We start from the raw sequence: 55,784 nt of genomic DNA, 5'->3' as shown, positions 1-55,784 counted from the left end.
AGTGACATGTAGGGGGAAGAACGTGAAACAGCATAACATGGGAGTAGCCAAATTTCTCTAATTTACTGCATATGTTATATATGAAATATACACAGGTATATCACAGTGAACCCAGGACAAACAGCCTCAAAGTTCTCTTTTAATTCTGGCAAATAAAATTAAAATCTCAATGCAGAGAGAGTGTGGGGCATAGTTTGACTTACACTGAGGTTAAGCAAACCTATGAGTTCCTGTATCAGCTTCACATGGTGTAAGCTCCATGAGAAAAAATATCGGTCACTAGTTGTGCTGAAGGTAAAAGAGTTATAGAGGTAAAAGAAGGCTATAAAATGCAGATTTTGCTAGATACTGCTGGCATTGTCCTAGCCACTCCCTCTCAGCTTAGTGTTTTGGAAATCTGTAACAAAACTTAAATGCTGTGCTTTTGAAAGAATCTGTGTTTCATATCTGTTTCCATCTGACCAGGCATGCAGTTGGCCATTCACTGGAATGGAATTAAACAAAGGCTTTTGTTTGGCAGCAGGCTGAGTGTACACAGCTGAAGAAGGTGGATTGAACTAGCCTGACTGACCCCTCTAGAACCTCTCACAGTCTTTTCGTCTGACAGGGATGGGAGAACAAGGGGGAGTTTGGAGTCAGTGAAAAGCATCTTGGCAGCTTAACATCTTCAGAATCATAGCTAATTCCTCAGCACGTGTCCGTCTGTAGCAAAAGCCATGCACAGGTCTCATGAAAATACAAAAACATTGCTTTCAGTACGACTTTTTGGATCAAGCATTGTGCTCAGGGGGTGCTTTTGATATGGGAACAGAAATGCTGGGGATAGGACCTTTGGGATTTGAGCAGAATTGGAAAAGGTGAAAGTGACTCACCTTATGACATCCTTTTCTCAAAATGTCATTCTTTTTTCAAAAGGTAGAAACTGTCATCAATCACACTGTATGTAATTCCACCAGAACTGTCGGGGAAAAAACTACTCGTGCCCCTCAATAAAGCAAAGCTCAAATTCAACACAAAGAAAGCAGAGAGCCCCTTTTCTGCCCATCCTAAGGAGACTACCCAAAAATATTGATGGCACGACACGTGCTTATAAATGTTCTATGCATCAGAATGCTCCTTCAGGCTCACCTGCATGCACAGTGCTACCACCTGAAAATCTGTTACATGCCTGATGCTTTCACATGCCAGGTGGTGTATTTAGAAACCTGAGAGAGCTGTCAGAGAATGGGGTCAGGTTCTCGAGAGTGTTAAGGCACTTAGCTCACATCAGCCAGGATCTAAATTCACGAAGAGCCTTAGGGTCTTATGCCCAATTCCTCAGCTGTTTAAAGCAGCTGGCCAGCTGCTTCCCAAGATTTCTTAGGTCCTGGTCTTGCTGAATTGCTGAAGTCTGCTTTTTCTGCCTGGACCCCAGTGCCGCTCTCAATCTGAGCTCCCTCCTGCTAGCTGATCTACAGAAACTCCCTAGCTCAGGCCTTCTCTAAATGCACATGAAAGACATCCAGGAAGAAACTTCTGGGGATTGTTATATGTGTTTGTGCCTCCACTGAGCTAAATATCCAGTGGTAAGGGTGATAGAAAACTATTTGTGAAGACCCCTGTCTTTTTGGACAGAAGACCCGAGCCTGTGAGTGACTTGAGTAGCTGGTGATGAAGCAGACTATGAACATGTCTAAATAGGCCAGATAACCTCCAGATTTCAGTTTGTTCATGTCTTCCCCACCTAGATTTGGGCAGAAGGATTTGGATTTATCTACATCTGTTGATGCATGACCTAGCAGAGACAGCTAGGACATGCCCAGAGCTATTTTTTGGCCTCAGTGTATGAAACAATCTTCACAGAGAAAACTGTAGGAATGGCTGAAATTAGAGACCCAGCAGATACTGGGACCTTGTGGGGAGAGATGTCTAATTGTTTTTTAGACTGGGTTATTTTTACACACTTCACATCTTCAGAGCACAGCTCAAATTGCACACAAGTACAACTTAATAGGACATGTGGAGAAACAGAAATGGGTTTCCAAGGAGAAGAAAAGGAGGGGCATTGATATAGCTAGAAATAACACAGTTCAGATGATTTCTCCTTCTAGATAGTACCTGTTATTCGGGAATCAAGGCTGTCACAGGTTAGGTAACACACACTCCTATTACCACCTTTGTGATCTGAGCAGTCAGAGATCAGAGCTCTCCAGCTTTGTTAATTTGGGTCAGGATGTTGTCTTTAGGTCTATAAACACAAAGAAGGCAAATTATAGTAATAGAAAGGAAGACTTATCCTGTTGCTGGGGTTTTGGATAGAGAGAGGGAGACCCCCAAGGCTTGTTACAAGAAGTCAAATGGGAGACCACAGCTGTGACCCTGAGCGGGAGCACTGAGCACGCAGAGAGGCAGGGCTGTGCTCTAAGAAGGTAAGCAGGGGTGGAGGTGGAGTGCTGACACACTGCCTGCTCAGCTTTCTGCAAAAGCTCCCAACATTTGCAGCACAGCCCTTGAATGCAGCTGAACTGCATTCATGTCTTGCTGAAAAGGACAGTGCATATTTTCCTGTTTGCCTCCTACTGTTTCTCTGTCCTTATGATAAGCCTGTTCAAACAGATAAAAGGAAGAAACATTCTTTTCCCCCCTATTTTGTCAGTTTTGAGTTCGGTCCCTATATCTGATTGGTGCTCTGTGGAGTCAAGCTGAGCACCACTCTAATAACGGTCAGGAGAGCATGGATGGGTGCAAAGACACATAAAGGTGAGCAGGACCAAGACTATGCTGTTCAGTAACACCTACCTGTTAGGCTGGCTTAACTGCAGTGTGATTTGGGGTCCCAGAGGACTGGGGTCCCATCAGCAGCTTCTCTAGAAAAAGCTTCTCTTCTCCGTAAAGTTGCAGGCTCCTGCCTTTGTTTTTTTATCTGTGAAGCTGCCTGAGCAGAGGTTGGTTCACAAGGACTGTCCAAGACAAGATCAGTGACTGATTTTGCATCCCCACAATCCCTTCACTCACAGAGGTGGCAAGGTTTGCAATGAAGGGTATTGTATTTGACTAAACCAAAGACAGCTGTAATAACCCATCTCTTAATGGAGCACAGGAACCCTACTGCATGTCTGAACTTGTAGAAAACTGAGCAACAAGCCAAGAAATACCTGTACTAGGAGTAATAGATTGATGATAGGCTCTTTGTCTGTAGGTATGTGTATATATGCATATGTTAATGTGTGACTCAGGGGAGAAACCCCCCTGCAGAAAAATACTGCTTCACACAATGTGGCTGGAAGTTCAGCATTGATAGTCCCTGGCATTGCTTTGTGGTCAGGGACAAGTGGCACATTATTGTCCTGGATGCAGCAAGAAGGGTGATGTCAGCAAACCTTTGCTGACCTTTAGGCTTTACGTTCTGGGATCCTATCTTAGTGCTAAATCACTTTACAGTTTTTTTTAAAAGTATGTGAAAGTTGGTGAAAGACATAAAGAAGAAAGGAAGTTGGTATGGGGAGGATAGATTATATTTTTACAAATTTCATAAAATATCCTTAATTTCTTTCCCTCCCACCCCTTGGGTCTTTCCTTAGGGAACCTCCTGGGTGACTGCGTTTTACAGTGCAATGAACCCAAGTGCTGAGTACCCCTGTACTCGGCACTGGTGAGGCTGCACCTCGATTACTGTGTTCAGTTTTAGGCCCCTCACTATTTGAATGACTCGAGCGTGTCCAGAGAAGGGCAACGGAGCTGGTGCAGGGTCTGGAGCACAGGTCTGATGGGAGCGGCTGAGGGAACTGGGGGCTTCAGTCTGGAGAAGAGGAAGCTGAGGGGAGACCTCATCACCCTCTACAACTACCTGAGAGGAGGGTGCAGAGAACAGGGGATGAGCCTCTTTAACCAAGTAATAAGCGGGACCAGAGTTAATGGCCTCAAGTTGTGCTGGGGAAGGGTTAGACTAGATATTAGGAGGCATTTCTTTGCAGAAGGGGTTGTTGGGCGTTGGAATGGGCTGCCCAGAGAGTCCCCATCCCCGGAGAGGTTTAAAAATGGGGTTGACACAGCGCTTAGGGACATATTCTAGCCTATCTCAGCCCTAAGTTGAGAACGGTCGGTGTAAGGTTAATGGTTGGACTGGATGATCTTCAAGGCTTTTCCAACCTAGATGTTTCTGTGATTCTGTGAAGGACATATGCATGATCGCTTTTGGCTGCAAGAACTAACATTTAGTAAATTGAACTACAGCAGTTAGTGCAGTGCAGACCTGATGGACAAGTCTGCCTGCAGGTCTGGATGTCTTCTGTTGCCTGAGTCATGCATCTTGATATACTGCTCATGGTGGGACCTCATCTTACAGAGCTTGCATCCCTCAGGTCAGTGCTCAGGTCACGGGAAGACAGCGGAAATTCTTCCCTTGCAACTGTCTCCTGCTTTGAGTTGCAGGTTTCTACTGGGTGGTTCTGCTTAGAACAGAAGGTTGATGTCTTCCAAAGGTCCCTTCTGAACCAAATTTACACATTTGTGCATCTTCCAAATTTCTCTTGCATCTTTCTGGGATTACATTGATCCTGTGGGTCTCTGTCATGGCTCTGCCCCTTAGCACAAAGGTTCCTGCGCTGCTCAGTGCAGTAGGATAGTTTCACTTGAGCCATGTCTGGACAAGCTTGACACCCTACTGAACAGTTCTCTTGGGGTGTACAAAGGGCTGTTCCTCTCCTACCACCTCCTGTGCTATTGTGTGGTCTGCCTCACAGCAGGCAAGTGTTCGTAGGAATCAAAATCTGCTTTGAGAAGCCCATTTTCATGATAAATAAGCTAATCTCTTCCAGGACTGTAACTAGGACTATGTCTAACACCCCGACTGAAGAAACAGTAGCTCAATGATATGATTCAATTGACAAATGTCTGCTCAGATTGCTATGGCTGTGTGGTTGATTTCTGTGTCCTTCCACCAGTGTGATCTGTCAGGACAAAGGTCATGTCAGGTCCCTGCAGACTGTGAGGGACAGCAACCATAGTGTGTGGTTCTCTGCTGTACCTGTTCACTAAATGCAGAAAGTATGACAGGAAATTTCTTCTATTTTTCCACACCATCATAAGCTCCTTGTGGCTTGCTTTATTTTTTACTCCCTCCAAATTTTCTCATTTTTCTCCCTCCAAAGGCACCATTGGATCCACCATTCCTCCCTAAACCCTTTTCAAAGAGTTTCTGTCTTCTTTGAAACAAAGAGTTTCTGTCTTCTTTCAACTCTCCAGTTTCTCCCTCCATTAGGCTTTGGGTAGAAAGTTTCCATCACATAGGCCAGGGCCCTGATCCTGTCTGTGCCACAGGATGTTACTGATGTTAGGATGTCGTTGTCATTCATACCTGTCCAAGGTATGAATTTTTTAGCTTATGAAATACCTCACAGCACCCAGTTCTAGTTACAGCAAGGAGTGGAGACTGGGACAAATAGCATTGCCAATCAGAAGGTTTTATTACAAAGAGCAGTAAAATATGAGATGTTAATCTGAAGAAAAAAATTCTTTCTAAATAGAGGCAAAAAATATATAAAAGTTGTCTTTCTGTGACTATAATTCTGACTTCCATAAATGATTCAGTTAATCACTGAAAAAGGTGAGGATCAAAGTAATTTCTTCAGAATCTTCCTTCAGGATAAATGGAAAGACCAAAACAAATAAAATCTATAGAAGCAGCAGTAGCAGCAGCAGATTATTCTCCTAATCTTGGGCTTTTGAAGAGGAATCTGTGGCCAAGAACACACATTTCAGGAGTTTACCTTTACGCAAAGCTCCCACTGGAATATATGTCATGAGTTTCCAAAATGATGGATGGTCAGGGTTAACGATTACACAGCATCTCCCTTGTTAGGAAAAGCACTTTATCTGAAGTTTCTGATCCACACTGACCCCAAGATCTTTTGAAATGTGGGCCAGAATGGGTCATTCTGATCTACTGCAATTTGGGATTTGCTTATTCCTCATTCTTCTATGTGCTTTTCATTGCCCCTCCAGAAACAACCAAGTCTCTTATCCTCTTCTTCCTCTACAAATGCTTGCCTGATGCCTTTTGAACCATTACGTCTTCTGGCACATATCTGATTTCAGTTGGAAGGCAGGGAGCAGGGTGTTTTGTATTCTGTAAGGGCATATTCATCTGGAAAGAAGAAAGGAAGATGACATTTGCATAAGAGTGAGAAATCATTCTGACCCCAGTCTATGTGCACTTGTGATTAATACATTATGAACCAGAAAACATTTGATAGATTTTGTGGTAGTCTTCCAGTTGTCAAGGCATGCAGCTGGAGGGGTGCACAGTCAGACCCCAATGTACCGGCCTGGCTGTGTTTGTCGGGACACACTATTGTGACCATGCAAGATGTGGATCAGGTGGCAAAACACACACTCCGGGGTCAGTTCTTTAGCTACTGCTGCTAATTTTCTAGGAAGAAGTTCCTAAAGGTTGTGCCAAGCTTGAGAAAAGCACAGGGGAACCTGAGCCACAGTTTTGAAAACATCAATTCCATGACTGGGTAATGTCTGATGCAATTGTAGTTCCTTGAAGCCAGATCTAGAAAGGTGGTCAGGCATTTAATTTTCTAGCTAGGTGCTTAAACTCCTCTTGGGTTCAGTGGGACTGTCATTCTAATTAAGTATTTAAATTCTACTAAGAAAGAGCTCTTTGACTGCAGCTTACAACAGCAAAATAAAGCAAACATATGAGCTAACTCAGATCAGGCAAGTCAGGAATACTGCTGCTTTTGAGTTATTGATTTTAACCATCATGTTCAAACTGTGGAAAGAAAGTGGAAACAAACTTGCTCTCCACTTGTGTCTCCTGAGAAACAGAGGCAGCGATGAAAAGAGAAGAGAAGCTTGCACAGAGAGAGCAAAGGAAAATCCACTATCCACACCTTGTAAATGCTGAGATCAAAACTTTGATTTCAGAGGTATTGCTCAGGTCTACTGAGGTCACCTACCTGTTTCATAGTAATCATACATATGTACTGGCACTGGTTTTATATCTGAGACAGGCAGGCTTTGCTCCACACGGAAGGAGAAGTTGATTTCCTCCTGAGAGACCTGGAAATGGCAAGACAATAAAATTCATCAGACTCTCTCTTTTCACATTTACTCCCGAGGCCAAGGTTGAACAGATACGTTTCTGGGTCAGACTGGGTGACTAAGTGCCATTCTACAGTTCTCTCCAGACTGGAAACTTGATGTCAAATCAGATAATTCTTTAAAAGCTGTTGTTAAATGTTTTCTTGCTAAAATTATGTGCTCTTTTCTTTTTCTTTCTTCCTCTTTGTACTTCCATTGCCAATTACCCTAACCATTCCCTGGTTACTGTGGCTTTCAGCACATCAGCATTCACCCTGTCATGGAAAGTTGCTGTTAGTTTCTTTCCTTGTCTTTTCCCATCTAAAATCACTTTCAGCATCTGTATGAATCTTCTCCTCATTTTTCTCTCTTTAATCACTTTGAACTCAAGATCTCCATCCTCCTCTGTGGTTCTGTTCCTCATTCTACACTCTTGCAGCCAAATGTTCCAAACTCTCCTCCTTACTCATCTTTCTCAGTTCCTCACATGCCTGGGACTGCCCCTGCTCTCTTCTCCCTTTGCTCTTGTTTTTACCTTGCTGACCTCTTTATGGGAATGGAGCCATGGACAGGGGATCTGAAGAACTTTCTGCATCTCTGGTGCCCTGGTGGGTAAACTTTTCACATCCCAACATCTCAGCTTCTCTGTGAATTCAGAATACTGACTCCAGTCTTCCTTATTGGATCCTTGAAGATCAACTAATAAAAAATACTTTTTGGGAGGTAGGTATCATTGTTATTTCTTTTTGCTCCCTCTATCTTTCCCTTCTTGGTGTTTTAAGAACCCTTGTGTTTTGGTTTTTATCTTCTCTCTCATTCCCTTTATTAATGTCATCATTGTGGGAGGACTATTCATTTCATACAGAAATCTCTCTAAAAGGGAGAGGATCATACTGACTCCCTGTAAAACACTCATAGATCAGATGATGAGTAGCATCACTTAGAGGCGAGGCATATTAGTTAGGCTGGGAACTTTTGCAATATGGAATGCAACTTACCTGTGTTTGTGAAATGTTATTTAATCATACAACATCCTTCATAAAAAGCAATAAATGCATATGTCTTCACTGGAGACTACAACTACTGTGTATATCCATTTGATGCTGGACTGCGTGAAGTCCCTTTACACCTTTAAGACATGTGAATTGCTAATCTTCTATTAATGAGATTTTTCTTTCATCTGGGAACCTGTTTTAAACTTCCAATTTAATAAAACCAAAAAGAAACCTTCCAAACTCACCTTCTGAAGGTAGAAGAGGATATGGTTGTTTTTGATGTCTACACGATCCACAACAGAATTTTCATACTGAAGCTTTAAATAAGGCAAATGATAGCAATGTTAGCATAGGAGTCTTGCCAAGGAGACTTACAAATAACTATTCTATAGAAAAAATGCTTTCAAAGTGGCTGCCATGCTCCTCTGGTGACACCCCGACATCTCGTGGCCAAAATAAGAAATGCAAGTTGAGTATTTTCATGACAAGTGCAAACCAATCCCGATGATAAGAATTTTACTAGTCCGCTTTAGTGCATGTTACTTTTACCATTAACCTAAGAGCGCTCTCATTTCAATGAGAATTTGCAATTACACGACAATTTCTGCAATTCAAGCTGGCTTATTTACTAGTCCATTGTATATTTTAAAGAACAAAAGTTGTAAAAGAACTTTAGAAAAGCATATGAGCAAAATTATTCTGCTATAAAAACACACAAATCCAAAACATTCCAAGCGTTAAAAATCAGCTATTTTTTCCCAAATACATTTAAAGAGCAGTGGGTTGCCAAACGGTGTAACATCTCAATGGAAAATTCTTCCAGAGAAAAGTTATGAATTTCATACAGTTCTAGCCAAAAAAGAAATTCAGGCCTGAATGCTGAATGATTATAAAAGCACCAAGCTATGAGCTGACTCTACGATAATTTTTTTTTTTTTTTTAACTACTTGAAGATTATATCTCAAGGCTTGAAGCTAATGCATCTGCTGCAGAACTTAAATTGCACTGGGAACTGCAATGAGGTGCTTATCAGTGCTCTCCCCAGCACTGTCATCAACATGACCAAATTCCTGGACAGTAAAGAGCAATACCAACTTTCTCTTTGCTTGTTAAACTGTGCTGTAGAGGAAGAAATAACCATGTCAAAGGGATAACATTGCAAAATGCCCGTTTGAGAAATTCAGCTATGGCAGAAATCTTGCATGGATGCTGTTACGTTGTGTGATTAAAGACTCATATATAAAAGCACTAAGGAGCACAGGGAAACCTGAGTGGCCTGAGCAGAGCCACTGGAGCACCCCTCAGGGCTGCCACAGGGCAGTGAGACCTTTGGGGGAGTGAGACCCACCAGGTAAATCAACAGCAGAGTATCCCTGGATCACCTTAGGAACTTCAGTAGAATGCTGCCTGCAGGGGCACAGGCTGAGTATGGGATGCTGGGACTCAAGAAAGAGTTATTACAGGATGTTTGGCGATAAAGTCCAGCTGGGAAATAAGGGATAAAAGAGGCTAGTTGCATGTGAAGAGGTTGTTGGTCAGTGCACTTGCCCGGCCATGCCCTGCACTTGGTCAGCACAGTCTCTCCTTGTCTACTTACTAAAATCCGGTTCCTGACTGTTTTCCTGGGTGAGGGGCTCTCTGTTCTGTGTGCATGTGCATGTATGTCATGCCAGCCACTTGAAGAGGGGACCACAGACCACAGGAACTGTGTGTCTGGGGTGCTAGCACCTTGAGACACCAAACTTCAGGCTTGTTGTGTGTGGTCACTAGTGAATATAAAGCTGGACTAGCCGAAGAGTGAGTTAGGTGGCTTGGCAGATGGATGCTGAAGCAAACGTAAGTCTGGGCCAAATCTTAAAGACACCAGAGGATCTGAGACAGGTACCATAGGGACCAGGAAACCTGGGCCTGTTACCGGAGAGACCATAAGGTCTTGGGAGCAGATACTGGTCAGGCTGTCGGGCTGGGCTGGCTAGTGGAAACTCGTTTGTTTGTGTTTGTGTGCCTATATGTGTCTGCATGAGGCAACTGGGAGACCAGGGGATCCAAGCCCAGCTGGGGCAGAGACTGCATGTCTAAGGCTGGTTACTGGAGGTACCCAGCATGCATATATGTGGGTGCTGGGGGGCTCAGTTCCAGCCACTGCAGTGGGGCTGCAGCCTCAAGGGTGCATATGTCCAGGTGCCAGTGACTGGGTACAACAAGGATCCAGGGGCAGACTGAGTGTCTGAGGTCAGGTACCAGAGGGATCCACATTGTATATTTGCATGTATGTATGTGCATGTGTGTACATATAAATATATATTTTTTAATTTATCCTTTCCACAAATGGGCTTTCAGTCTGATCAGCCAGAAAGGGGAACAGGATAATGCTGTTGGAGCTATCTGTGTTTGTGTAAGTGCTGCCTTTTCTGCTTCTGTTGATCTGCATGGCCAGCTGTGTGCATGTGCATCTAGATCTATATCTGTATCTATAGTGTGCACGTCTGTCTGTTGGGAATACACACTTAGTCTTGGCTGAAGCTGGGGATATGAAGCTGCATCAGTCTCACCTCTGTTGGGCTGCTGGATTTGGCAACTCCTAACAGATTTTTCTACAGTTGATGAACAGCTGGAAGTCTGAGACATAGAGTATATGACAGAAGGCTACACCCGGAGACCGCAGAATTCCCACGGGGCTCTTATTTGTTAATCGGAGACTATTTTTATCAACTTCCTATGTTTTCAGGGTTTACCATTCACTTTGTTCCTTTACCTTTTTCAGTGAAGATCTTACAGGAACAAAACCTGAGAGCATCTTCACGTCAATAATGGCCATGTTGGAGACTTTACGGTTTCCCGTGTAACTAAAATGAGAAAAGTTCTGTTAGTCTGGTCTGCAAATGGAGAAGAGACCATGGAATGACATTTTCAGCTCCCAGTGATCCTGTTTGTCTTCCCGCAGCAGCACAGTAGCAGTTAACTGCCTGTACTTAAACCCTTTCTTGGATGCTTTACCAAACCGTGAATGCAATAAGAGGAAGTTACCTGGCAGAGATGACAAGGTCAAACTGCGGTGGGAAGTTGCTTGTACAGGATACATTGGCTGGTCGTACAGAGAGAGAAAATCCTGCAACTTTTTTTGGCAAATGGACGTTGTATCTCAGGGTGGTCTAAAAGAGATGGGAAGCTTGAGGTGGTCACAGACTTACAGGATTTTGTGGCTTTGGCATGAGGTATGGAGAGGAATGAGGTATGGAGGACCTGCTTAGTTCTAAGAGGGGTGGTGCTGAGTTTCCAGCTTGCTTACCTGCAGATAGACACAGCCAGTGCCGTTCACTTTGATGCTGTAATTCCCTGGAATAGTGGGCAAGGAAGTCTGCTGCAGTAAAAAGCGGTTCTTGTCGTTCACCTGGAAAGTCTTACTGGGGTACTCCATGAAGTTGACTTTGACTGTGTTAAAACTATTTTTAGAAAAGGTGAGATATCCATACTGGGCTAAAGCTTGGAGAGCAACAACAGTGTCCTGAAAAGAACAACATGATACCTAATCAGACACGTACCCAGCTGTAAGATGGTGCATGAGGTTAGCACAGCTCCTGTTTCCCTAACGCTTTGTCACTGTTTATAAATGGAGGGGGACTTGCAAAGAGCTAAGTAGACAACATACAAGTTCTGGGGCATTAGATCTGAATTATACCAGAAAACCTGGAATAATGCTGTGTCAACAGCGATATCTGTCTACTGCCAACTTGAAACTCAGGTAATTCCCATTTCCTGAAACTATGTATGAAGCTGCCTAGGAAAAGCATGATGTGCTCTGACAAGGAGACTTACGTGAGCACCATTTGTCAAATATTATTCAAACAAATATGTAGTCAGGAAGATATATTGTACTCTTGAGATCCAGCTTGCAGCCTGGACTGCTCCCAGAAGCTTTCTTTTTACCACACTCAGTTGTTACCTGGCTGGAGGAGAAACCGCCATATGGGTTCTGTTGTTTGACAAGCCAGCGCACAATGCGAGAAATGTAAGATAAGTCTTCTGGAGTGAGTTTGGCTTTGTTGAGTAAAGCCAGGATCACATAGCTGGTCATTTCAATCTCAGCAGAAGCAGCACGGGAATAGAAGACAGGGAAATGTTCTGCTGGTGGCTTCTTTTCTCTCTGCCAATGTACTGAACCACCTGAAAACGGAAAAGTGGGGTGTAAAAAGCATGGAAAAATTACTTGCTGGTTAATTCACTACAGTATCACATGGGAGATGGATAGGCATACAATTCCCTCTGCTTTTACCCAAAAGTTTTTCCAGCCATCAGTGTCCTGAACTAGTAAGTTTTAGTTCCAGGATGGAAGAGAATACAGAAAGGGATGGAAAGGACATTAATAAAAGAGGGGTGTATAAGTCAAAGAGGAGTTGAAATGAAGAGAGTGCAGCAGAAGGATGCTAAGGCAGTTGCAGACTGGAGCACATGACATTAGTCAAGGGAACTTCTTCAGCATGTAGAAGAGGAGGCTAATGAGGAGACTAGGTACAATCTTCCACTACCTTGGACTGAGACTTCGAGGGGTCTGGAAGAATTATTTCATAATTCTAAGAAAATCAGGCCACAGCTCAATCTTTTGTGAAGCCAAAAGAGACAGACAGAGAAGTCCACAGTGATGAATTCAGTAGCACAGCAGGCATGAAATGGGGAGGGAGAAACACGAATGAGAAAACTGTGTATCAGAATAGCTTCGATCATACCAGAGGCCATTCCATCAGCCGTATTGCCGGTATTATGGCCATACTGCACTTACCATCTCTGGTAGCTGTCTTGTCCAGCTTCTCAAGGAAGAATTGGCATCTTTCCTCTTTGTCAGCTAAGCCATAAGCATAGGCAAAGAGGGCCTGGTTATACAGGTTGTGGACCCCATTGCCCCATGCAGTCTCCAAACAGTTCATGCCACTCTTAACGACAGGATGCTAGTAATACAAAACATGATGGGTTGTCAGCTACTTGGATTTGTGTCTCGGCTTCTCTTTAAATGCTTCCATCTCTGCTTAAGCTGCCAGCACTGACCCTTCATGCTAAAAATATACATGGCTGATGGCATGTTTATAGGCCTACAGTGTACACGCTTTAAAAAAAGCCCTTCCAGTGGTGTTTTCTTCCTTCTGCATTTACTTAAAGGCAGCATGGCCGGACTAACAGAGCACTGGTCCTTTTCCTGACTTACAAGGTGACCTTGAATTTGTCCCTTGATTGGTTTAGGTCTAAAATGTAGATCATTTTTACAGAACTATGTAATCTATTGAGACCTCATGATGAAGCAGGATCTGTCAAATGGATGTTATTACTTGCTTGCTAGCCATAGCTATTATGATAACTCTTCAGCCCTTTAAGACTTACAGACTATCTCTGGGAGCTCTATTTCAGCTCAGGCATTGCCAGAACACTACTAACCATGTCTCGTCTATGCAGCTTCACCCATAGATGTAGCAGCAGGCTTTGGAGCTTCTTATGAAAACATTGGGAACTAAATTTATGTTTCTGATGAACTATTTGATTCTGCACAATTTTTTTATTCTGCTAATCTCAGGTATTCTAATGGTGCCCCATACCACAGTATCTGAGGGACCTACAAAATTCAGCATGCCTAGGACATGTTTGTCAGATTTGGAACAATTCTCATCTTCCCCATTTTACAGAGAACAAAGCCAGCCAAAACCCAGGGTCTCAAGGATATGCAGGAAGTATATTACAGAGAACAGAACTCGGTCCTTATTCCCCTGTACCTAGTATTCCACCCAGCCGCTCACCATTTCCTTCCATTAACAACAACATAGGGAAATAGAAACACAGCTTGGATCTAAATGCACAGAGGGTTTGTAGGACTGAAGATTTGTATAGCTTGGATTTTGGACTGGGCAAGTTCAGAGAAAATTCCAGACTGGACTCTGGATGGAATGGGCAAATTCAGTATGCATTTTGCACCTACATAGACTATGCCTGTTTAACATAACTGGATTCTTCAGGGTTTTTAAAAATTCTATAGGAACTGGATACAAAACTGATTTGTAACACTCATCAAATAGTTATGGCAATGATACAGTTCTGGAAACAGATTTCCTCAGCTGACCCTACTGTCCTACAGTCCGTATTTACCACATTAAAATATGGATGTGAGGACTATGACTTGTGCACTGTTTGACAAAGGTCTGAGACTGGACTAATAGCAGCATCAAATACCTACTGTGGCGGAGTGTCCAGCCTCCAGCAATGCTGCCACAACATAGGCTGTGAGTGAGTATTCACCACCTTCTTCACCCTGAAGAAAAAACAAGCAAAGAACAGGTCAGTACAGATGTCCTAGAAATAAATGGAATATCAATTTATTCATAGTTCAGATACCAGTTAGTTTTGAGATCAGCAGTAATTTCTGTCTTCCTGTGTGCACAGAAACAAGAAAGATCCAAGTTCACTCAGGGTAAAGCCAAAATTATTTTCTCGGCTTTTGCACATATACAATAAAGCACATTACAGCCTGTGACCTAACACATAATGCAGTGGTGGAAAATAAAACCTGGGACTTCTGACTCAGAAAGTTCTACTTGTTTCTACCTCATCATCAATAGCAGACATAAGAATCGTGCACTGCTTGTACATAAGAGACACAAGAGAACAGCACCAGGAAGGATAAGTGTGTGGGGATAAGCTTGTGTCTGGCAGAAATGCTACAAATCAATCCCAGTGGCAGAACTGGAAGTTTGGGACTGTATTTGTTTCAGTTACCTTCAAAGCATTGTTGAAATGTGACCCGACGTTTTCAAAGCAGCCATCTGACTTCTGCTTGCTTGCCAGCCAGATCAAAGTTCGAGACTGGACATTGTCATCAATGTAGATGTAGCGCCTGGCTTGTGCAAATGACTTGTACACAAAGGCAGTGAGCCTGCAGGTGAACCCGAAACAGAAAGCAGGTAAGGTGTGAGAAAGACCAGGAAGGTTTACCAGCAACTGGATGTGCGTAGAAAATGACACAAAATGAACTCCATAATGTCTGAGGCAAAAGAAACAAGCATTTTGTAAGTTTTTAATAAATAAGGCAGTTAAAATCCTGTTATTGAAAACTGACATGAGGTTTCTCCATTACTGTGCTGGAACCATTCTTTCAGAGCAGGGGTAAAGTATAAACACAGCTTGATGATTAATGATAGTAACTTCTAATCTTAATTAACAGGATTATTAAAATAACTAGGTGGGAAGGGATGTCTGGAAGTCTCCAGTCCGACCACCTGCTTCAACTAGGATCAACTTCAATGCTCCTTCAGGTTGCTGAGTCTATTGTCTGATCATGTTGCGAAAATCTCCAGGGATAGGGATATCCACATCCTCTCTAGTCATTTTCCTTAGTTTTGCAGCCTTCTGCTGAAGATTTTTTTCCTTCTACCCATTGGAGTATATTCCTTGTTGCAACTTGAGTAAGGACAAACCCTTGTCCTTACTCTGTGCACCCCTGGCAAGAGTCTGACTCTGTCTTTTCTACAGTCTGCATCTAGTAGCGGGAAGCTTTACCCAGGTTCCCCACTAGCCTTCTCTTCTACAGGCTGAACAAACGCAGTTCCTTCAGCCTCCCCTTGAACATTACGTACTCCAGCTCCCAATCATCTTATCATCCTTGAGTTGCACTCCCTCCAGTTTATTAAACTCTCCTTTACTTGGGGATACAAATTATTTGAGCTATGTCCCTTTAGTCTATTAAAAATAAGAATAATTTAATATACTTTAATCATATTTCAAAGCCTAAAGATCCTGCATTAGGGAAATAGAAAGTGTTATCACTTACCATACGCTCCCTTCCTTATCTCGTCTCCCAAAGGAGCTGTAGGATCCATCCCAGTGTTTGTATGATAGCTGTTTTTGGTACCCTGAAAACACAATAAAGATGCGTTTTCTACTTGCAGAAAAGGACTGGTTCTGCTGTTCATTCAACTGAAGCAATAAGACTTTGGATTTAATATTGCGTAATGTATGTCTGGTGAATGTCAGCTAATATGAATTCTAGCTGCTTTTGCTCCTGGAAGTACAACATTCTTCTTTGGGGTGCTGGCATTGCCTGCTCCTATGCAATAAACGTGGTGCCAGAATTCAGAGATCAGTGTTCACCATGTAGAGCTTTAGAGTTCATCGCACACAATCACAATATTAGATGGAAAACTCTGAAAGCCTCTCACCTGTGGATAAATATCCAGTACCCTTGACTCTAATCTCTTCAGTCAGCTGCCCAGTCTTATTCAGATAATCCAGGACATAGATGTTGGGTGTGAACAAGGCCATGTTCTGCTCTCCACAGCCATAAGGCATATGGAGGAGGTTCTCCATGTTCCTCAGGGCTGTACCCAATATATCTCCTGAAGAATGAAAGATATAAGAGGTCAGATCAGTTCAAATATGTTTTTATTACACAGCATTATACATTATTTTGTATTACCTTATTATGAACCCAAGGGCAATGACCAATATAGAGTAGTCATAGTGACCAAAGACACAGCTTAGAAGAAGGACTGAAATGCCCTCATTTTTTATTTTTTATTTTGATGCTGGACTCCTGGGAGAAACTGAGAATTTGAGAAAAAACTAAGCACCAATACTGGCTAGCACGGGTTCTACGAAAGAGCTATGAAGTGTTAGACTTCTCTGCCCTTTACAACCTGCTTCCCACCTTGTTGAGTACATGTGAGAATGATGTGTGGGGTGTGATGGTGAAGGGCTACAGATGCTGTGTTGCACAGTATCAGCACACCTCACACTGACGCAGGAATGCCAAACAACTGTTTAGAAAGCAATCTGAGTTCAGGACCTCAAAAAATTTTGTCTGAACAGAATTTTCAATCTCGATAATGACTTTAAGATTAGTAGAGTTGCTTGGGATCTGAAAGTCTTAGTCTGTGGGAAACTGTTGACTGACAAATGTTTTTCATTATGCAAAAGCATGAATTTGAAATTACGCAGTCAGCAAAGTTTGGAAGTCTTTTTTTCAAGAAATCAAATTTTTTTTCAAAGAAGTCTGCCTTATCTTACTTTTCAGCTGAATCAACTGTTCTACTATACAGAACAGTCAGTATAATCTGAAATGCAATATAAATTGAAATAATTTGACTATTTTGTCCTTTTTTGATAGGAGAGAATTCCGAGCAACTTTTGTCTTTCACTGCCATTTTGCAAAGTAGGAATCATTTCCTCTAAAATCAAGATTAAGTATTTCCTCAACTATGCGTTAGTTTTGCACATGTATACATGATGGCACTTGGTGCAGCACAAGAGAGATGCCACAGTTTTGGTTTTAGTCTACGTACTGAACTTACCAATGACAGAAAAATAAGCTCTGGCTGATCCTTGCACTAGATTTCTTGGCAGGCTGAGAGACACGGGTTCAGAAATCGTTATTCCTGAAAGAAAATAGCACAACAAAAATTGTTAAAGTCATCTTTTTTTTTTCCAGAATTTTCAATTTGTAAGCATTACTACAGTGACTATTATGATCTGCAGCCCAGGTAAAGAAAATGCTGCAGAGGCTTGACCAATGAGTCAAAGATATCTCTGAAAATCCTAAATAGTAGCCCAGCACCTTGACCCTGTGACCCGCTTTCCTCCCCCGGAAGGATCTCTGGTTTTGTAGGACAAAACCTACAAGACAGTGAAGCAGTTCCTGGACTGACTCGCTCCCTGGAAGGAAGGAAGGAAGGAAGGAAGGTAGTTGCCTTACCTTTCGTACAGATGAGGGAGCTCTGAGTCAATTCCTTTTTAATACCTTCAGGCTGTTTGATTGCAGGGAAGTTGTCGGGAAGAGGAAGAAAAGTGTATAACATCACCATGAAACCGTGACAATTTAACAGTGTAAAGCAGTGTGTGGATGTGGCTATCCAGACAAATGAACCCCTTGTACCCAGTCCTACCCTATCTCCACTAGAATATCTCTTGGTCCATGGCTCCCCCTCTCTTTTACCCAACAACCTGTCCAGAGCACCTTCCTTCTTAGAAAGCAGTTATAAAACAGACATTTCCACCCTCTGAGAGGGACTCTGACCAACTAATCTGATGTGGCTGCTACTTTATGATGCTCAGGATAACTCCTTTTTCATTTATATCTGCCCTCCACCCCCCTCCCCAGTATTAGAGTCAGAGGCTAAAGGCACTTATAGGTAAGACATGGAATCTTCTCCCTTCTGGATACATCTTTACACATATCTGTGGGGTATCAGGGTGGGTATGCTTGTGGTCTGAAGGAGACAGTGGCAGGAGGACAGTGGATGCCCCCGATCATTGTGATTTACGCTCTCATTTTCACCTGGAGAAGCCTACTGAGCACAGATCCATCTGTCATCTGCCTTGCCTTCTCACACTAGCTAACTGCTTCTAACCCACACCTATAGGAATTGCAGTTTCCACAAAGCAGAAAGCACACCGTACCTCAACAAGTAAGGTTTGAATCAGGGTGTCCCTGCGAATTGTCTTCGCTTCTGGGTATGTGCCTTTTCCAGTACCTTCAGTACCCAGTTTGGCCTCAGCAGTAACAGTGAATTTCACCTCACCTGGAAAGCCATGCACCAGCCCAAGAAAAAAAAGTTTATCTGCAATGTCTACAGTTACACCTGCTTTTCACTGCCTCTTTTAGGCTGATGGACTGCTGAGAAATGTATTCTCTCTGAAGGCAGCTCAATAGAAACAAATTTCATGAAGGTTCCACATCTGTCCACTAGTGGCAAGAAGTGGTTGCCTGGGGCCCTAGCAGGAGGAATGAAATAGGGGTGAACATCGCCAAAAAAATGACAGTACTCATTATCAGTTTCCACCTCCTCTTAGCCTTGTGCTGAAGCTGAGTTTTCTCTGGCCTAGAGCAATGCTGCAATAGTTACAGCTCTGCTGGTTTTTTTCCTTCAGACAGAATTTGTTAGCTGAGGGACAATACTGAGGAGCAACCCCGAAGCAAGCAGCTTTGCAGGCATTGCTCACTTCACCCCTGCAATCATTGCAAACCAGAAACCCAAAGGAGTTTTTTTACTTGGAACAAAGTCCACTATTATCAGTTACCAGTGAGAGACAACAGCTTTTTCTCTTTTTTTCAGCTCTGCAGTATTATTTCGATGCATATCCAGTTTTTGTCTTACTATAACTCGCATCTTTTTCAGTGAGTTTGAAGGAGACCAGTCATACCAACTATAGGGTTTTAGAAAGAAGCTTTTTTTAAAAGGTCCATCTGTGGTTCATTTTGAGAAGAATCTTTACGAATTAAAAGTTTTTTGTACTTTGACTTTTGGGGCATTTAAACATGCAAGCTGTTGTAACTGTTTTTTTAAAAAGCCAGTGTTGACTTGAAGGCAGTGTGAATTAACACAGCTGTAAAACTGGGGAGGAGCGATGTCCTCTTTGCCTGTTGAGAATCCAGTCCAAAAATTATTAGTAAATTTTATACTTATTGAATACAATTGGTGAGGTGCAAAACTGTCAGCTGAAGGATTATAGGCACATGAAATCCTGCCAATAATTCATACTTAAGGTGACAAGTTCTCCATAAAATGGACAGAAAATGGACTATCAAAAATCAGAAGTGATAAAACACCAGAAAAATTCACTGCTCATTCAGTGCACCTAAGGGAACTTTAGCAGAGGTCCAATAATAAATTTGTGGAGCAATTAATGAAGCTGTCCAGAAATGCCTGCCTGCGGATTATTGATGCCTCATTAAAGGGTGGGAGTGACAGAGGTAGAAAGATCAAACAGGGATATATCAAGACAATGAAAAGACAAACTTACCGAGTTTTTTGGGGCTAACAGCCCAAATATAGGTTTTTCTTTCATTGGCACACAGCCGTGCTGTGTTGCCCTCTGGTGAAAGGATTTCTGCCTTGTAGTCACTCGACTTTGCCAGTATGACACTGATCTGAGACAAAGAATGAAGGAGCAAGATTACAAATGAAGTAGGATGCCCCTAAATTTAGGTTGCAGAGCAAGGGAAACTTGCTGGAGAAGCTATTTGTCATGTGAATCTGTGGGACTGTACCAAGACAGAAGGATAGGGAATTTCTTTGAAGAAGTGGCAAACTTGTCTCTTTTCTTCCCACTGTTAGTGTCTGTTTTTGACAAAAGTATTCCAACGTGTCTGTGCTTATTAGTCAAGTCTTCCTATGAGTTACTGCTACATACAACATACTCAGTGTGTATTGTGTTTTGCACAGTACAGTACCCATACTCCCTGCTCTAATTCCTCCTTCAGCAGCAAATAAAAGAACTAAATTATGTAGGCAGAAGAAGCAAGCTCTTATCTTCCATGGACCAGCCACAGTGTTCATCAGCCACATTTTCCTAATGTTACGACATGGGAAAGGGTCCAGGGAGAGAGGGTGAGACAGTAATGTGTCAGGCTAAAGCATAAGTTAAAGACTTCTGCATTTCTGGTGCATTATGCAGGAGAATGCTGGGAGCTCTGGGATACAGACAAAACATATAGGAAGTAGAAGGGAACTTGATATACCTGGATGCATTTCTTGAGGTAGTTGAAGACGTTGGCTATTAAATTAAATTTCTCCCCTTGGATGACAGAGTATGGCAAGGTGAGATCCACAAAGAATGGTTGGAAAGCTGTCAGTGAAACAGGTGAAGAGATGCCAAAACCAGCATCATCCTGCACACAGAAAGCACTAGCTTTCCATTCTGTGATGGTGTCAGGAATGGTGTAAAAGACATTAACTTCTCCCCTGGAGCTGAGGAAAGTAAGAAAAACAGAATGAGAAATTATTTTTGGCATTTTCAATCCAAATTATAGAAGGGCTGCCTGCTTGAGTTAGTGCTTCTGTTTTATTCTCACTTTCTGCAAGATACCTCTCCATGTTTAAAAAAATATTATAAAACTCGAAGTAAAGATGAAGGTGCTGGTGAACTACATGTTAAAAAGCACTTGGAAGAATACTCAGCTTTTAAAATTTATAAATACCATTTGTTTAAATACCATAATGCCCAAACATACAGCTTAGGATAAATACATTTGGATTAATGTTCTAGTGCAGCCGAAGATGAAGATATTCTCATTGCAGATGCTATGTTAGCCTGGAAAAAAAGCCCAAAACAACCTGAGTTTTCTGCTGCTGAATTAAAAATTTGCTGAATAATAGCAATTTTCACACCTGCTCACTCCAGAACAAATGCTTTTATTTAACTCTTAGCACTTATTCTTTCTACCCATCAGAAGGATGGGGGGCAGAGCACAGAATAGATGTCATTCACAGTTCAGGTAGGCTTGACACTGTGTACAAGATTGGGAGCTCAACGGTCATTCAGCAAGATGGGAAAAGGCGACCCACATCTACAAAGCAGACATATGTTCCATGGCTTCTTCTCAGAATTCATTTCAGCAACATGTATCAATTCAAAAATCCACATGGGGGATAAGAAGTGAAGATAGAAATACTTACTCAGTATGAACCAGATCCCAAATCCAGGTCTCAGGGAAGAACTTCCGAACAGTGTTAACAACACTGTTACTCCCACCAATAATCCTTGATTCATCTAGAAGATTGTGTATGGTGAAAATATAATATTAGACACATCAGGCCAGAAGAATCTGAAGACATGCTCAACATCACAAATGAACACTAAAATATTCTGTTTCATCATTTTCCCATTCTTTTTCCCATTAAAAAAAAAAAGAGAGAAAATTTTAACAGATACAGAGTATGGGAAGAAACAATTTCTTGTCTATTCGCTTTTCCCATGGGAAAATACTAGAAATTTTAGCTATTTCACAGGACATTTAACTTCATTTCATATTCAAAGGTCTCATCATCCAGTTAGAAAGACATATTTCTTATCCTCTACCTCTCTTTAATGTGCAAATGGGCAGCAGTAGCCAATATTGTCACCAAAGCTTATAACGCTTCACAAACCTCCCTGAGAACTCAACCATTTTTATCCCGTTCAGTAGTTAAAATTAGAGCTGTATATCCAGTCCGTTGGAAAACTACTTTTGTTCTTACAATCAAACTACAGGTCTGATATTAGGAATCAATATTCTTTTTCTAATTTTGCCATGAACTCTCTTGTGATGTCTAACAACTCATTTAGCATGAAGGTACCTCAGATCTCCTAGACATTACATGGAAATAACAGTACTTCCTTATTTTGCTGGACTTAAAATCTTAGAATCACAGAATCATTTAAAAATCTACTTTGGGAGGAACTTCTGGACTTCTCTATTCCAATTTCCTTGAAGTAGAACTAACTTCAAAGTCAGATCATGTTACTCAAGGGCCTTCTCCAGCTAAGTTTTGAAAACCTGCAATGATGGAGATTCCAAAACCCATGGAGAACCTCTACTAGTGTACCACTACTCTCATGGGGAAGAACTTTTTCCTACTATTGAATAGCAATTTCCCTTTTGACAATGTATGACTGCTACTTTTGCCCTGTTGCTGAGCAATCTGACTTGGAGAAGGATTGAAGTCTCTGGAGACTGTGTGCTAAGTATTCTAAGTGTGAATTCTTGACATTGGGAATTGCTATTATTTTTCTGCATTGGCATTTCCTTTTAAATATTTAATGGAACTTTGATTTGATGAAAGGTTTTGACGTGCAAAACCCTGAAAAACTGGTAGCAGTTTATGAAAGAAATATCATCCTGGTATTTCCTGTCTTTTCTGTAGGCATCCTGTACCTAAATGAGAGAGGATTGACGCTGCTGCAAGGACAGTCAGAAAGAGATTTATAGAGGCAAACTGGGACACATAGACCTATTCCCAAAAAAAACCTCGACATGCTGGTTGTTATTCTATACAGGCAACAGTTTTGAAGATCAGGTAGATGGGGACCCCAGATAGAGTATGAACCTTCTTTTACCTGCTCCATAAGCACTGACATGTGTGACACCATGGTCAAAATAGACGGGGTAATCTTCTGGATCTGATTTTTCTTCATTGCACAGAACTGGCTTCCGTAACACAGAGTTGGTGAAAACCTTCAGGCCCATATCCTGAATGTGAAAGAAGCAATCATGTCACTCGGGGCATGCACTAGCTACCAGTGCATGTCACTTCTCCCACCTGGGTTATCATACCTCATCTCCCTCCTCCCTCATATCCCATCCTTTCAATCCTGAATGTCACAACTCTTCCTCTACAACCTCTGTGCCTTTCTTATGGAGCAGAGACACCTGGTGTTCTGGGAAGAGCAGTAATGATGGGGCTTATGTTAGGTCTTAGGCCATGAGGCAGGTGGGGAGTGGAGGCAAGTGTATCAGCAACCAAGTGGCCTGCATCACCGACTCAGATCTTTACTAGGAATGCCCAAGGTCATGAGCCAAGGCCATGGTCCTGTTTAGGAAATGTCTGCTGAAGCATGGGTAGAATCCCAGTGACAATATCTCCTAATGCGTTTCAGTCTTCCTGAGTAAGAGTTGGGGATAAGATGGCAGAAACTGGGTGACTGGAGACTTTAGGCAATTCCAGGCATTACCTGCCTTCTCTTTGCAGTAAGAACCACCACCTGAGAAAGCTGGATGCTAATGTGTATGAATTCTTCTGGAATACCTCCCACTTAAAGAACCGCATAGTGCACATACCCTGAAAATGTTGTAGACATCACCATCACGACTGACATTCACAGGTTCATAGTACAAGCCATCAAAAAAGGTCGTTTTGACTGGGGTACATGCCTCTGGCTTGTCATCTTCCAGGTTGAGGCCATTGTAGTAATAGCCATATAAATCACTCACACGAAGTTGGTAGTACACCTGGGAGGTGAGAACAACTAGTGTAAACACAAGAAAGGTCCCAGGCAGGTGCAAAATCACATATATTCAAAGCTTATGGTGGCCACTGAGCAGTCCTGTAGACCACGGTTTGTTTGCCTAGTGATGAATAAGCAATTTGGCTGGTTGATGATACACAAGAAGGACTGGACTCTACAATCCTTTTTCTGATCTGCAATGGCTTTATGGGGTGAACTTGAGCAAAAAGCACAGAGATATACTCCTGAATTATGAAAAGAGCAGACTGGAGTTTGACAAGATACTAGCTGACATCTACAACTTTTGTTCTGGGCCCAAGGCCTATTTGAGTCATAAAATGCAATTTTGACATAATCACTCCCCATGGAGGAACTATGCTTTCAAGGATTTACGTTAGGCATATTCTTGGGATATGTCTTACACTTTTATGCTTTCCAAAGTCAACTGCCATAGACCTTTCTTTAATCACTGAGATATCTGTTTCCAAGGAAAAATTAAAATTACAGTCAGCGGCAGAGAGATCACAGATGGGATCTGGAATGTGATTCTGGATGCCTCTAGGTCAAAAGAACACAGGACTGGGGATGTGGCTTACTCTCTCAGCAGATAACTCTCGCCCAGAGTGAAGAAGGAGGACACTCTGATCTACAGCTCGCAGGGCACAGTAGGAGTTGGGAGCAGCTTCAAGGTGGAGACTGACTTTAGAGCCTGGGAGCCCCTGCTTCTCAGAGAACTCGAGCTGGAGCTGGAAATGAATAAATTCAAGACAACCACACAGAAATTAGGAGAATCAGCTTGGTACCTAGTTCTAAATCTCACCTTTCACCAGCACTCACTCTATTCTCTGTGGGGCAAAGTTCCTGCTGCTGGATGGCCCTTCTGACTCCCCATTCTATGAAAATTCACAACTTCTGTAAGTCCCTAGTCACCTCTGTCCTGGGTTTGGTTGGGACAGAGTTAATTTTCTTCCTAGTATCTGCTACAGTGCTATGTTTTGAATTCAGTGTGAGCATAATGTTGATAGAACACTGATGGTTTAGTTGTTGCTAAGTAACGCTTATCCTAAGTTAAGGATTTTACAGTTTCTCGTGTTCTGCCAGTGGGTGGGAGTACAAGAAGCTGGAAGAGAGCACAGCCAGGACAGCTGACCCAAACTAGCCAAAGGGATATTCCATACAATAGAACATCATGCTCAGCACATAAACTGGGGAGAGTCGGCCAGGAGGGGCAGATCACTGCTCGGGGACTGTCTGGGTGTTGGTCAATGGGTGGTGAGCAATTGCATTGTGCATCACCTGTTTCATTTTCTCTGGTTTTATTTATCTTTTTTTGTTCTATCCCTTTTCATTACAATAATAGTAATAATAATAACAACAATTATTATTATTGTTGTTATGATATTTGATTTTATTTTAGTTATGAAATTTTCCTTATCTCAGCACATGCGTTTTACTTTTTTTCCCCAATGTTAGCGAGTGGCTGCATGGTACTTAGTTGCTGGCTGGGTTTAAACTACGACAACCTCCTTCTTCCCACTCCGTTGAGAACTTTGCCTAAGTCTAAGCACACATGTCAATTCCAGGGACAGCTCCTCATGTTCCCAGGCACATCTGTACCTTTTCCCTTCCTAAAGGCCATCCTAAGTGCAGGGCTCTTGATGAAGTCATTCCCTAACTGTTCTCAGCAAAAAGCCAGATGATATAGCCTTAATAAGAAAGCAAAGATTTTTCACCTTGTTTTTGAAGCATATATCGCTGTTTATCCAAGAGCTGTCAGCCACTATCTCCCCAAGAGGATGCACTGTGTAGAGCAACAGTCTGGCGCCGGGACCAAGCTCCTCGGAGACAGTCAGTGTGATGGAGAATGTACCTCTGGGAGCTGTGGAAGGAACATGCAACAGGGGAGAAGAAGCCAACAGAAGAGATTAGACAAACCTCAGCTTGGGTAGAAGGACCACATATTTATCCATAACCCAGAAGCACCTTTAAAAAACAGGTCAGTTGGATATTGGAAGATTCATCTCTCAGCGACTGAAGAACAGTTTCCATCAGCAAGACAACAGATACAAACTGGAGGATGCTGAGAGCAGGCAGAGTGCTTTGCAGAGAGGGGTCTGAGCTGAGTAGAAGTTGGACAGGGCAATCTGTGCATGATTGCTATGAGAAGAGCACAACATTGCCTTTGGGTCTCAAACCTAGAACCTCCTACATGAGCGAAGGAAGTGCTCTCTTAAGACTAAGAAATGCAAAAGTCTTATCTTCTTATCTGCAGGGGTGACAGCTACTAGAGCAGGGACAGGAAATTAAGCTTAAGACCAAAGATGGCAAATAATAAACAAGTCCTATATGTGGAATGAAGCTTACTTAAGCCACTTACTGAAGACTGGAAATAGACCAGGTTCTGCAAGAAAAGATGCTTTTAACAATGAAGGAACAAAGTTTAGTTTGCTGTGATTGGTAGGATCATTGTCATTTGTAGGTATTTGGAGATTTCTCAAAATTCAATGTATTCCAAGCAGTTAGCTGCTAAATATCCCTAGCAAATGGGACACCTATTACTTCAAATTTTAAAAAGTTTTAGTCTTCTAATTGGTGAAGACTAGGATGTCAAAGAATAACTGTGAAACTGTAAATACTCCTTGGCAAGAAATAAAACAGAAGAAGATAACATTCCTTGTGTTTGGTCACAACAAAGTTTTTATCTTTCAACTAACAAGATAAATGTCATTATGATATGGGGGACTGGCTAGATGCTATAGCAAAAGCAAGTTATTACTTTGAGAGGTGATAGGCCATGGGGTTTAAGAACTCCTACCTCATTCAGCCACAGTTCTCTGTTTTTATCCCTTCTTACAGAATGCTCTGGTGCTCAGAACAATGTTCTGAAGTATCAGTAGTAATATGGTCTAGAACTTACCACCAAATAAGCTGACTTTCTTCTGTCCACTGAGAATAATTTTTCCTTTTGTCATCACCTGAGCACAGAAAAAACTTGTGAGACAGGATCAAAAGCACCTCCTCCTTTCTCCCATGAAATTATTGATTCTGAGTAGTGATCTAAGAGGCTTCAAAGGTCATCAAGTTGAGCTGTGATTTGTAACCACTGTCTGGTTTGGAGATTTCTGTCTTATATGGTGTTCAAGAGAAGGTGAAAGAAAATGTTGAGAGTCAAGGTAGCACTTACCACATAGTAGAAGTTTGTGTGCCTGGCATTCTTGTAGCCCTCACTGTTCAGGACATAGTGAACATTGATCGCTTGCTGCTGGCCACAGCTGAGCTTCTCCTTCACTGGCTCAATTTTCACAAAGCTGTTGGTCCGTGAGTAGAAACGCCGGACAACGAATAAGGCTTGGGGCTCATCATCATTCCTCCAGATGAAGAAGTCTTCACAGTCATCTGGTGCCTGCCTCACCTACGAAGCAGAAGAGTCATACATGGGGAATCAACAAAGTGGGGAAAAAAAAAGTCAGGCAGGTGAGAGGCAAAGGCCTCTTCCCTCTAAAATATTCTGTTGCAAAGCTGATTTTGTGGGACTGTTTAAGCCAAGAACAAGATCTGGTGTGAAAAATGTGTTTCACGAGTCTGGAACAGGAGGCCTCCTGGACACCTTAATGTATCCAGACACGTATGGCATACTGCGGTAGGGAGGTTATTTCAGATTCTTGCAGGCTCGAAACAGGTTGAGTAAACTGCTAGGACTTCTTGTGAGTTAGAATGGCATTGTTCTCAAATGGTATTCTTTTTCTCAGTTCCTCCTATCACACTGGAGAAAAGGCATGACAACAAGAGAAGAGCATTGGATGGTAACAGGCATGAGTCTGCCAGCAGACATGCAGGGAAGCAGGCAACAGCATGGAAAGAGGCTGGCATTCATCCAGGCTGGGTTAGGAAGGCAGGGCAATCTGTGAGGAAGGTCCTCTATCACACAGAATAAAAAGAAAGAAGATGGCTGCAGAAGAGGCTTCTGAGTGGAGGGAAAAGCAGGGAGGTGCTGATGATCACTGCAGCCCAAACACTCCTGGGGTGCCGTTTGCCACTTCTCAGGCACTGCTGTTCTCTCATATCAGTTTCACACAGGTTGCAGGTGTTGGTGCACTAACTGCCTACTTTCCTCATCTGAATTAATCCTGCCAGCACCCACCAATTGCTTCTAATCCCTTCTCTCCAATGAAGTATTTTTTTCAAGAGTTAGACTAAAGCCTACATATACTTACTCTCAACTTAAAACTGGGATCAAAGAAGTTGGACGTGTCGATGGAAAAAGCAGCAGTGCCGTTCTTGTCAGTGGTATAGTTGGCCAGATAGTTTCCATTGAGCTCCAGCAGGACAGTCTTATCGGCAATGGGCTCACCATCCACATTTGTCACAGTGATCTGAACACAAAGCATACCCAAGAAATTCAGAAAAATAAAACAACAAGAAGAATGGGAAATGATCTGCTCACCAGAGGACTGTCACTTAGGCACTGAGGGCAGTTGCAGGGAGTAGAAATCAAGAGTGAAATGTATTTAAGAGGCAAATGCTCCTCAATGTTTTGAAGGAGCAGGAGTTCTGTGACAGGCAAAGAAAGGCAATTCCTGTCAGTTCAAGGACAAATTATATGTGACAGGAGGAGAAGGAACTGTTTATATACATGATCTCATATAAAATATTCTTTTAATCCTAAATCCTCTATTTCTCTTCAGTGGCTATTAGCTTAATGGGCCATCACATAAGTTAAAGACTACTGAAGGAGAGATGATGGTTTAAATTCTTACCTCATGCTGTCCCTTCCTGAGCAAATAGAAACAGATGGACTCGAGGGCACATACTCTCTGGAGAGCACTGATTAACAAGCCTAAAGCAATCAGATGACTTCTTGGCCACAGGCCGCCTGCGGAGCTCAGTAGCATTTCCAAGCTCCTGCATACCCTCTGTCCCCATTGCATATCAGGTCGATGCTGTAGAGCTCATTCTCTTTTCTATGCCTGGGTTTATCCTGTGTGAGCAGGTTTCTAGGAAGTTGAAATGTGTTCCAATATCTACGCTGCTTTAAATAAAAATCCTGTGTGATTTTTATAATAAAAATGACTGTGTGATGCAATGCAGGGTAATTTCTACCTTTGGTTTAGGCACAAATGTTGCTGTTGTTTCTTGCAGACTCTTCTTCCCCATTCATATGACCTTTCACTTATCCATCTAAGGCAGGAGAGAGACCCTAACAGTCCAGGTATGATACAATATTCTTATTTTCTCTAGGGGCATCTAATGTACAGAACTATGCAGCAGTCACTGTTAGGCAGTGTTATCATGGGACTTTAGCAGCACAATTAGGGGACAGCCTTAAATGGAATAACTCAGAGATGAACATGCTGGACCTCAGGGAGTTTTGATCTAAATGTATCCTCTCAGGTACCCACCTCACCAGAGTAAGGAATTCCCCTCTTGTAATAGAGATCCATATTCTTGAACATCACTCTGTCATTTTCCTGGTTGACTCCAACATAGTTGTAGTCTTTTATCTGGATACCTGTGAGACACACCCAGTATAAAGAGGAGGAAACAGAAATCAGACATGGGTAGAAAAAAGTTACTTTTGAAAAGCTGTGTGGAGCAGAGATGCTCTGGAGGAAGAGCTACATAAATATTGTGGTTGTTTGCCACACAGATCAGGATCCAGGACACTCCTCTCAGAAAGTACCACCTGTGAGCTTTGCTCAGCTACTTCCAACCTCCATTTGGTGTTACCTGTCCCGTTTTCAGTGACGATGCTTTCTACATTGAGGCTGGTGTACATCCTGGCATAGCTGCGGTAGAGCTGGAATGTTTTGACGGAGATGATGGTGTTGAGGCAGCCATCCTTCCCTAGCTGAAAAAGAAGCGCAAAGGGGAAAGCCCATTTTTCTCAAGGTTTGGAAAATCGCTCCTGAATCTGTATTAGTGGGTCTCTGAAGAGCTTCACTGCCTCTGCTCACTTCTTCTTCAGCTCTTCTTTTCTACTCACTCCCCTCCTACCTTATACTTCTCACTCCCTGGCTCCCTTCCCAGCTCATTGTTTCAATAACATTTACCCTTGCACCTGGAAACTTCTCTCCGCATTACCCCTAGTCCTCTCTATGCTCATGCTCCTCCTTAAACCCATCTTGCATGATGCCTGAGCTCTAGGACCAGAGCCCTTTGAGTCTGATCTAGTGGAGAAGTTAAACAATGGTTTAACATTATGTCCTCAGAGACTGCCAGCAGAGGTCTGCTGATTAGATTTGGGAAGAACACAGCTCCAGTGTTTTAGGAATGATCAAAGATTTATAGTTTGATAAGCTTCCCTCCCTCATACTGATTCTTTCTGAGGGAAAATTCAAAGTCTCCTAAGGAGGTCACTGGTAAAACCTACATTCACCGTCTTTCTGCGTTACCTGTGATATAGTGAGAACAAACATGCCTCTGGGATTATGTCTCTGGTGTTCCCCAGGAAATGAATGAGGCCACCAAACACTGTGCTGTGTGTTGGGTGGTAAAGCTGACTGGGAAGAAAGGCCTTGCCCTGTATCATACCAGTCCAGTGACAGCTTCACAGCTTTCTCTCTGCTTTTTCTCACATCGTAAACTATAAAAGCGATGCTGACACACATTGATTCGGACATTCCCTTGCACCGGTTGGCCATAAGTGTACCTAGGAGAGGAAGAGACACAACAATCCAATCACGTGGACTTAGTATGAAACCTGCAAAGATTGTAGAGCAATGTAGACTTTAAAACGCTTAGGAGTGCCCAGAGCACAGACAGACGAACAGCTGGGATTTAGGATCAGTTAGCCCTAGCAGAATTTCCTTCAGCTATTTTTACGCTGTTTCTGGCACCTTGTTAAAAAGTCCTGCTTTATCATTGTCTTGGTGTAGTCATTTTTCAAGGTCTGAAGCTCTAAAGTGGTGCTCGACTCAGGGTTAGGATATCATTCCCTGCTGCTTGTTTTTCTCATTAGTGCCTTAGACAAAGCAGGACATATTGCAGAAAGATCCCTATTCACCTCTTTAGCTCATGCCAGCCTGCCCTTTGGCCAGCAATTCTGATGATAGACTCTTCTTCTGTACTATTTCTCACCTTTTCTGTAATAATAAAAAATAACAGCGAGTATGTACTGCTTGATATATCCAAACTGTTGGACACAAACAAACTCTCCAAGTTCTAATTCTGCAGCAAGAGGAGAGTTATCATAGTTCATGTCATGGAAATGATAGCTAAAGGAATTGCTCTAACCCATACTCTGAATCAGCAGCAGGGTCCCTGCTTCCCAGCGTGGCACACCATCCTCTCTTCTGTGTTTCTTGTGCACAAACGTGTTGTTCTCAGCTCTGATACTTACGAAGCACAAACGTTCGCTCTGATTTCTTCATCAAAGAAAGAAATCCTCTCTGGCACACTGGTTGTCACTTCAAATTTCGGCAGCACTGAGAATGCAATGTGAATATGAGTGATCAACAGTTGCGTATGTGGAAGACAGTGAAAAAACAGTTGGCAAAAGCATTTGCACCAACAAAGGAGAGGAAATGGTTCAAAGAAAAGTCCAACTAGGAGCTGGCTGTAGGATATTATTGATGAAAAATTAACCTTTAGTTGTAAGATGGATAACGTCTTTAATATGCAATAATGATCATACTAATAATGATAACAGCCGCAGTAAGAACTGTGATAAATCACTTTAATGGGCTGTACATTTTCTTCAAGAGAAAGGTGGGAGTAATGCTGATGTTTCAAACTAGTTAAGCCCTGGAGAACAGAAGTTATCGTTCAATCTGGTCCCATTGAAGGAGATAAGCATCTAAGTGAAAGAGTAAAGTGAAACAGGTCACCGTCACTCTCTCTTTTCAGCTTATCATTTGTCCCAGGTTACCAGCAATAATCACAACGTAGCTGGAAAAGGCCTTTTTGTCATGTACCTGTACACAAAGACTGGAAGGTATGAAAGAGCTCTGGAGGGTAAGGAGGAAAGGTGCTTTACTGCCCTTACAAAAAAACCCAAACAACTGGGAGTTGTCCACGCCTTCTCTGGGGACTACTAAGGAAAACCTGATGCTATAAGATGAGAAAACTTGTAAAATCAGAATGAATTTAGGAACTCCCTTGATATGGTCTATTCCAGAGAGTAAGCAGATCACTATGAGGGCTTTGGCATCCCCACTACCCACTGTTTTCCATCTTGCACTATCCAGCCTCTCCTGGTAACAGTCTGGTACCCATCATTTAATCTGTTCGATAGACAATATCTTCAGATTTCTGCTGCATGTTTTAGCCTAGTGCTCTTCATACAGTGATGACCTCTGCAAAAGAGGACAGGCCTCACTCATTCATTTTGCCTCTGAACAGATGGGGAATGTAAGGCCTGAATGATAGGATGTGGGTTCCAAAGTCACACAGTGCCTTTGTGCCACGCCCAGAAAAGAATTAGACTCCTAATTTAATTCCTGAAAAATGCTGCCTTTCTCAGCATTTCTTTTTTCCCTTCTTGCTTTCACTTTCTCCACCCAGCTCTCTCCATGTCTTTCTTTATCAGTCATGAAGTGTAGAATTCAAAGCACTTAAACTCTGCACTAACATCTCCTATCTGACTTAGGCAGAGCCAGACTCGCTGTTGCAGGGCAGTTCACACCTTTGCTTACCATATTCGTCCACTCTGAAGAACTGGTGCTCTTCTCCACCTGAATTCTTCTCCACAGTAATGTGATAGGATCCCAGAATAGGCTCTGGAATTAGTGGAAAGGAGAGCTGGACAATTCCATGCTTAGATGCTACCTCCAACCACTGGAAGATCTTGTTTTGCTCTGGATCCTGGAGAGTGGGAGAAAGAGATGTACCAAAACCTTTATCACCCTGTTTCTTGTCTTCTTGCCTTCTTCCAAGTTTTGTATCCTGGCATATTGGCTAAGTGCATCACCAGATGAATGTGAGTTTGGGCTGATGACGTGTGATCTGACTTCCCATTAATTTTCCAGATCTGTTTGTGTATTAGACAAGCCTACATTTATGTTTAAGTGGAAATTAGCTACACTGTCAGATGATCTCAGATCATCCAGGAGTAGTACCTGACTGGGACTCAGGTTGCTTATCTGTAGTTCTTCTAGCATAAGCCTTTCTGACTCAACTCCTTCTGTGAAATGGGAGTATTATGCTGACCTCCTTTAGAAAGTGTTTTGAGATCTAGTGATGTGAAATGTGGTAAATTCACTGTTAGTCTGTCCCCCAGCAGAACATGACATTTCAGAAAGTTGTTATTCTTACGCTGACATTTCAGAGTTGTTATTCTCTTCTATTTCACCAGCCCATTTACTGTAGTCCTACCAAAGTAAGACTACTCTGAACACTCTTGTTTGAATCCTAATGAAAGACACAGCAACAACCCCAGGCCACCTCTGACTAACATCTCCAATTCTGCTGATTTCTTCTCCTCTAGTGTTTGATAATGGGTGCTGCCACTGTTCAGCCTCAAGTCTGTTGGCTTTAGACAGTGTGCTCTGGATGAGAGTCCCTCAGCTATTGTGATGAAACACAGTCTTTCGAAATCAACTTGTGCTTTAATGACATGTTGCATCTCTTACCTCAATGGTGATCCGGGGATACTGGAGAAGGAAAAAAAGAGAAAGAAAGAAAAAAAAAAAAAGATCAAAACATCAAGAAATTAACCGTGGAGCTTGAGAAATACTAGAACACAAAGAAGGCTGTGAACATCTTTCTCTGGATGCAGAAGACTGGGCCAGCAAAACAATTTGAAACTTATGTCTGTAACTAATTTTAAGAGGATAACCTGTTTGTGAATTTATCTTTTCTACAAAAACATGCAGTCTCCTTCTACATATCTGGGGCAGGTGAAGTGACTACAAAATCTGAGTGTTGTGAGAGGTCTCCAGGAGTGCTTTCAGACCCTTTGCCCTCTATAAAGTCAGGGAAAGAGTGGAGTGTGAAGCTAAGGAGTTACAGCAATTCTCCAGAACCATCAGAAGCCCTATCCCAGGTACTTTTATTCAATTTCTAAGTGAGGGAGTCTCAGCAAACACGTAGCTCAAGAAGGTTTTTGACAAATTTTGACTGTCACTCATACTTACTGTCTCCTGAACAGGTCTGAACTGGGCGTCTAAAGTGACCACACGAAACATCACTGGAAAAGATGTAAGACAAAAGAGGATCACTTAATTTAGCAGTGGTAAGTCACTTTCAACACACAACTAAAACAAAGTTTGCCCAGGCTTGTATAGAGAGCTAAAGAGTCCCCAGAAAACTAGAAAGGATTTGATTATCTTAGCTAGTGAAAAAGAAAACCAAAATAAACTTGTCAGCTGAAATATCTTCAGTTCTGACCCACTGGGACTAAAGCAACCTCTATAATAAATACAAATACGCTGTACTGCCTTCAATTCTTCTTGAAGGACTCAGTTCTTTGAAGCATTTACTAAAAAACTGTTTATACAAACCAATTCAATGGAAAAATTGAAGAGAATGAGGAATTTGTCTTTATTCTAAGTGTAAATCTTGTGCAATACTGAAGTATAATTATACTAAAGAGATAACTAACTATACCACAGCTAGTACTGTCATTTAAATATGATGGACTCAGTGCTGTGAATCAGATTAGCAGTTAAGCAGAAAGAGCTGTTGACAGGAAATGACATGCTTACTTTTTTAAGATGAATTTTATTAATTCCAAGCTTAACCCATTATTTTCTGTATTTTTAAGGACACTTTTTATGTGACTGACCTCAGCAAACCTAGCAGAACTCAAGATCCTATACATGCAATTAACTCACAAAAAACACATGAACTCTACTCATCTGTTGCAACTTTGTGAATTTGTTGTATTTCTCACCAACTTTCGATGAGCCCAACCTCAGATGACAATTATACACCATCTGAAGGATTGCTCATGGCTGTCACAGTCCATGGACTTTTATTCCACAAGAGGAAGTCCTTGTCATTCTAGACCCACCCTTGCACTCCATTTCCCAGTTCACTAGCTGACTCAAACTCCTCAGCCACCTTTTTGTCCTGGTTTGTAGATGGGTTTGTCCGTCTGGATGAAGACAGCATTGTCCACATTCTGAATCGCCACGGATCTTCTCTCAGTTATGTTGGCTGTGGTGCCTTTGGCAGAGAAGGAAATGAATGCCAGGGGGTCAGAAGTAGCAGGAGGAACCTGTAGAGAAACCAAACCCCAGAGGAAAAGTGGTAAATGAGATATGTTGATGTCCCCTGATGCCCAAGGTCCTTGAGAAAGATACTGACTGTCAAGTGAGTTATAAATAGTTTGTGCAAAGTCATGAGAAGCCCCATCTTTGCCAATGAGGTAGTTTCTGGGAATTTCTGCTGTGGAAGTCCCATAATTTGTCATCAGGTACTAAGTTTTTTAGCTATGCTCTGTCCTATGCATTTCCTCATCTCTTGTAGCTACCTGCCTATATGCAGGCTGCCCCAGTCATATAGCTCAATTCTGAAGTGTTTTCTCCTGCTGCATCCTGGAAGACCTAACCTTGGGACTTGTCATACCTGTCCAGATCTTTCAGGAAAGGGAATGAGCATGTCTTAACTGGGTTCTCCAGCTTGACCGTGATGACTATCCCATAGGGTGCATGCACTTGCGATGGCAATCTAAAGCTTTTTTCTACTCACTCTGTAAATGAAGATGAAAAGTCTTTCTCCAGCTTCCCCCTACAACCCATATGTCTTTCTTTTTCCTGTCTATATTGTCAGCCTTTCCAGTAGTTTATCTTTTTTCATTCTATTCCCTGTCGGCACTCTTCATCTTCTTTCCCTCACTGACAAGGAGAGTTGCACAGCTCAGCTTCTACACCCACTTCGGCAGTCTCAAAAGAGAAAATACCTTGAACTCGCAGCACTTGAAGGAATCATTCTTTGTCACAAATTCCTCAAAGAGAGTCTTCTGGACACTGCCATATTCCAGGACGATGCTGAGGGACAGAGGCTCGCTGAGGCCGTGGAGCTGCACACAGGCTGTCTGTGGAGAGTTGCTCCGCACTACTGATGGGACCAGCAGCACATACTGACTGTAAGGAGGCAAGACCAGAACAGAGAGTTCAGTCATGGAGGGAAGTCAGAGCAAACAGGAGAGGAAAATATCACAGAAATGCTATACATGTGAAAGAAGACATGGTCCAAAGCTTGCTCAGAACCAGTGGAAAGATTTCCATTTCTTTCAATGAATTTTGAATAATATGCTAAAAAAGTACAGATGACAAATTTTTTTGTCCCTCACAGTTCTTTCTGAGCTGAAAGACTGGCATCATTCTATGCACTCTCTGACCCAGCAGGATACTGCATCTTTCCATTCCAGGAATTTATACATCTCCAATTGCTAAAGTTTCTAAACACCTGAAAAACATAGCTGCATTTATCCTCCCATGACCTATATGTATACTTAAACCTCTGGAACCTCTCATAAGGAGGAATGATATTTAGCTTCTTTTTGAGATCAATGACAAAAATAGGAGTTAATGGTTGCAACAAATTTTTAATTTCTTTTTCTCTGGATATCTCTCTCTCCAGGAAAGAACTGACGTAAATCAATCAGCATAATGCATAAGAAAAGATCCTGCTTTTCCATTTTGCAGACTATTCCAAGGAATGCTCAATCTAACCTGCATACTCTATTCTGTTTCCATGCCTCTCCCTGTGTGGCTTCCTTCTCTTCTTTCTTCTATTGAGCTTTTTTGATTATACTGCTCTCTATAATTAGGGCAGCCTTACTTCCCCAGGTTCTTCCTCTGAAAAATATTCCTTCAGATTTGCTATATTTGTTTGAGGTTCTGTTGCTGCCAAACTAGGTTTTCCGAATAATGTATGACAGAGCTGACAAGTTGGTTCTGCAGCACAACATGAATCACAAAATCATTTCTTGGTAATCTGGTCCTTTCCCTTTTTTTTCCTCCCACATCTTTGCTTGCTCATACTGCCTTTATTGTCATTTTCACTTGCCCGCTTCAGACTGCACGATATCCAAAGACCAAAAGTTAAATGGTTAAAACCGGCAGTGTTTCTAAGACAGAGTGACTTTCACATTGTTCTTCTTTTGAGAAGGGCATTTAAGCTCTACTGTTGGTGTATTTTTGAAAGTTGTGGCTGAAATCTTCTGTATGTGTAAAGCCACGGACAATGACAGTGCTGTATAAGCACAGCAGGTGTAATACTAATACTGATACTGATACTGATACCATCACTAACATGAAAACGAATACGAATGCAAACAAATATGAATACTAAAATGCATATGAATACTAGGATTGCCATTTAGCATAGTACCAGCCATTATGTGGCCTGTAGCAGTTCCTCATATACTGTGCTCTCTGTACTGCAGATGCATATCAATCTTGATCATTAGTATTACTTGCTAATCCAGTTTTGAATCTCCTCCCCACTTTACTCATCCACTTCAGACTTCAACTACTCCAGTTCTAGATTTCTGTCATTTAAAACAGATTTAATAGCAGTTTTGTCATGGAGACCACCATTCCAAATCATCCTTCTATGTCATCTACTTCCATTTCAGACACATTTCTCAAACATGTAGTTTATTATATATCAGCATCCCAGAAAAAGCAAACTGGTGGGAAATAAAATATGTTATCATAAAAACACAGAATGTATGATCTCTTACGGTTCAGAAGATACTGTGGCAATCCAGTTCAAGGACAGAATGCTCAGAAGAATCCTTGACCACATCTCTGTCAGTGAAGAAAGAAGAGAGACTGATCTCAAGTGGACAGCCTGTCTTCTGGCTTTTAAACCACCCCGAGATGGTGCTCCTCCTCCATGGCTTTAATCATATTCCAACAAAATATATCTACATAAAATTTGCATAGGTTCATCTTCCTCTCTACTGTCTGTTCTCACACTCCTTGAACTCTCAAACAATAGCTTAGGAAAGCTCTCATATTTCACATAGCTTTGTGAGGTATTGCAAGCCAAACCGGTTCCTGAATGGAACATCTGAATGTTTTATTGAAGCCTACCTCTCTGATTATCATGTCATGGGCTGTACGTTCCTTAATATTTCAACCTGTTAGTATTTGCCACTGCTTAAGTATTTCCTTGTTCTGTGACGATCTCCTCTAGATACATGTCACAAAACACAGTGCTATTATGAGCCTGCACAGGGGCCTGGGCAGTAATAATAGAGCATCAGACTATAGCTGCATGCAGTATGACACAGAAGGAAACTCCTAATTGTAATCTGGATTTCTTACTGCACACAGTAACATTCAGCAAGGAATGGTGTTGGCTAGTTTTCTACCATTTTTGCCAGTGGTTAGGAGAAACATATCTGTAGGGAAAGGAATCTGATAGCATTGCTTGATTTGTTCACTCATCTAGCTGTCAGTCTGCTTTTCCCTCTATTCCTGCTCCCCCATCAAACAACTTGTAAGCTTGTTGGTGAATTTTCAGTAAATCTGACTGAGAAGAAGTTTCAAAATAATCAAGACATAGAATCGTAAAATAATTTAGGTAGAAAGGCACATCCTGACATTATGTGGTCCAATCTCTCCTTTCAAGCAGGGCTAGCTTCAAAGCTTGTCCAGTCATGTTTTGAATATCTCCAAGGATGGAGAGTCCACATCATCTCTGGACATCTGCTCCCATGCTTAACCATTCATGTTGTGAAGACTTCTTTCCTTATATCAGAATTTCCTGTACTCTAACTTGCGTCCATTGCTTCTTGTCCTTTCACTGTGCACTCCTGAGAAGAACTTCCTTGATGTGTTGGCTGAACTCTTGGCAATACAGCCTGAATGCAGGAAACTAAACAATCTATAGTAGTGGGGGACTGCATTCTCACTTTTACACAGGTAAAGAAAAAAAAAAAACCAAACAAAACAACAAAAGAACAACACCAAGTAAGGTAGCCAATCAACATGTCCGTAACTGCAACCTAGGGGAAGAAACAGGCAATTTCCTTTCCTCTTCCTCAGTCAAATGGGTGATGAATGGAAGAAGGAAGCTGAATATACTGTAGTAATAATTAGACACAGGAAAGACAGCTAGGGGCACTGAAAAAGGTATTAGGCAATGCAGAGTGTGCCTGAAGTTATTTCAGTGATAAGGGGTATGAGAAGGAAATGAGGACTATAATAGTGATGTGGTGCAAATGGGTGTGGGACTGCTGAAAGCCAGATTCTCTGAATTTCACTTCTCATGATATAATACATTCTTTGCTACTGATTCAACCACACAAGGATTATGCTTTCCATCAGCACAGGAGATACCCTAAACCACCCATGGCTAACCAGCTTACCTACCCATCTTTCACAGAGGCTTTCTAATGACCAAGTTAGGACACAAAGAAAATTGTCCTGGGTGCTGCCAGAGCTACTGTGTATTCCCACTTAGTTACTAGAGAGAAATATTGCACACAGCTTCCCAGAATGACCTGACGTTAAACTGACAACACTGCATGGTAGGTCGATGATGTGCAAACAGGGTGCTTACACTGTGAAGAAAGCTGCTGCATTAGTTATGATGAGGGCAGAAGACAGCTAAGAATATGTTGTAGACATGTTTGTATTTTCAGCTTTGAAATGCCTTAGACCTCATGTCTGTCTTTAAACAGGTACTAAGTAGTAGTCAAAAAAGAATTAAGGAGGGAGAAGGAAATAGCAATCAACTCCAGAAGCTCATCCTTTATTTAAGTGTAGCATGCCTTTAGCATGAGTGTAAGAGGGCTTTCTTGCTGATACACAGACGTGGAAAAGAAAAAGATAAACATTTGAAAAACAGAAATCCTACAAGACTTTTTATTCAGACCAATTAAAGAGTATGTGTTTCCCTGGAAACAAGCTATTGAATTCATTACTTTACTGAAGTGACTGATCCCAGAGGACCTCTTTGTATTCTAGCACTGTCATGGTAGAAAAAGTAAGATCAGATATTTATGCACATCTCTACCATGTCAGGGATAATTCTTAAGAAGACCATAGTGCAATGGGGAAATTATTCCGGTTGTCTCTGGTAGGAAGGAAAATGAAGTTTTGGGTTGTATGATTAAGCAGCTGGGGCAGAAGGGGGTTAATAATCTGAAAGCACAAAGATCAGGATCTAGCACGAGGAAGATAATGAACCTGACACCAAGCAGTTGATACAATACAGACACACATAAGGTACCTGGATAATGGATGTTATATAAACCGATCTGTTGACCTTAGTCTGGCCCTGCTTTGTATTGGCATAAGGAAAGATGTAATTGGAGATCGTAGTTTGGCTAGAAAACTGATGAAACAAGGAACAGTGCCAAATGCACTTCAAGACTAAAACAATGCAAATACAGGCTTAAGTATCACATATATAAATATAATTGCAAAGTAGGGTCATGTTGCATGCTCTTTGGACAGCAAAGAATCAAGATGTCTTCACCTTATTCAGTTCAGACTTCAGAAAGTTACTACATTTTCTCTCTCTTATGAAGAAATTTTATATACACATCCTTTTTTTTCTCCTCCATTCTGTCTCTAGACGAGTCAGAGGGACGATCGTTGCAGTTGCATTTGTAACATGTGATTCACAAGTCAGTTTTCTTTCAAATAAAGCTGAATTTGCCAATCCATTTTACCACATCAAATGCACCTCTCCTTCTCTTTTACCCTGGGCACACATGCATGGCAGGGCAATGTAAAGTTTTTCACCAACACTGATCCTACCCACTTTCTGAAAGCAGTTCAGTTCAGTGTTTTGTATGTACACTGCACTCACAACAGACAATACCATGAGGTTGTGAATACCCCACCTCTGATAAGCCAGCTAGCTTGTATAGAACTTCTCAGATGTCCCTACACTGTCCCAAAATGCCTAGTATAGCTGTATGTGCAGAATCTAGACACTAGATGTAATCACAAATTCAAAAATAAATACATCAAAGAATGTCCCTTTGCCATGCAGAACACTGCATAGTCTGACAGTGGAGCCGAGACTTTCAAATTCTTGGTCAATACAGATCTAAGTCATGCCTGTTTTGCTTTGTGACACAGAAACAGCAGGAAGCTCAGTGGAAATATGAGCAGCTTTCAACAGTGAAGCCTTGGATTTTCCAGAGGAATGAGTAATACGCAATTACTTGTTTCTCTTCTATGTCTCCTTATATTTGCATAACACTTAAGGACTGAGTACTTTCTAAGTCATGACTTCACATGAGATGACGTATAAACAACCCACCCCACACTACAATACTTGTTCTATTGTCTAGTTTCTTCGTCTGAAATGGTAGATGTGGGGCCAGAGCCCCAGCTTCCATTTCACTTAAGCAAAAACCCTCCACAACAGCTCTAGACTATTTGCTAGCCTGTGGTCTTCTGAGGAAATTCTATTGTAATCTGAGAACACATTCATCAAACCCACTCTGTCAAAACATTTTGTTTCAAAAAGCCAGCATATGTCTGAATAGTATTGTATGTATCTCAGAGTTTGGATAGTTTGGATGAATTTGCCATCTACAAGCTTTCAGTTTGCAAGTGATGGTATTTCTCAGAGTATTTGTTGGCAACAGGCAGCTTGTTGGTAGGGTATGCTGTATCATTTCATGTTGAATGGATGGAACATTTTTCTGATATTTGTCATTTTCTGTAATAATAAAGATTGGGTAATATTAAGCATGGTAACACTGTTATATCGAGAAGAGTAAACAGTACACTGTTCAGTCCCTGCAAGATCTTTGCTACAGATAGACCAATAGTAAATTAACTAGTATGTTATCAACATCATCTTTCTGGAACATATTTTAGCCCTGCCTATGAAAAATAAAGTATTACATCCTCATATGGCATGAAACACTTGAAATACCATCCGTTCTTCTTGATCTATAAAGTGTAATGTATACAGACATCCTTGAAAAACACCTGCTGTGTCCAAATGATGAAAATAGGAGGACATAAGCATAGCAAGGCAGGACAAAAAAAAAAAGAGTTTAAAAAAGACTAGCAAACACAGTCAAAGTTAATAGTCAATCTTTCTTCAGAAACAACAGGAATAAGCCTGCCAGAGAATCCACAGGGACGAGAATGAGATATACAGAAGATGAGGTCAGGAAGAATGCAGGAGCAGTGCAAGCAACAACTATTATTCCCTATTCTTTTAGTTAATCTAATAAATATAAAATATTACTGTATTTAAACAAATCAATTGATATCAGAATTTTAAAATAAATTTATTTAAAAAAAATAAAATACCCAACAGTCTATGAACAATGTATTCTGATGCAGTAATTATATGCTGCCATTCTGAATTAGCTCAAAATCTTGAACCAATGACATATTTTAATTTAAGATCTGGTTATTACAAACCTTTGTCATAAGAGACCACAAACATGTATTTTGCTTGATCAGAAAGGACAAAAATGTGTGTCAGGGAGCCTTTTAAAGGGTAAAAATAATTTTTCCCTCAGTAGAAAATTTTTCCTCTTCACTATTTTCCTTGTTCCCTTATTCGAGTTGTTCTGCTGCTTTAGGTTAAGATAGGCAGACTGATGCACTGGGCTTTAAAAAAGGCAAACAGTAATTGAGTTAGAATAAAGAAACATATTTGAGACCTTCTCTTTTGAAATGTCAGTATCTCAAATTTTGGATTCCATTACAAAGAAAATGAATCAGAATTGGTTCCCTCAGATTCAGATTCTAAATAACCTCCCACTCTCTGTGGATAAAGGAGCTCATCTGAACTTCATATCTAGTGTTTTTTAGAAAAGAGAACAATACACCAGCCCCCAGACTAGCCCCCTCAACAATTTCCCATTTCATGAAATCCCCTTGTTTTACCCTTTTAGAAACATTCAGACTCTGTGAGTCAAAGGAATATTTTGCAATCACAGGAAAGCCAGGCTTGAGACCTAAAAACATTGCTGCTTTTCATTCTCTGGCATCATCAGGATGATCCTTGCCAATAGACATTTCACGGGGTATGTTCAGGTTGAAGTTGTAGCTGGTCCATGAGCCAGGACAGACTCCCTCTGCTCACTCTATAGCACCAGCAAGAAAAGTCAGAACAAGCACCTAAGTGCAACAGTTCCCCAGCTGCATGGTTCAAGGAACCACTACCAAACAATTATAAAGACCAGTGGACTACCACGTGCAGGTAACCTGGCAGTTTGATCATGAAACTTCTAATTGAACGTACCACAAACACTAGATGATCTCATGGATAAGATGAGAACTAGATAATATGGTCTTATGGGCTGCCAGTGGTTCAGGAGAATCAGTAGTTTAAAGACATCATATAAAGTGATGTCATTGTTTTTTAAAGACCTGATTTTTCGCAGTCGTTTGAGCAATGCATGAGTAATGGCTCCAACACACGCCTCACGACTCCAAGACTTCCATTTCATACAAGACATTTTTGAGGTGTGTTATTTCATCTAACAAAGGCTTGAGGACTTCTGAAAACTTCTTCCTGGTAAGACGAAACAACTGCCACATGCAGTTGTTTCAAGCCACATGCACCTGCTGTGCTACCCACGGTAATTCTGCAAGGGGTAGCCGCTCAGTGAGGTATCCTGTAAGCAACAGGGTGCTGGAGAGGTGTGACTCTTCAGGCAGCAAAGCAAGGCTTTCGCATCCCTCCCCATTCTGCCTGAAGAGTCAGACATTCTTGGAGGGACCAGGGACCAAAGTCTGTAGCTCAAGTCACTTTGGGTGTCCACCTCACTTTTTCCAGCCAACAAGATCACCCTGCAGGTCATCCCCTTGAAGAACTCGCATCTTCCAGCAGAAACACTTTAAGTGCTACAATGCCCTGGGAGAGTTTTACAACCTTTCCTTCCCTGTGTACCTTCACACAATACCACTGCCACAGGTACAGCTCACATGGTCATCCCCTGCCCCTTCAGCTAGCACCTCATCTTCTGGCTGTATCTGCACTATCAGATCACTTGGCTCCCATGTCCTGGTTCCTAGTTTGTCCACCCTGCATGGATGTCAATTCACCACAATAGGGAACTATTTTGGAATGAACCAACCAGTTCCTTCCAGGAAGAAACCTAGGTACAGTTCTGGAGACAATTCATTACAAGGAGCACTGCTGGTAGTCATGATGGGTTGGACCAGAGTATGGTAGGTCCTCTTTTTGCTTTGTCAGCAGGCTCTGCACTTGCAGTCACATCCACATGACTCCATTGTACATCTCAGGACATGTGACACTTAACCTTGTGGACTGCAGCAAAGTTCTCATGTTACTTCTACACTTACAGAGAAGACCTGGGCCAAATACTCTGCAACTCAGCCACTCCAATCTGTTCTAGAGCTCTAAGTTGGTGGACAGGACATTTAGTATCACATGGACCTATCAAAGATCCCTCCCTAAAGAGGATGCATTTAGGAATAGAGATACTGTCCCTGTTGTCTCCTTTTGACTGCCCTCTGGTTACAGCAGGAAACATGTGAGCATGATATGCGATATTCAGGAAGGTTAGTTTTCTCTGCAGCAGTGGGGGGCAATCTATTTACATGCTTCGGTGGAGTTACTCTTTCCTGTTGCTATCTGAAAACCTGCAGTTCATACTGAGTAATCTGAGCTCTGCAGGTTTGCTTGTGGGGTAGTGACCCACAGCAACTAGCCAACAATGATCTCAGTGGGAAATGCTTAGATAAGACATGCAAACTCCAAAGTATAAGTCATCTTAATTATATTGTCTAAAAGAAAAAATTGAGCCTATAGACTGGGAAAGTGAAACACAGTGCAGCCAAGAGTCTGGATCTTGATCAAAACGTGTCAAATAAAAGTGTAAAACAGATTGCCATTTCCATGTTTTAATTACCAGAATGTTCCTTCTCAGTCAGCCTGCAGTTGGGAACTGATGTTAGAAGAGCACTGGGCTGCACCACAGCTGATTCACAAGAGCAGTAAGAACTTGATGAGTACCTTTCTTCACTAGGTAACAACAGCAGCCCAATGCTGAAAATCGTCCGATCTTGGAAGCTGGATGTTTTCACTCTTACAAGAACAAGAAGCTACTTTCTGCCAGTAGGATCTGGAATCAAAAGTGGTTATGGAGTCTGCATCACAAGAGACTGTGAAATTCCAAAGATAATTTTGGAATTTTTTCTATCTTTATATAGCACATTCTAGCCACGGAGATCATTGCCTATCTGTTTTACCTGACCTGATAATATTTTGGCTTGCAAGAGCCCAGCTGCCGATGGGGTCCACATTGTACATATACATATGTGCATATATTTCACATCACTGGACCTCTATCATGCTCAGCCAGGGAGGAAAAAACGGAGGCAGGCTGTTGATGCCATTTGTGTTCATGGGAGTGCGCTGTGTGACTGTGTAGATCTGCCTGGTTGTCATCTACGTGTGTATATCCGTGATGTGTGTGTGCGTTTGTACGTGTGTGCCTACTGAGAATAATATACTCACTGCTGGTTGCACATGGGGACAAAAAGCTGCAGTACCTTCACTGCCAAATTTGGGCTACTAAATTCTGCCCTCCCTAAGAATCTTTTGCAATGTGTCCAGTATAAAGTACATTTAAAGATTCAAGCACAAGCAGAGGGCTATGTCTCCTGTCTGATTAGGGAAGACATTTCAGTAGAGAGGATGCTGAAGACATGAACAGAGCTTAAAAGGATGTTACATCATTTGAAAACTTCTTCTGTGTAAACTCATAATTCATGTTCATTCCTAAGAGAAAAAGAAGATGAGCAGAAGCACCAGTGTCCTGGTTTATTCACCAGTGTAAATAATTGGTATTTATTAGCCCTCCTAGTTGCTGAGCTGCTAAAAAAAGGCCATAATGTTAAAAAAAAAAAAAAAAAGTTTCCTTAAATTAACAAAAAAATGCTTTGAAATATAATTTGTGTTCAGTGTTCCTTAAGAACCTTGCATGTAATTGCATAACAGGCCTTACACTGAAAGCCATGTCTCTAGAGTCAACGTACCACTAAGTAGGAGCTTTTTTTTTTGTACTTGAGAAATACCTCAGAAAGATATTTGCAGCAACAGCTTGAATAAGAGAATAAATCTAGGTGTAGCCCAAGCCTGCATTTTATTGTATGTATCTTTATTTTTACTAGAAGTGCTTTTAATTGTGTAAACAACATCCAAACCCTTCACTTCGTTGGATTAATAAGTGCTCTAATTTTCAGTGTGCCTGAATCTGATAGGAACAAATCATCTTTCTCTCAAAACATGAATACAGTTGGATCAGTGCTGAAAGCAAATACTTTGGGCCACCAATAACTGAAGGAAAAGCTGAAGATCCCTAGAACTGGGCTATGACACCTTCCACTCTATAACTGGGGACGGGTGCTGCTGTGGAAAAGGAGACTACTGAATTCAGAGCTCCTCTGGCAATAGTCAGATAGTAAAAGGACATCCTGAAGCTGAAGGAATAAGCCCTTATCACCGCAGTGACATCAGCCACTTTGTGGTTTCCCCATGTTACTTGAACACCAGATGTATATATTCATTATAATCCTGGATTACCCTGTTGGGTTGCAGCCTTCTGACCCTTGTACAGGCTGAATAGGAAGAAATAAAAATAGCAGTTCCTGAGGGAGCACAAGAACGAGTCCTGTCACATAGCTGAGGACTCTCCTACACGGAGGGGAATGAGGCCCTCCAACCACAGCCCAAAGCACAGCTGGTACGGGGATGATGCTGCAGCCGTAGGATCCTTCTCCTGTGCCGCTTGCACAGCAGTGCCTAACCACCCTTACAAGATGTGCAGAAATAGTATCATTATAAACAGTGGTTACAGTTTTCATAATCTGGGGATGATTACCCAGTAATTAAGGAACAATCACACACAGCCCTTCAAATGGCGTGCCCAGCTGTTCTGGGACTGCCAGGAATCGGGAGTGGCAGCCGCGGGTGTGGCAGGAGGTGCAGGGACAAGCAATCAGGAAGCAAAGGGAAACTAAATACAAAGCTGTCACTGGAGAGAGGTTCCTGCGTCAAATAGAGCAGGGCAAATACTGACAAATGCTACAGACAATGGCTGATAAGGACAGAGACGGGGAAGTGCCTTGGGGAGACAGACTGGTGGCATTGGTAGGGGTGACCCTTGGTACATCTCCTGTCAGCAGGCTGGAGCAGGCATCGGGCAACTGATGTCCCTGGGAGATCAGGAGCCACCTCCTCAGCAACACCATGTCACCTGCAATCTCCCTACCCCGTGCCTACAGGGAGGCTCCGGCTTTCCAGGCAGCAGGCAAAGCTCTTCGGCCAGAAGAAGAGAGGAGGGCATGTTTTACTGTAGCAGTACATGGTCTGTAATTTATCTACTTCTCTGTTACTTATTTCCCCCCAAAGGGAGATGTTGGGCTGCAGGGACCCACCAGACTTGACATGTTTGTCGTCCCTGTCTGGCACCTGGTGACTGATGAGAGCTGAGGGGACAGAGCCCCACTGAGTACCAGGGGAGCTCTCATGGTGGGGCACTAGTGTCCTGAAGACACCAGTGGCTTCCCTTCCTCCTCTCCTTGCTCTGGCTGTGCTGTGTCGTCAGCCTCTGCAGGGGACTCTTTCAGCGATACCACTGAAGATTTGAGGATACTGTATTTTGCGAGGTGACCCGGGATGGCTGGATCACTGAAGACGGACAAGAATGGGGGCTTGCAGGGTGCGCACCAGCCGGTGGAGTGGAAGCAATCTCATTGTGACTTCAAATGCATTTCCCTGCTGTGAGGAGATCTCTGCTAGACAAACCAGCATCAAAACCCAGAGGTGCTGCTGGCAAAGTTACAATGCACCTTTCTGACATCAGTGGGCAAGTAGCCTGTCATGCCCAACATGAAAATGCTCTGTAAACTCATGACATGAGGCCCTGAAGCAAGTAGTAAGTAAGATTTGGGTTAACCTATGCTAGGGAGGGAGCTAAGGAACATTTCAATGAAAAAGGTCAGGTCTCAGAACTAAGCAGACTGAATTTCTAAAGCTGTGAGTGGGGTAGGAAGCATCACCCCTCAGATGATTTGCACATTTTTCTCATTATTTCATGCACTTTCTCTTAAATACCTCTGGCAGCATATTCAGGCTCTCACAAGACATCTCAGATGTCAGCTACTCTCAGGCACACACAGACAACCATTAATTCATAGTCCTGTGCTAAACTCTGCTGGCAGGTTAAAAGCATGTCATTATTAGAAAAAAACAAAACTGATGTGTAAACTTGTCTCTGCTGCAGTCTGCTGAAATTAATAAACCACAGGCAATTAATGTTTCCATGTGTACCTTCCTTCCTGAAGCCTCGCTCTGTATTGTTAAGCCCGTTTAAGAGGACATTTGGTCCTTTCTGGGGCAGGACAGTTTCTCTGCTTTCGCTTTCACAGGCAGGGACTGCTCCTAGCAAATGAGTTTTTTCAGGCTTGGAATTTACATGATGTATTTTGTTGTGGTGCTTTTTTATTAAACCTTCTTGCACAGTCCTCGAATGTTAGTTTTTGTCTCTTGCAGGTGGTGTCACTCTTCTGCTGAGTTAGGAGTTAAGACAGCGGCGTGTCTCAGAGGAGATGGAATAATGCAGCAGCCTTTGCTCAGTCTGCTTTGAAATTTCAGTTGAATGTTGAACCTGCAGTTTGTCATGAGCTATTCTATAGTGTTCCTCTGTGCTGCTGAATTGCTGTGGAATGCACTTCTCAGGAGGAGTGAGCAGTGAAAGGAACTATATTACTATGTGCCTTCATAATACGCTTTTGGTCCCGTGAAAGGGCAATAGGTAATAACCAGGCCAATTCCCTTCTCTAAAGATTTACAGCACAGCCTTTCTTACTTGCAGCACTTTGAGGGAAGATGGAAAATTCTCTTTCCAGCTCACCAGCTCTCTGCAGTCGCTAAAACATGCTCTTGACATCTGCATTTCAACCAGCTTGGATTCTGATGTTCTTAAGGCTGATTCAGAGTGTGTTTTGGGTAAAAGCTGCATCTGTAATCTGTTTCACATGCAGCAAAAAGATGCTGCAAAGATGGTTTCCAAGGGACTTGATGATAACTGAATTGTGTTCTGGAGATTGATCTCTTCATCCTGCATGCTGGCTAGCTGAGCTCTGGTGTTTATACAAGTCGCTGTATCTCTTTTCAACACACGTGGCATTGGTTGAGCTCTTCACTTGCAGCTTTAGACAAGACAGGCTTTGAATTGAGCCACATAAAAGTAATTGCCTTTTCAGCTGGTGCCTCTCTAAAGTGGAATTGAAAGGTAGGAGAAACACAGGAAATTGTTTCTGCTGAGTTTGTATTCAGAAAACAAGCTGGATCAGACAGTTGTTAATGCACTGCATTATTGCCAGGCTGTAGCATTGTCCTTTGAGAGCCAAAAGCAGATGTCAGCAGGGCAATCTCCAAATAGCATAGGGGTGACCCAGTTCTGAGCCCAAGGCCTTTTAGTAGGTTGGGGAGTTGCCTGGTAGGTGTTTCCCTGAGCAGAAAAGACCAATCCTCCGCATTAAAACTTTACAGACTGAAAATCTCTCTATCTAATAATGATGCTTGAGTGGTAAAGTTCACCAGGATGCACTTTGCTCTGTTTTTTCATACAGAGCTGTGGTGCATGATGAGGACTCTTCAACATTACATTTTATTTTCCTTCTGCCACCCTTTCATGCAACCATGTCTCTACTTGTTATTTTCTTACACCATAGAACTTTGTGGTCTTGTGGTCCATATTGTTACAGTTTTCTCTTGCATAAAGAGTTGGATGAAAAAGCAAGCAACATTTTCTGGTGTTTTGTTTTTATACAGATACGTAAGGATCTGTGAACTAGACAGTAACAGCTGCAGGGGTATGGGCCACACACTGAGTGCTGTGACATTGCTGCAAAGGAAATCCACTTTTCAAACACCCAGCTCACTCATCTGGCGTTGGGTTTGCAGGTTTGCAACTCTCTCTCTTGTTTTACATTTTAATTAAAATATCCAGTTATATAAAACAGCGTTATATAAATAAGTGAAAGGGATCCACTCTGTACGTCGTCTATTTTGGCTGACTGCAAATCTGTTCTATACATTTCAACACCTGTGGCACTGATGAGTTTGTTTTTTCCACATTTGGCATACTTGATTGTCTGCTGTGAAATGTGCAACAGTAATCATCTGAATTGCCTTTGTCACTGTCATAAAGCACTAGCATCCAACAAGGAAAGGTGTTCCACTGTTCTGCTGCTTGCCTTTCGGGAGGATCCAGACCGAAGCCTGAACAATGTTTACTGTCCAGAGCTTGTAGTCTGACTTGTGTTTACATGGCAGAAGAAATGTAGCTGGGAATACGTGACTGTCCAGTATAGGTAGGTGCTCCAGTTTCCAGCTGCTGGCTCTGAACAAGCATAACCTGCAGGGAGTAAAAGGTGAGTCCAGTAGTTTTGTCATTTCAAGTGCTTTTACTCCTCCCGAAAACACACACTGTATTAAATTAGATTTTGAAAATAGCAATCTCCTTTTTTCTTTAAAAGAGGCAGGCAGCACTGGCAACTGCATCCCACCTTTCTCATAAGTTTGTCCAAACCACAGGTTTACCGTAGGTAAAACCACCTGCAGCAGACCAGCAGCTGCACATCCTCATCCCAACTCCCTTCTTGGTGTAGCAGCGGTTTTTCCTGCTGCAAGCTGCTCCTGACCAGCTGGAACTGGGATTTGACTGTTGGGGGACATTGACAGAGTCACTGAATTACAGAATAGTTTGGGCTGGGAGGGACCTCCAGAAGTCATCCATTCTTTGGGTTTGAATAATTGCTGAGATCCAGCAAGTGGAATAACAGGGTGTCTGTACTAGGCTCCTATATGTGATACCTCTTGTGCTAGTATATTTTGATCCTAGAGATATTATCTCTCCCCTGAGTGACTGATGGAGCTGAGTCACAACAATGATTTGAAGTTGGGAGCCATGATTTAAGAAAAAATTTCACTTCAGTTGGCTTTTAGTTTTTTAAGCCTGATGATTATAGGATGCTCTTCTGAAGGTATTCCGGAGTTAAACTAGCCTCGTTCAGTCAGGAATCAAAGCATTAGATGCAGGCAGATATCTTTGTAAGCGATGCTCATTAGCAACACATCCATTCAAACACTTCCAAAAATAGCTACTTTTAAGTAAAATCATCTATTCATGCATGGAAGTGAAGGAGGGAGAACAAATAGAGGCTCAAAACCTTTCTGTTTCCTTGGAGCTACTCCATACCATGAGATTAACTAGAAGACTAGAATTTTTTACAAAATTTTAATGTAAGAAATTTCACATGACCTCTTGGCTAAGAGCAGGTATAGGCATCAGTTTCTGAAATAATGACAAAATCTGACTGGAGGATGAAGGACATAACAAGGTTGAAGAGGTGAGGGACTATTTGTCCATTAGAACTGTTGGAACTAGAAACATCAGCTAAGAAACCTCTTTTTCCTTTGCTCATCCTTCAGGATGAAAAGGTTATTCTGGAGACAGAGACTGCTTGTTTTTATCCCACTGTAAGAACAATACTGCAACTTGCAGGAGCAGCATGTGTCAGGTGCTTTTTGAGAAGTTGTTGTTGTTCAGTTATTGTCTTGGTGCTAAGTGGACGGAAAAGTTAATGAATAATGAATTTTGTCTACCATTACTGACCTTCTTCCTTCCTCCCCTGCCGCTAAGATATTTCCAACTATTCCCAACTTTCCAACTATTGTATTTACAATTACTATATGTCCAACTATTTTCAACTTTTCCAACTTCCCAAGCTCTGGGTATTCTTCTTATTTGAAAATCAGAGCATTCATTTAAAGAAGAAGCATATGTGGCAATTTTCTGTGCAACTGTCTCACTTTTAAGGTTCTGGCAGATTTTTAGCAAGAAAATTTGTAAGTGACATGGATTTCTTTGAAATTGGAATTGGGTTTCTCAGTCATTTCAGTATTCCAGAAATTATTGTCTTTGGTGTCTAGCTTTCTGAATGCAGTTGTCAAAAATTTTGGCAGGGCACATGTATGTACTGCTCCCATCTGGAGCAGCTGTTCTCAGAAATGTTGAGGCAGAGCTGGGCTTGTCCTGCCCTGGATTTCTCCAGGCCTTTCTTGGCAGTCAAACACTGAGCGCTGCCCATGATGCATAGGCTGGGTTTGCACTCTGAGCTAACTGGGAGTATCAGGGGCACTTGGGTGCCGCAGACAAATCAAATGGGCCTGTCTTGCAGTATTACTGTGGGCTGAGCAATTTGAAAAGGTCACATTGCCCCTGAATTTTGGAGGCTGATTCTGAGCTTTGATGATGCTCTTTTTCACTTTCAGCTGAAAAATATGTGCATATATGTGCATGTCAGTGTGTGTTTTATAACTAGGATTCTAACTAGAATTAGCTGGAATTGTGGTTTTAAATAAAACACAATAAAAACCAGCAGAGGGCCAGTGCTAACAGTTTTTAACCTTTTTTTTTTTTTTTTTTTTTAGAGTGGAAAAAGCTCATTTGGACTTGATGCAAAATTCCCTTTCTGCTGCAAGTGTTCAAATCAGTGTGTCTCTGTGTGTGTGCACACAGGCACGTGCTCTCTAATGAACTTTCAGTTTTCATGGAACAGAAGATTAATGAACTTTCTTATTTCAGTCCCCAAATACTGTGTGTTTTCTGGGAATCTGCAATAGGGTTGTGCCATTTATGATTCAGAACTTTGCTGTAAGATGATTCTTCATATACAACAGGCACAGATGTGCTCAATACTGAAACAGAAGCCAAAGACTTACGGAGAGCAGGTACCTCTGGAAGGGAGGAAAAACATATTAGCCTGAAGGGACTGATGCTTTGTTAAGCCTTGAGTATTCTGACTGTTTTTCTGGAAAATCTGAATTTATATTTCCAAATGTACATCCATCTTTTTCTCTGTGGCTTGACCCAGATATAAATTTTACTCTTCTATTACATTACCGTAACCCCCAAGAAGCTAAGTGTTTCTAGGGAAACGAAACCCAGGGTAGCAAGTTATATGGAATTTCTGTGAACACTGTGGCCAGAATGTGCCAGCATGGGTATTTGCATAAGCCCTGTGGTTAGCCACATGGAGCAATCTGGGGTAGAATGGTGTAGGCTAGTTCTAGGATGGATCAGTTCACCAGTCCAGCACCCAGTTAGTTCATTTTGTAGCTTTGTAAATGTTTGCGGTGTCATACAAGTGGCAGCGGCAACTGCTTTTAGTGGATTAAAGTGGTCATGGAATGGCAGCCTTCAGCTGTGAGTCCCCAGTGGAAATTTGGTGGTTGAGATTAAACATCTTTTTATATGTGCGTCCACTTTCCAACTCTTGACTCTTGGGTTATGCAGTGAGGAGATTTTTCCAACACAGATGGCTTAATAGCACCTGTTTTGAAGAAGTAGTCTGTTAAATGTAACAACCAGTTCCAGGCAACTTGATATTTTGGTGGGACAATATCATGATCCCATTGCAGGATCTGCATTTTGTCCACTGAACTATTAGCTGTATGAAGGAGGAAGGCAACACACAGTCTGAGGCCAGGTTTTCTCTCAGATGGAAGAAATTACAGAAAGTAACAATGAAATGCACAATATTATCTGGTGTCCTTCCCTTTCTTCCTTCACAGCTGGAAAAGATGAAGGAATTTATCCTCCTATATTTTTCAGTATTTTGCAGTGCCTTTAAGGCTGGGTCTTGCGCTGTTTTCACACAGAAGACGATTGCATAGCCAAGCAAACCTTTCCTTTTATGAGATTTTTCATGTTACCTACATTTGGTTTTTCTTGATTTCATATCTTTCTGGTGTGTGGAATTTTGGGCACTGAGGCACACACACATGAAGGAGAAAACAGGTAAAATGAAGAGATTGGAGATGGAAGCACTAGGTTATCCTCAGTTCTCTTCCAGAGAAAACCCGTTTTAATTTATAAACATGCGTATTGGCAAGTAGCTTGTTTAAATGAAAGTCCTTGTAGTGGTGTAGGATAAAATTGAAAAATCAAAGAAAACGGGAGAAATTTATGGGGTAGAAATCGTGCTTTAAACTTTTATGTTTTGTTCCTACTTTTCTAGATGTGAAAAAAAAAAATGCTATGTTCTCTAAAATAGTTTTTGTAGGAAGGCTCAATGCAAACCTTTCTGGAAAGGGCAGGTGATTTTTATTTTAAGCAAAACAGATTTCATTCATGCTCCTTCAGCCATGGATTTCACTTACTCAAGTGCCAAAACATGTTTGTGCCAGTAATCTGGGAAGGTATAATAGTGCCACAGAGGAGAGCTGTCAGCAGCTGCTGAGTTCTCATCATGTCGCTACAGGTTCTTCTTGATTGGCAATCATTATTAATTATTATTAACTGGAGTCTGGTTGTACCTTTTGCATCTTCCATGAGCAGAGATTTACTGAGATCTTTTGTCTGACAATCCTCTCTTATCCCTTGCAAGGCTGAGGAAGAACTGCTGAGTCTCAGCGTTCTTTATTTACCTACTTGAGTATTTTATGGCTGTAATCCTGTTTTTCAGCTCTTTTTTACCTCATCTTTATGGCTTTAAATAGCTGCAGTCTTTGTTCTCTGGTTATTTGAAGGACAAGCTTCTGCACCAATTAAGTTATGCCATGTCTCTGTCTCTTGTTCTATTCTTAATTCAGATGACTCTTCATACATATTTCCATTCACATGCCATCCATTTCAAACTCAAGATTTCTGTTACAACGAGCTGCAGTTTGATGCAGTATTTGCCTCAGAAAAATACGTAGGGCACACGTGGATAGCTTTTCATTGCTTTGGATGCCAACTATAGACAGCTCATACGTAGAGGACCTGCAAGCAAATGTGCAGCATACTAGAAAAGTAGTGTTTACTAGAAAATACACTTTTTGTGACATAGCAATTAAACCAGCAGGATTTTATACTTAAAATGACATCCTATACTTATCAATTATTAATTATTTTTAAATTATACTACAGTATAGTATAATAATATAGTAAATTTAGGATACTAGAGTTTGCTACTATAATGTTGTCAAACAGAAACTGAATGCACAATGAAATCTCATGTGCTGACTTTTAAACCAACGCACATTACTCCATAGCTAATCAGTGCAAAATTCTTACTTAGATAAGACCTAGAGTGTATTAAAGATGAAATAGGAATTTAACTTTTAAGATTAGCATTTTCTTTTTCCTTCTTTGTGCTTATAACTGCCTGTAGCACAGACATCAGTAAAGTTTGCCTTTGTAGGACAGGGAAACAAACTTGAATCTGGTAAAGGGAACGGCGGGATCCTGGATGATCTCCGTGTTGACCTGCTGCCACCTTCTGGTCATAGAATCATAGAACCATTTCGGTTGGCAAAGACCATTGAGATCACTGAGTTCAAATGTAAACATAAGACTACCAAGAGCACCACTAAACAATGAGCGACACAGCTACACATCTTTTAAATACCTCCAGGGATGGTGGCTCAACCACTTCCCTGGGCAGCCTGTTCCAGTGCTTGACAACCCTTTCAATGAAAAAAAAAAATTTCCTAATACCCAATATAAACCTTCCTGGCACAACTTGAGGCCATTTTGTCCTATCGTTGTGCCACAATCAGGTAAGGGTGCTTTACAAGCATGAACTGTGACAAGTTCTGTTACTCAAAACCATTTCTGTGGATGCTGTCATCCCAGTCATATTTCAGAACACCCTTAATACTCCTCCCTGGTGAGGTCCCTGAAAGCAGATTTTTAAGGCATGGATTTTTGGGGGCTTTTTGTGTTTTGTTTTGTTTTGTTTTTTTTTTTTTCAGAATGATTAGTAAAATGGGAAATCTTAACCTTTGTTCCACAGATCTGAAAGGATTTCACTCTCCAGGTTTGGTGGTTGGATCCCAGCTTCCTTATACAAAGAATTAGCATTGTTTCCCTACTGTGCTTTATACTTACCCTGAAGAAAGTCCCTTTTGATAAACAAAGGGACTCAGTTCCATGAGACCTGGGCCAAAAGCTAAGTTGCAGACCCTTATCTTCCCGACAACTAGAAATTAGTGATACCTTTAAGAGACAGGTGACCTTTATGAGCAGAACAACCTAAGAACACAATTTTAATTTCTGTTGTGGCT

The 55,784-nt window shown here is 41.8% G+C and overlaps 1 protein-coding gene across 1 annotated transcript; it reads right to left on the bottom strand.

Moving 5' to 3' along the window:
* Positions 1-5,479: 5,479 nt before the first annotated feature.
* On the bottom strand, positions 5,480-37,645 carry LOC141958878 (ovostatin-like). Its single transcript, XM_074901868.1, has 36 exons — positions 37,627-37,645; positions 37,435-37,507; positions 35,644-35,827; positions 34,803-34,959; positions 33,875-33,927; positions 33,371-33,391; positions 32,435-32,603; positions 31,141-31,225; positions 30,333-30,450; positions 29,529-29,649; positions 29,201-29,310; positions 28,016-28,174; positions 26,986-27,213; positions 26,719-26,776; positions 25,535-25,680; positions 24,398-24,547; positions 23,635-23,805; positions 22,914-23,046; positions 21,494-21,587; positions 20,557-20,785; positions 19,839-19,965; positions 18,495-18,616; positions 17,791-17,842; positions 17,390-17,473; positions 16,259-16,435; positions 15,871-15,952; positions 14,820-14,976; positions 14,281-14,355; positions 12,844-13,009; positions 12,010-12,230; positions 11,356-11,571; positions 11,094-11,218; positions 10,822-10,912; positions 8,312-8,383; positions 6,948-7,050; positions 5,480-6,124 (listed from the first exon to the last, which is right to left on the bottom strand). The coding sequence occupies exons 1-36, from the start codon at positions 37,643-37,645 to the stop codon at positions 6,072-6,074; spliced, it is 4,401 nt and encodes a 1,466-aa protein (XP_074757969.1). The 3' UTR covers positions 5,480-6,071.
* Between the last annotated feature and the right edge of the window lie 18,139 nt (positions 37,646-55,784).

The sequence above is a fragment of the Athene noctua genome, chromosome 3, assembly GCF_965140245.1.
Source record: "Athene noctua chromosome 3, bAthNoc1.hap1.1, whole genome shotgun sequence".
Taxonomy (NCBI): domain Eukaryota; kingdom Metazoa; phylum Chordata; class Aves; order Strigiformes; family Strigidae; genus Athene; species Athene noctua.
The sequence above is the reverse complement of the archived record's forward strand: the minus strand, read 5'-3'. Positions and strand labels throughout refer to the sequence as shown.

Coding starts and splice junctions, on each gene's coding strand:
- LOC141958878 (XM_074901868.1), bottom strand. Junction 14,356..14,819: donor ATTTCAACAATGCTTTGAAG/GTAACTGAAACA, acceptor TTTTTTCTTCAG/GGTGAAGAAGGTGGTGAATA. Junction 8,384..10,821: donor TAAGATCTTCACTGAAAAAG/GTAAAGGAACAA, acceptor CCTTATTTAAAG/CTTCAGTATGAAAATTCTGT.